The 72,089-nt window shown below is 35.8% G+C and overlaps 1 long non-coding RNA gene across 3 annotated transcripts; it reads right to left on the minus strand.

Moving 5' to 3' along the window:
* Positions 1 to 27,437: 27,437 nt before the first annotated feature.
* Positions 27,438 to 59,061, minus strand: LOC127863189 (uncharacterized). 3 transcript variants are annotated; one of them, XR_008040973.1, is made up of 9 exons: positions 58,701 to 59,061; positions 57,121 to 57,179; positions 43,068 to 43,282; positions 38,725 to 41,662; positions 35,270 to 35,794; positions 34,044 to 34,253; positions 33,434 to 33,546; positions 31,941 to 32,105; positions 27,438 to 31,438 (listed from the first exon to the last, which is right to left on the minus strand). It is a non-coding gene; the product is annotated as an uncharacterized LOC127863189 (long non-coding RNA). The 3 variants fall into 3 exon arrangements; XR_008040974.1 differs by having other exon boundaries at positions 33,434 to 33,501; positions 34,044 to 35,794; XR_008040972.1 differs by having other exon boundaries at positions 34,044 to 35,794.
* Positions 59,062 to 72,089: the final 13,028 nt, after the last annotated feature.

Genomic DNA, 72,089 nt, shown 5'->3' on the forward strand with positions numbered 1-72,089 from the left:
GACTACTGGTAATAGCATGCGCTTGTAAAATACCATGCCGTACAGTATAAATTACAGTTATATATATTTGCACTGCATTTTAAATTATTTTAAATGCTTAATTTATTTGACAGAAAGTTACTACAAGGTTGTACTTTGACCAACGAGTTCAAAGATGAGAATGCGACGTACTGATACTCGCTAGTATGAACCTGTAATTAACGCAAAAAAAGCAAACTATGAATTCTTTGTTTGTTCATTTCGGATAGTTGTATTCTAACACCTTCCATTGTTCGTAAAACTTGCAATAGGGTGCATCACACTTTGAAGCGTTTAGTATTTGTCACAGCTATATTACTTAGAAGGGGTAAGACCATTGCGGTAGATAATTGAACTGTTAATTGGTACTGCCCCTGGTGTCATAACGCTTATGCTATCGGGCGAAACCATTGTTTAATACCGGTTTACCAGGTTATTTACCCAATAACGCAATGTAATGGCCCGTTGCTCTCAGGCATGCACCTTCCATGTTTTATGATGTTAATCTGGTTGTAAAACCCCGTGATCGAAGTGTCATTAGATATCGAAAACAGGACCGAAATTTGGTAAAATTGCGCTGTAAAATATTCTGTCCGAAAACTTAGAGACATAAATAATGGACAAAAAATCGTGTGTCAGAAAATTAAGTCATGAAAAATAATTATTTTTGCTAAAAAAGGGGGTGTCCGAAAACTTTGAGTGTCCAAAAACATAGAGTAATTACGGTACTATTCTGCAACAGAAATTGCTCGTTAGAAAATTAGAAAACAATTACAAAGTATTTTACTCAAGTTAAAATACTTCTTCAAAATGTAACTCAAGCAAAAGAAAGATGGAGCAAACATACATTTCTCTCCTGCCAGTTTATTATACCCAACTTATAACAGGTTGAAACAAAGTAAGCATACTAGTATTATGCATGAGGAATTTTAGTTACTATGTTACTATGTTTGATACCAGACAGAGGGTATATTACATATTCTAGTCTGATTGGGATATAGATTAATCCAACCTCATGGCATATGATACATTCAAGTTGTTCAGGGATTGGTTATATTATTTTACCATTGAAATGGTAGTAAGATATATTTGCAATGCCAGTCCAAGGGAGACCACTCAAAATTAAAAATTGTACCAAACTTTTACCATTGGAAATGGAAGTGAGATATACAAGTAATGCCAGTCCAAGGGAGATCACTCACAATAAAAAAATACCAAACTTCTCTGTTTGTCCAGGAAATATAAGTGAATTCATTTCATGGAATTTCAGAAGTTCTTAATTTATTTCTTTATAAAACTGAAATACATACTGCTTATACTTTGAGACATGAACTTAAGTCATAAACATGATGTAATGTTCGAGGTAAATTTATGAAATTTATGAAAAACTCATTCAAAATAATTTGACCGAGTTAATACTGGTGATAAATAACAGACTTGATAATGATTTGATAATTGCTTAGAACAACTTGCTATTATCTGCAATTAATAAATAATTGTCTTAAACTTCAATGTTCAACACAAATTTTCAACACACAGTATAAAATATGGATTTCTTCTCAATTGGGTAAGGACTGCAAAGACATGTCCAAATTTTCCTGTGGTTTAAAGCCAAAACTGGTACTTGAAATGACAGGAAAAACACATTCGGCAGCAGACAATGACTGATCACAAAATCCCGTACCTTATAACTTAAACCACAGTTCATAATCTGTGATTGGGCTGCATGCCACTGAGGCTGTGGCTGTTATTGATATCAAGTTTATCTTACCTGCAAGACTTGGCTTGTAATTATTGACTTGACAACTATCCCAGCCACAGTCACTTCCACCTCAACAAGTTGAAGGTCAGTGCAGGTCCAGTGGCTGACTTAAGTTCAATTCCTGCTGCTCACTTGACAACTATTCCAACTTAAGTCACTTCCACCAAGACATGATGGAGGTCCGTACATATCTAGTGTCTTGATTAAGTTCTGGTACCACTACTCACTAGAATACTATTTCAAGCAGTCAATGTCACCTAGACACTTTGGATCATGTCAGTACATTGCCAGTGTCTGATTTGAGTTCCATTATGCTGTTCAATTGGCAACTATTAAAACTACTGTACAGTCACTTCCATATAGACAGAAAAGGAGGTTAGCAGTATACTAGTACATGTCCAGTATCCAGCTAGAGTTCCATTTATTCTCAACACTCACAGAATATGTTTCACTGGCTGACCAATCTGCCTTCGGTACATCAACTGTGAATATACAAAAACAAAAATCAATGAGATAATTAATCTGATTTTTGTAAGTCAAATTATTTGTAAAGAAATCCATTTTGTTCTCTATGTACATGTACTAAGTAGACCACCTGTTAGGGCAAAAAGTGCACCTAAAAGATAAGCAGGTTTTTGCAAAAATTCATACATGTATTTACATCAGGGCTTAACACTAAGGCACATCCGAACAACATTCACTGCCTGTATTTAGGTCCGGACTAGCCAATGAACATGCCCGACCGGTCGTGTGTATAATGGGAGGGATTATGTGTTCCAAATCAATAAACTGCATTTAAAATAAGCTTTTCAAAGATGCAACAATCTTAATACAGTACGATTAGATGACAATTAAATCCCAGAGTGAAGTCAGAGATAACAACAAACGGATCTTATCTCAAAATAGATTTGGAAACCCCTGATTGCAATCAAAAAGAGGCCAATAATTCAAAAAATCCCCGGCAGTTTTCCTGGTAAAACACATCCGTACCTATTTTTAAACGGAATTCCGCTAGATACGGTTTTTAATTGGTTTCCTCGTAGTGACGTGTTTTCTCGATAAAAATACACTATAATCTAAAAGCCGGGATCGCCCAGGATCGTCCGGGGTGGATGAAGGCAACTGGACATTAACACAAAGTTACTATAAAATTATTAGTTATTTATCAATTTTAAATAATTGTAATTTGTTTGATCGATTAGAAGTGTTTTGAAAATCTTTTTTACCAAATTCAATTAGCAAAACTAATATTAATGGTCGATTCCGGCTTTTAGTAGAGAGTAACCCTGTACAACTGTTACGACTACCGTAACACGTTATTTTGTATAACCTAAGATTCACTTACCATTTGTTGTCAGACGGTAACCGCGGCAATCTATGTAAAAAAAGGTTTGGCTTTACGGGTGGGGATGGGGGTTCCTCAGATAAGAAAAGAAAAGGGAAGGAGGAAAGTAAGAGAAAGTATGAGGGAAAAAAAAGGAAATTTCTCCCGAAATGGCGTGAAGATTACAAATAGATGTCTTAAGTAAATGAATATTGAATTCATTAGCATTAGTAAGGCAAGCTAATAAGAATTATTGAATCATAATTGCGCATCTCTACGCACAAGAAAATACAAGTTGAATGATAAATATAGAGGTTTTGCTATACGTAGGACAGGGCACATGAAAGATTGGTCAGGGCTAGTAGGTTCTGCATTTGCAAGCCCGAATGGGCTAGTTGAAAATAAAGTAAGTGTTAAGCCCTGTACATTGAATTTATATTCTTTATTAAATACCAAACACTACTTTGAAATCATGACTCATAGAATAAAACAAGAGCTGTCAGAGGACAGCGCGCTCGACTATTCGAGTGCTTGACAGTATAACGTAAGCCATCATGGGGAAAGTGTTCATATTCAATAATTTATAAGACAATCTTTCAAAGACAAAAAAAGGAAAAAAAAATAATTGTGTTTATTTTGGGGGGGGGGGGAGTAGGGGGGGGGGGGGAGAGGGGGGTATAATGTGGGGTGGAGTCATTTATTTGATGATGTTTCAAAAATAAAAAAGGAAAAATAAAAAAATTGGGGGGGGTAGGGGGGGGGGTGAGAGGGGGTAAAATGTGGAGTGTGGTCATTTATTAGATGATCCATTAAAAATAAAAAAGGAAAAAAAAATTGGGGGGGGGGGCGTGGGAGGTGGGGGGCAGGAAATCTTGGGTGGGGCGTGGGGTATTGTTTGGGTGGAATCCATTGTGGTATTCAGGTAAGTCTTGTTTTGTCAAAGTATTAATAAAATCTGATCATAAATAAAGAAGTTATGGCAATTTAAGCAAACTGTTCAATTATCTAAGTAAAAAAGGGGCCATAATTCTGTCAAAATGCTTGATATAGTTGTCTGCTCTTGTTTATAGATTGGGGTAATGTTAGTAAAGAAGTATGCAAATATAAAAGCAATATGTCAAAAGACATAGAAAACATTTGGTGTAGTACGCAAACTTTAACATAGATTTATCAATAATATGCATATTCTAAGTATAAAAGGGGCAATAATTCTGTCAGAATACTTGAAACAGTGGTCTGCTCTTGTTTATTGGTTGGGGTCATGTTGGTAAACGAGAACGCAAAATACAAAAGCAATACAGTCAATCTTGTGGATGCGACCACTTGTATTAAGCGACCTTTGTCTTATGCGACCATTTTGAAATCCCACGGAGCTTTTTCACTATATAATGATATTGTATTAAGCGACTTTTGTCTTACGCGACCAGCGACCGCTGATTTTTGTGTATTTTGATGTCCGAATCTTGAATTAAGCGACCACTAGGAGATAAAAGTGGTTAATCCATTGATCTTTCAGGGACATATCCGTGTTAATTGTTTATCTAAGCCGATAAGATGTAATGTTACACCTCTGCTTTGTTTTCACACCAACCATTATGATTATGCTTTGTCTCGTTGACCGGTTCTGACCAGTATTGTTGTAGACTGCGTATCAATTTTTTGAGTTGAATAATAGAGGAACGTATACGCACAGTCTACAGCTTAAATAGTTTACTATGTGGAACGTTAAGAGACAACGCCGATTTTTCTCGAGTATAGATAACAGGTGCAGAAACCATGCACTGTTCGCAACAAACATTTCCTGAGAAGTGCGGAAAATAAACAATTAATCGGCAACATCTGTCGAAATCCGTACATTACCAATTTGTAATTATGCTAATTAGTAGATATTTGTTAGCCAATCACATTGTTATTTACTTAATAAATCAGGTCTGTTTGTTTGTTTTCAATTGTCGTGTTTTAATTTTTCAGCTCATAATCGAGTCAGATTTCCTTAAGCGTACATGCAGAAATTAAAATGTCAAAACGAAAAGTGTTAACGTTGAACGAGAAAATTCGGGTTTTGGAATCGTCAAAGAGTAAAAGTGCACGTAAAAACGCAGATGAGTTTGGAGTCGGTAATACTCAAATTTAGAACATTCTTAAGTGTAAAGCCGAGGTGCTTGAAGACGTTGAAAATTATGTGTCAGGTGAAAAAAAACGCGAAAAATATTTCCTTGTCTATGTTGTTTTTGCAAATAAATATATACACACAATTCATTTATAATAAATGATAATTTTAAATAAGAGAAAAAATAGAACACATTATACGTAAAATATTGTTTATGTATTGTGTTTATATTCATTTTATTATAAAAGTTAAAATCATTGTTGACAAAAGAGATTATCCTTCATATAGATTAAAATTGAGTTTAAGCATTCTTCCAGAATGGCCTTTTTTATTTAAAGACCATTTTATTTAGAGACCACTTTTGATTACTCCCTTGAGTGGTCTCTTAATACAATATTGACTGTATGTCAAAGGACATAGGAAACATTTGGGGCAGTACTCAAACTTTAACATAGATTTATCAATAATATGCATATTCTAAGTATAAAAGGGGCAATAATTCTGTCAAAATGCTTTATACAGTGGTCTGCTCTTGTTTATAGAATAGGTATGTTGGTAAACAAGTATGCAAAATATGAAAGCAATATGTCAAAAGATATACGAAATATTTGGGGTAGTACGCAAACTTTAACATAGATTTATCAATAATATCTAAGTATAAAAGGGAAAAGGGGCCATAATTATGACAAAATGCTTGTAAGAGTTGTCTGCTCTTGTTTATAGGTTGGGTTCATGTTGGTAAACAAGTATGCAAAATATGAAAGCAATATGCAAAGCTCCAGATAAGGGCCGTACAGCCGTACATACGGCTTTTTCATGAAGATTTACGCATTTATTTTTATAAACGGGACGTACAATTACGACTTGAATATCCCTTTTACGCATTTACGAAAAAAAACTGGCCGTACCGATACGTCCACGTCAGCGCGGCGTGATTTGTTGGTCTCTAACCTAACGGCGCCTTTTCATTTATTTAAATTACCGAAAAGTTGTAGACTGGGTTCGGTATTATTGTCTATTCTGTCGCGTGATATCTGGTTTCTTGTAAACCTGTCAAAAAAATATGTCTGCGTGCAAGGAGGGCCGGCTAAAACGAAAGTGATTAATAAAACACACTTTGTTGTCCTACAATGGCTACATATGGTCGTCTTACTATCCTGACATTCAATCTGTAAACCCAGGAAAAAGACATTCTCGCCCCGATATTAAACAATTTGATTGCATCGGTGGCTAAATTTGACAGTTAACTGCTAAAGCAATTATTCTTTTGAGATGAGAAAGTGACATTTGTGTTCATTAACTATGCTTACTAGCTGGCTTGTGTTTTCTTTTCAAGAAAAATAATTTAAACGAAGAACTAGTATTTAGTCATGAGTTTTAATGTGTAGTTGTCTTTGCATCATAATTTTGAATGGAAAACCTAATAAAGTAACTGTGTAAGAAGCTAAGTATATTTATTATAATTGCTGCAAATGTTTCTGTAAAGGCAGTTATACACCCTTCAATATTCAAGAACACGGGTAGTACAGTACTACCTGTATTTTTGGATATGGTAGTACAAGTACTAATTGATTTTCAGCGTTACTCCTTGTCTTTCTGTCAGTGGCAGTACCGTTACTAATTTCACAAATCATTATCTGGAGCTCTGATTTGTCAAGGGACAATGACAATAACTGGGGTAGTACGCAAACTTTAACATTTGCACAATCATGGAAACGCCAACCGAAACACCAACGGCAACGGCAACACCGATGCCGGGGTGAGTAGGATAGCTCCACTATATATATTTCATATATAATAGTCGAGCTAAAAATGTTCCAAATCTTATTATGTTGAGTGTTGTTTTTTCAAATGTTTGTATAGCTCGATTAAATAAGATTTGAACAAGAGATGTGTTTGTCAGAAACACAATGCCCCCTAATGCGCCGCTTTTTTTTACCTTTGACCTTGAAGGATGACCTTGACCTTTCACCACTCAAAATGTGCAGCTCAATGAGATACACATGCATGCCAAATATGAAGTTTCTATGTTGAATATTTAAAAAGTTATTGCAAAACTTTAATGAAAGGTTAAAGTTTTTTGTTGTTATTGTTTTTTACCTTTGACCTTGAAGGATGACCTTGACCTTTCACCACTCAAAATGTGCAGCTCAATGAGATACACATGCATGCCAAATATCAAGTTGCTATATTCAATATTTCAAAAGTTATTCCAAAACTTTAATGTAAGGTTTTGATGACAGAATGACAGAATGACGGAATGACAGAATGACAGACAGACAGGCCAAAAACAATATACCCCCGATCTATCGATACGGGGGCATAAAAATTGGTTACCAATTGTTGAAGACATTACTAGGTTTTCTAGTTTTTGACCACAATTGTCTTTAATTCTGACATAGCCTTTATAATGACAAGATGAACATTCTGACCAAGTTTCAAAAAGATTTAAAATTTAACCATGATTAATAAAACAGTACATTTGGATTTTATTTTGTATATAAATGATTATTTTGTTTTATTTAATGTTTTCTGGTGGTTTATAGAGAAATATCAGTGAATTAAAACTGATAATTTCACTGTTTCAAACAGTGAATATTATCAGTGAAAATTATCGATAATTTTCACTGTTAACTGTGAAATGACGTCATTTTGTAAAATTGGGTTTTAAATTATGCATATTCTCTTATACATGTTATTGATCTAATATGTTATTATTATAGGTTGTTCCCTTAACATTCTTGCAAAAATGTTTGTATTAAGATCAGGGCTCGACACTAACGGTGGTCCGTTGACCCGGGGTCAGTAAAAAATAGGGAAGACCAGTGAAGCTAGAAATTTAATTGATCCGTGGGACCAGTTAAACATCCTGGCCAGCTTATTGTGAAATACTGGTGGAAAACCGTTTTCATCAATAAAACAATTTTATATGTTCATAATAAACCGATAATTTCATCATTATTTTATGGGCCGACTCGAGACCGGGATAAAAATAGCAACATATTGGAAATTCTCAATTTTCTACATGCCCGAATTACAAAAACCTGTTGTCGGATCAAAAAAACTATTTGCGTTCCACAAATGTCTCTGGACTTTGCCCTGATCGATACACAAATTAACATAAAATTCGAAGCATTCGGATCAAGAAATGAAAAAAATGGTATTTATTATTTTGAAAAAGCAGCAATAATCAGCATTTTATCGATCCTAGTACCATCAGAATATACTTTGTTTACCGTGCGAATTTACACTGAAGGGCGCCGAATAATGTTTTAATATTGCCGGAGAGTAAACGTGCGTACTTTCAAGATTATAAGTTTTCGAGATGTAATAATACAGAGATTTGATTCTGTTTCAAACTAAAGATGGACTTACTGGTAGTTGATTAAAGGTTAAGGTACAAAAATTGTTTTCTGGTTGAATGAAATAGTGTTTAGCCTATGTGCTAGAGTTATGTTATTGTACCATGTGTACAATTAATATTAAATTAATACAGTATAGTTTTCTTTTTATAAATGCACAATATATAGTGGATAGTCCGGAAAGTAAGTTGAAATTAAGTTAAAATTACAGAAATTGACGGACCACTTGAAATCTTGGAGGACCAGTAATTTCTGAAAGCTGGTGGTCCTTTGGGTCAGTAGGTAAAAAAAGTTAGTGTCAAGCCCTGAAGATATATACAATAAACAAAAGTTTAAGAAAAAGCTTCTCTTTTCTTTATGTTATTATCCACCGCCATAGGTGGACGGATACAGTTTTAGCATTATCCCTCCGGAACACTTTTGTGTCAAGAGCAATATCTCAGAATTGCTTGAACCAATTTCACGGAAACTTGATATAAGTGTATATATCATAATAGAATGATATGTGTAAAATGCTGTTGCAATCCATTTGCAAATAACAGAGTAATGGCCCTTTTTACTTGATTATAAGCACACTTTTGTGTCTGGAGCAAAATCTTGGAACTGCTTGTGCAGATTTCATTGAAACTTGGAATGAGTGTATATATTGATAAGAGGATAGTGAAGGTAAAATTGAAACTCAAACAACTGATCAATAATGGAGTTATTGCCACTTTTTACTTGAAAATACCTGTTTGTATTTTTACTGCTTTAAAGATTTCATTAAACCTTTATTTAAGTGTATCAATGAATGACTCTAAAGCAGTAGTTGTTTACAGAATTTGGCGTTGTAATCATTTGGCGTGTGCTATCAATGTAACAAATGTGCTTGTTAATTTATATTTTTATCCAAGAATAACAACAACATTCATAGCAAAATGCACACAAATTATACTACTCTTTATTCATGAAACAAAAATATGATTGATAAAAATTAGATTCAAAGTTGACTTTTTCAACAACTTGCATTCTTTTTATTTTAATGTTCAAATTATTCGAATATTGTGACCGTTGTTTCAAATTTACATGGAAATCTAAGTATTTTATTGAAGAATGCTAAAACATCTAAATACTCATTAAATCCTTTTGTTTTACACAATAATCCTAATCTTTTTTAATTGATTGGTTAGTTGTTAGTTTGGATTCAAAGGTGTTCTTCATTTTTACAAAGGTGCAGATTAAATCGATTTAGATATTAACGATCCGTGTCAAGTAATGTGTTAATAAATATTGAACAAAAGGTGAAGATTAGGTAAATTACGATATTAACGACCCGTGTCACATAGGTGTTAATAAGTATTTTAGGTGTTGATTAATTGATTAAATCATGGACTCAATTTTCAGACGAACCATAATTTGAGGCATATATATCAACAACAACAACAACAACATTTATTAACTAATACACAAGTGTTACGACATGGATGATTTGCAATTTGGTAATATTTATAAAAGTCATGCAATGGAGGAAGTTAAAAAATATTTTGCTATTCATACCGTAAGATTTTTTCTTTTAACATCGATAATGATAGTATTTAATAAATATATATTTTGAAAGATAAATGATGTCTATATATTTCTAAGATAATATAATCTTTGTATATTGGATATATTAATAAGAACAATATATATATATATATATATATATATATATATATATATACTTAGGTAATTACTTTAATAAGTCATATCGCACCCTGGTAAAAAAAACAACATAAAGTTATGTTAGTCTATGCCAAAATATAACTTTAATTGGTCAACTCGTACCTGCAATAAACATAAAAAACATCTAATGCATGCAAACACCCATCGCAATTTGTTTCCATAAAAAACAAATATTGAAAAGGTACGAGTTGACCAATCTGATAAAAATGACTAAAGTAGTTTACCAAATCGGGTACGAGTTGACTAGGGTACGAGTTGACTGGAAACCGAAGGCGTCAGTCGATTGAACGCGTATTTGTGTACCGCAGAAACCTACTATTAGTTGTATCAGTTGTAGAAGTAAGAGAAAGTTACCTTTTCATCTGGAAACTATTCATTTCATTGTTACATTGGTAGACGATTTCCCGCAGAAAGTTATAAATTAATCTCCTTTTGAAGAACGTTGCTTACATCTTCAACAATTAATAAGATTCAAGTCGAGACGGCAAATTGAGTCGGTCTCAACTGAAATGAGATTTAAAGGGATCTTTTCACAGATTTTGGCATGTATTGAAGTTCATCATTAAATGCTTTATATTGATCAATTTAAACATTGGATCTAAAAAGATGCAATAAAAAACAAGAATAAGATTAAAGAAAAAAAAGTAACCCTCAACAGGGCTCGAACCACTGACACCAGGAGTAAAAGTCTAAGGCTTAGACCACTCGGCCATCCGTGCTCATAAAATTAATGATGTATTTTAAACTTCATATAGCAATCCTCGTAGTGTCACACAATATAACGACAACAACAGAACTATCCAAATTAGTAAATCGTTTCGCGTTACAACGCTTTATTATTTTCAGGTGTGTAAATCGTCAAAAGATGCAAATATTGTATGTTTAGAGCATGTTAAATGTTCAGTATTACCGTTTCCTCACAAATATCATAACTAAAACGAACATGTGCGTATCTGAAACCATTTTTTGTAATTTGCAAAATAACCAAAACGTGAAAAGGCCCCCTTAATATTATAATACATGTATAGGTATGTTTACTTAAATGGTGACTGAAAAAAATGCGAACCGTCTGTTCTTTTTTCTGGGTAGGTTTTATTATGCCACATTTGTCGTGTATTTACATCGTCGATACTCACGTTCGGTGATACCTGCTAAACATCTTGAAATCGGTGTATGTTGAATTTTGCCTCGCTCTGGAAAAACTGGTATTGATTCAAGTGCGTAAAGCGACGTCCCAGATTAGCCTGTGCAGTCGGTCTGTGATTAGCCTGTGCGGGATTATCTAGAACGAAACTTTACGCACATGCATTAAGCCCTGTTTACCCACAGCGCGGCGCAATTGTAATGGCCGTTTTCAAAAAAGTTTGGGACGTGCGGAATACGCAACATACCGATTTAATGCAACGGCATTATGAGGTAAGTCTACAAAGGATATATGCTACAAGCACACAACTATACCAAATCCAGATTTATTTTCCGATTTCCTATGCGGTTTGTTGACATTTTGCACGGTTAACATTTTCTTGTTCAAAGTTTATGTTTAGTGTGTTTACGAGCTGATGCTTTATGTAATCGGATTCTTAGTACACACAAAAATAAAACATACAAAACTGGGACAACTGGACATAATGCACGTGCTTCCAGTATCGTCCTGGGTTAGTACGAGCAGGCTTCCGTTTAATGGAATTTTTCTTTCAAATAAAGTCTCTTTTGAGCAAAAATCCAATAAAGGTGGAAAATCAGAACGAGGCTCATATATACCCTAATTGACTCTGTCTGATTAAATACATAACGGCTAATATGAGGTGCAATTTAATATTTAGCCCACAACAATACGTCACTTATGATGAATACTTTCCTCAAAATAACGTACACGTGAGATATTGTTTTAATACGTATTGAATTCCTGAAATAACATCATCATTAAGGTTGATTTGAAATGATTAAATCTTTTCAAAAAATGTAACGTGCGTGTTTTTTGTAAATGTAATTTAAATGAGTTGTGAGAATAATAATAATTATAATTTTACATTGCCTAATATTACATTGTTATAATTTGAATTTATTTGTTTATTATCCAAAAATATATAAACAATTTGCTATGAAATGCGAGAATACAAGTTAATATATAGCCACGAATTGCTAGAATACAGGTTACATTATTTGAATGAAGGATTATCGTATTGATGTTTACTGTTATTAAACGTGTCTACTACCAAAACTTATTATTATAATCATTTTTATATGCTAAAATTTTAACAATCATATTGGGAATATTTAAAAATGCATTAATCAGGAATCAAACTTTTTTCTGGGGAGGTAAATCAAGCGTACTGGGCGATTCAGAGCTCTGTCCGTCACTACAAATAGTTCACATTCTACACGCTGTCATTTAAACACCGAGGGGTCACTTGTTCGCTCCCCACAGTGGGAACGTTCTGTCTTCATCTCCCCAAAAGACACCAAGTACTGATGAAACCAGGAAACGGACTCGAGAGCGTTACGATAAGTCTGGGGCTGTTCACGCAATCGAGCTACAATAAATATGTTTGAACTAAACGCTGTCAGCAATGTAGATTGTATTGCTAGCCAAATTATTAATGAAAATGTTTACAAATGCTTCATATATTTTTTATTTTGATTGACTTATTATCCATATACGAAGCGATGTCCAGATTGAAACCTATTTTTATGAATATATATAAAAAAAAAAGTATACCAAATTTATATATCGCCCTTTTCACACTCGAGATGTGCGTTCAAAGGCGCTTTACAGTTCTTCCCGGATCGATGGGTCATACGTCGTCCGTTAATATATGACTTTCATTTATTTATAAAAAATAATGTTTTTGGTTTTGGCTTGTAAAATGCAGTTCCGTGGCCTAGGTTATGCCAACATCCAACCAGGCGCTCATACTTAAGAAAGGCGTACTGACGGAGGATGAAGTGCGACCGACGTCGTCGGGACATCGGTCGGGATCTGATGATGATGGAGATAGTAGCGATATCATCATCATCATCATCATCGAAATACTACTTCTTCTACTACTACTTCTACTACTACTACTACTACTACTACAACTACTACTACTAAAACAACTATTACTACCACTACCACTGATACTGCTGATTATTGTACCACAACCACCAACAGCAATAACCATCACCACCACCACTACTTCTACTACAACAACTACTACTACTACTACTACTACTACTACTACTACTACTACTACTACTACTACTACTACTACTACTACTACTACTACTACTACTACTACTACTAACCGTACAACGAAGTGTGCCCGACTCATTTGAGAATGACTTCATTTTGACGCTATGAAGTTATTATTTCAACGAAATTCTTAAGCTAACTTTTGTTCAAATGTCAACAAAATGACAAATATGCATAACATAAAAAAGCTATTATGTTGACATCTACTGAAAGCAAATGTAATATTTGAATTATTTTTATATACACATGAAATAGAAAAATACGTCCATTACGGGCGGAAAGGGGAGGGAAAAGCAAGACTATGACGAGCCTCATAATGGGAAAGCTGATCCTTATGTTTATACATAAGAACCTTTCCGCTTATTGGATTTTTCGTTGAGAGGAAATCTTTTTCGGACGAAAATTAAATTTATGCGGAGAGCGTCGTCCCTATTAGCTTGTGCGGACTACACAGGCTACTCTGAAATGACATTTTACGCACATGCATGTATCCCAGAACGAGGCCTAAACAATAACTTAATAATGCACAATTTCTATTCTCGAAGTGACGTGCGCTGGGCGGGACTTGTTCCTCAACGGAAGTTAATAAAGTCGACAGCCGGCCCACTTCCGGTCGATGTCGGCCCTACACCGCCGGGCTAGACAGAACGTCCATCTCTGCAAAGGTAAATGGTCGGTAATGGAATAGAGCCCGTCTTATAGAACTTCATACGATACATAGGTATGGTCGGTAATTGAATAGAGTCCGTCTTATAGAACTTCATACGATATATATGTATGGTCGGTAATTGAATAGAGCCCGTCTTATAGAACTTCATACAATATATATGTATGGTCGGTAATTGAATAGAACCCGTCTAATAGAACTTCATACGCTATATATGTATGGTCGTTAATTGAATAGAGCCCGTCTTATAGAACTTCATACGATATATATGTATGGTCGGTAATTGAATAGAGCCCGTCTAATAGAACATCATACGATATATATGTATGGTCGGTAATTGAATAGAGCCCGTCTTATAGAACTTCATACGATATATATGTATGGTCGGTAATTGAATAGAGCCCGTCTTATAGAACTTCATACGATATATATGTATGGTCGGTAATTGAATAGAGCCCGTCTTATAGAACTTCATACGGTATATATGTATGGTCGGTAATTGAATAGAGCCCGTCTTAAAGAGCATCATACGATATATATGTATGGTCGGTAATTGAATAGAGCCCGTCTTATAGAACTTCATACGATATATATGTATGGTCGGTAATTGAATAGAGCCCGTCTTATAGAACTTCATACGATATATATGTATGGTCGGTAATTGAATAGAGCCCGTCTTATAGAACTTCATACGATATTTATGTATGGTCGGTAATTGAATAGAGCCCGTCTTAAAGAGCATCATACGATATATATGTATGGTCGGTAATTGAATAGAGCCCGCCGTATAGAGCATCATACGATGCATATGTATGGTCGGTAATTGAATAGAGTCAGTCTTATAGAACTTCATACGATATATATGTATAGTCGGTAATTGAATAGAGCCCGTCTTATAGAACTTCATACGCTATATATGTATGGTCGTTAATTGAATAGAGCCCGTCTTATAGAACTTCATACGATATAAATGTATGGTCGGTAATTGAATAGAGCCCGTCTAATAGAACATCATACGATATATATGTATGGTCGGTAATTGAATAGAGCCCGTCTTATAGAACTTCATACGATATATATGTATGGTCGGTAATTGAATAGAGCCCGTCTTATAGAACTTCATACGATATATATGTATGGTCGGTAATTGAATAGAGCCCGTCTTATAGAACTTCATACGGTATATATGTATGGTCGGTAATTGAATAGAGCCCGTCTTAAAGAGCATCATACGATATATATGTATGGTCGGTAATTGAATAGAGCCCGTCTTATAGAACTTCATACGATATATATGTATGGTCGGTAATTGAATAGAGCCCGTCTAATAGAACATCATACGATATATATGTATGGTCGGTAATTGAATAGAGCCCGTCTTATAGAACTTCATACGATATTTATGTATGGTCGGTAATTGAATAGAGCCCGCCGTATAGAGCATCATACGATGCATTATGTATGGTCGGTAATTGAATAGAGTCAGTCTTATAGAACTTCATACGATATATATGTATAGTCGGTAATTGAATAGAGCCCGTCTTATAGAACTTCATACGATATATATGTATGGTCGGTAATTGAATAGAGCCCGTCTTATAGAACTTCATACGATATATATGTATGGTCGGTAATTGAATAGAGCCCGTCTTATAGAACTTCATACGATACATATGTATGGTCGGTAATTGAATAGAGCCCGTCTTATAGAACTTCATACGGTATATATGTATGGTCGGTAATTGAATGGAGCCCATCTTATAGAACTTCATACGGTATATATGTATGGTCGGTAATTGAATAGAGACCGTCTTATAGAACTTCATACGATATACATGTATGGTCGGTAATTGAATAGAGTCCGTCTTATAGAACTTCATACGGTATATATGTATGGTCGGTAATTGAATAGAGCCCGTCTTATAGAACTTCATACGATATATATGTATGGTCGGTAATTGAATAGAGCCCGTCTTATAGTTATAGAACTTCATACGATATATATGTATGGTCGGTAATTGAATAGAGCCCGTCTTATAGAACTTCATACGGTATATATGTATGGTCGGTAATTGAATAGAGTCCGTCTTATAGAACTTCATACGGTATATATTTTAGCAGCGCTCTGGGAAAACCGGCCTTAATGCATGCATAAAGTGTCGTCCCCTATTAGCATGTGGAATTCCCTAGATGCTCGCTAAGTCTTTTATTTCCTTCAAACAAATCATGCCATGCAATCAGAAAGTGTCATCCAAGATAAGCCTGTGCGTACTGTACAGGCTAATCTGGGACAACAATTTTAGTTAACGCAGAAACATTAAGCCCAGTTTTTTCCGTTCGGGTTTCATATTTAGTTACGGTGCGATTTTGGACGGAGTACAATAACAAGGTCTTGACCTCTCTAATAACTTGCTTTCAATAAGTCGTTTCGATTCCTGACAATAATTTACTTTTTACTTTTTTAAGGATATTATTTTGTATTAATGTGAAATAACAGTGAGCATAAATTCAAGCCTTTACTGTAATTTTCCGGTACAAAATTTGATAAGAAATTACCAAGGCAACTTTTGAAACCTTAGGAAATTTCTTATTTTTAATAATAAATATGCGCTCAATCATTTTGCTGGTTCGTTTAGATGGTACACATTTTACAAGTCTGCTATGACGAATCTATGGATTACACAAAGCTATTGAATTAAAACACTGAATTTACTCGTATGCCAGCTTCTCCGTTCCCCTTAAGACATCGATGCATGCCTTGTAATTTAAGACAGACTCGACTTTTTCTGTTCAGACATGTTACTGGTTTCGAGCATCAAATATTTCACTGGTTACGATCATGTCTCCGATCAACACATTGTCCTTCTAATAAAAACAACAGCATGCGATGACGTCATTTTGATCCATTATTATTTTCTTACACTTATTTGTTTTCGTTTCAACAAGTACAACACGTACGGATGTAGTCAACATTATAGAGATTCGTTATAGGTAAATGACTGCAAATACTATATATAAACATGCTTACAATTATTAAATTAACGACAAGCTCGAAGCAGTTTTCGATCAGCAAAAAGGATATAACTGATGCGATTACTTTAATATGTCAGTATGGAGGATTTGTCTCAATTGATTGAGCAAACTATGCAAACACTAAACTGAATTACGAATAAAGGTATTATAATTTTCAGCGCAAAAATGTAATTAATGGAGACAATAGTGACATGTTTATTATAACAAATTTCACATTGCTACAAAAATATTTTCCTATAGAAGTGCAACAAAAAGTTTTTCGCAATCACTCCTCAGACATTTTCTTCTTTATCACGATTTTCTTAATTAATCAAAAAACTTTGTTTTTGTGAAATATCCGCTCCGACCATGTGCAGTTAGCTGACTTATCATATTTCAGCAGCCAGTCAGTCATTTCCAATAACAGAAGTTACTCGCTCTTGGTTTCCGGCCCAGTACCCTCTTGCTGGACCCGGACTGCGTGTATGATGCCACCTGCCACCGCGCCTGTAGTACGCACGCACCGCGATCCCGGAAGGAGAGCCCACAGAAACCGGACGCACCTAGCGGGATCGCGGCACGGGGCGCTGTTGATCCTCAGATGTAAGTATCACGTGTCATAAGTAAATGATTGATGTTCGCTATAAATCTTTCACACGGTATTCTTTTGGGTGTTTGTTTATCGTTTGTTCGCTCTCAGGTGCCAGCCTGTATGTTTAGATTACTTATCTATCCATCGGGCGCTATATTGGAAATAGCACTGCACATAAACAATCTTCCCTTTTTCCCATCCCCGATGAAATTTTACAATGCTCGTTTTGGGAATTCTAGGCTTAATGCATTCGCCTTAAGTGTCATTCCAGATTTACCTGTACAGTTCGCACAGGCTAAGCAGGGAAACCGCTTTCCGCCTTACCTGGATTTTCGTTAAGATGACGCTTCCTATTACACAAATTTCCATTGAAGCGGATTGGATTTGCTAAACACAAAAAACAAAAACAACCGAAAAATTCTAAACCGTTATACAGGCCAATTAACATATATTCTATAAAATTTATATTTAATGAAATTTTTGAAAATAAAATTAACAATTTTATGTATACTCGTCAAACAAAATAGATGCAATGCTTTAATTAAATCAGTTCAAATGAATAGCAAATGTATCAGATAGTAATTACCTTAAAAAGCGTTATTATATGAAAAATGGCGACCCCTGTCAACGATGGCGCCTTTTTTTTCAATAATAATTAATGATAAACTCATGTTAAAAGTCGTTTTTTGAACACTCTGTTTTATCTGCATCGATTTTGTACTCAAAACACGAGTTTCACATGCATGATAATGTTTCGAAAGCTGAGCGCACGAGCTAATTGTGACATTTTGTTATGTAACTTTACCTATTAAAGGAAATGCATAAGATTATTTTTCACTTACAACGCAAGTATTTGAAATTAACGCAGTGTTTTTTGTCACGAGTTTCCATGTAAAATGTTTGCCTCATTTTGATAAATGTCCGCACCTTCAAATTGTATGATCGTTTTCTTCTTCAATAATTTAGCTACGTAACGATGTTTTTCATACCGTTTTCTGCCGCTTAAACCGGTCCAGCCCTCTTAGTTTCAGTGACGCGGCAACGCCGGACGATCTAGCTTGCCCGGCCGCCAATGTCATGCGCAGTGACAACATCGACCGGATCGCCCAAAGTCTGCACATGCGCAGTGACAACATCGACCGGATTGCCCCAAGTCTGCACATGCGCAGTGACAACATCGACAGGATCGCCCCGAGTCTGCACATGCGCAGTGGCATACCACCCAGTCGTCCGAACGCCGCAGTTTTCAGTTTCCTGAACAACAAAAACTTGGCCCACTCGAAGTTAAAAAAGGGTTAAGACTCCACTTACTCGACCACATCTTTTTAACATTATAGGAGGTTTTGGGGATTCCGATAATGACGTCACGTTTGCACATGCTCAAATTTTGGCCGTCAAAACTGCGGCCATTCTGCTATTGTTTGCATGTGACGAACCGCATCGTGATAAGGTTACAATCATATTCGCGACCCTTTTGAAGAACAAAAAATACTCAGAACTTGAAATTCTTTCAAATTAAAGTGAATCTATTGAACGAACACAAATAAGGACGAAAACAAACAACAAATTGATTGAATTTATGTAATCAACATATAGAACCTGTTTTGAAACTATTTGTCTGTAAAAACTTGCCTTGTTACAGATTAACTAAATCCTCTTGATAAATGTAAATGCTTTTATTTAATTGTTCACACCAGTTTTGACACTCTTTAATTCAGCATTTTTAACCCAGTGTTTAATTGCCCCTTTGTTTATCACAAACTGATTATCTCGATATGATCGGATACTGTCCAGACAATAACTATGAAAACAGTGTGTAATAAACCCAGGGACCTATACTTGTATGACTCTGTATGGGGTCTCTGCATAAACCACATGTGTCTGGTCATTAAACACAATTTATGATACCTTCATGTCATCTCTTGGCATATTAAGTCAAAAACCTAACAGTTGCTTTAAAAAAATATTTGAAAATAGAAATTTGTCCGAAATGGATTAACTGCTAGGAACTATTAAGTATATATATTAGCCAGTTTAAACATAACAATAAAGTGTTTAATAACTATACATGTAAAATATTTTACAAATTTACTGCTACACAATTAACGTATTTAACGGGTACCTGCTTATGTAAACTCTGCTATAATGTGTTAAGATCGTGCGTTACTGCAGTGTTCGAAACATCATCATGAAAACAAGCAATCGCGTTTGGTCATTATACGGATATAAAATACTTGCGTAAAATAAATTAAATGTGTAGATTTATGGTATCATAAAATGCTAGATTTGTATCGCTCATTATCACTAGAGAAGAGTTTTCAATATACATGTACATGCAAAGACAATGTAAACGAAACGAAAATTCATTCAATGTAAAAGAAAATTAAAAACTACATTTAAAGATTGAAATGTATTGAGCTATTTAAGGGCTTTGCTTTATAACTGATTCAATACACCCCTTACACTAAATTTCAATCTCTGATGTAAAATAACACTATCGCATCCACACCACTTATAATAATATTCAAATTATTGTATGTTTTATAATTTTTGAAATATCATTTATTAAAGTCTTACTTAAAAAAGAATACGAGTATTTATAGTTTTGTTTTGTGAAATTGTAAGTATTAAGTCTTCCGACGACCTTTACTCTGATACAATGTAATTGGCCGCGATCGAGAAGTTGACGGCCAATCTATTTTTAGTAACGGAAAACCCCTATTGTGACGTCACACAAAAACCTCCTATATGTCCAGTTTTTGATAATGTTCTCAAACAACGAAACTTATTTAGTCCTGTAATGTTGGTGATTTTTTTTCGGCGTAAGCTGTATTAAGCCAGCTTTTCACCCTGACTTGACCTTTGTAAGTGTCCAATAATACTCAAATAAAATTTCCCGCGGCTAGGTACGAATGAATACACTTCATTTATTCCATTGGCTGATTTGAGTATAACACCAGAACATTGGAAACATATCCGCGTCTTTGTAACACTGTTTTACTGCATGAAACAATTTTATCTCTAATGAAAAGGCTCAATAGATAGAACAGTTTTACAATCAATTTTCGACATAAATACAGTTTGTGCGTTCACCTTTTATTTTCAGAGAATTACCAGCGCAAAAGCGTTTATACTAAAGGCTATGTTGTCATATTTAGTACTTACTTGCATTGCATTTCAACCCGCGAGGTTTCGGGTCAATTCGCGGCCATTTGTGAAAGTCAGAGTTTATATACAGTTCATCACCGGAGTTCGCAGAAGGGGTTGCGAGTGTTACACCGGTCTTACTGACAATAACGTAGTGACTGTAATGCATTGCATTCCAATCCGCAAGGTATCAAGGTCAGTTTGCGGTCAGTTGCAGAAATCTTTATATAAACGCCGTCTCGTAAACTTTGTGCACTTGAAGTCTGTTTTGATCAGAAAGATACTAAATAAAGATATTCGGCGATATTATTGTGGTATGTCAATCATCGATTTTTAATATGGTTTCAACATTTGCATGATAAGGACCAATTTTGATAAAATTAATTAGAAATATTTATCCATTTAGACCAGTTTATTAAGCATGAGCACAATAATTCACTATAGTATAATTATGCAATTAAATAAGATTCGAGTATTGCCGGCTGACCTATATGCACTCGTTTATTTTCCTGTTTCTTGTGTTTTTCTATTCTGTAAATATAGATATCTGAGTAATAATATCACATAAAGCAAAATATGCCACGAAATCTGGCGCAACACCCCGTAATTGATTTGCTTATGATGTAGCTAAGAACTGCGCAGAAAAAAGGCATCCGCTACTTTTTATCTCATAGAGATAACTTTTGATCGTTCATAAACATCGACCACAATCAACGCCGTATATCTTTTTAAAGATATTTCTTGTTTAAGTTGTATCTACCAGCTACTGATGATACTTTAGGTGATGGTCGATTGGTCAATTTAGACTGCACCCGAGTATTATGCCCGCCGTAAATCCGATGTCGTAAAACGCGCTACGGAATACTAAACAAAATTATCTTTGAAGTAAAACTCAACATGCCTTTAGGGCAGGAGTATCGATACTATAGTGGCTATTTTTCAGAATATTGACATAAATATGAACATTATTATTAAAAATATAGCCGACCACGATCAATTTAGCGTTTGAATTCCCGTATCCGGGGTACATTTAAGTATACTAATGCGTACCCGGGGTACAGTTAAAGCGGGTATACACGATTTTTTATATGTGTTTAATTGTAATATTTTGATAAAATATGTTACAATTACATAAAATGGGCAAGAAAAATTATACATTAAAGCCGAATTTCATAAAATGCAGCAAAGACAAATTAGCGCCCCGAGCCGTTTGTGACGTACATATTTTCCTACAATTACCGAAGCATTCGTCTTTGTATTAGGATCGGAGTTAGTGTTCGTGTGTCGTATGAATAGATATCGTTGCAGGAATTCAAATAAACCGTTACACTTAGTTTAGATTCACATCGTACATGTATGGTATACATGCTGGCGAATTCGGCTGTACAGCCGTTTTCAATTTCAGAATTAAATATCTGGCTTATTTCGCATTTTTCGACACATGTTCTTTTTAACTTTTATTTTAATTTATATTGAAATATATATATAATAAGTTTTTTACACATTTTATATAAATTCATAAATATTTTACAAAATCGTATATATCCGCTTTAAGTAGTACCCGAGTCGCAAAGACGCACCTTGATTAAATTATATCCTTCATAACGAGTAAATAATAATTGTATAATTATAAACTACATTTGTACTAGCCACGGATCGTATATTGACAGGAGTTGAATCGAGTATTTGACCTTTAATGTAGTAAATTAAATTGTATGCAAAAACTAACCATCCGACTTTATTTATTTAAACGTTTTCTCGTTGTTTATTAATTCCTCTTTTCCTAATTTCCGTTGTTATTAAAATGGATTTATAGCGCGTTAAACACAATACATAAACGTTTTATGTTTTACCCCCGCGCGTTTAACCGTGTCGTAACTTAGTCACTTGACTGGTAGCTATCGATTAGCGCACATCGAAGCGCCGATGTTATACATTTGGATGTACCCATATATCATAAGAGAGCCTACGTTTCGTAGCTTTCAGATATATAAATATATATATAAAGTTTTTTTCTGATTTGGGCAGCGAGTTATAACTTTAACTTTTGCAAATATCATACCGTTTTAGAATCTAGATTTACAGTTAACATGTTAGTACTTTTTACCGATTTGTAGCGTTTATAATTGGAGTTCGGTTTTTAAACTACATCTTGATTAGAAGAAAAGAATTCTGTATACGATAGAAAAAAGGGTTTAAAAATGAAAGTAAATAAGGAATGAAGGCGTACGAAAGTAGCGCGCGATCCTAACGCTCCGAACGTTTGGAGTTTTATAATCTAGGTTTACATGTTCTTACTTTATACCGATTTGTAGCGTTTATATGTGGAGTTCAGTTTAAAAAATTTCATCTTGCGTAAGAGAATAGAATTTTTAATACGACAGAAATAACTGCAATAACCACTGTTGCTGCTGCTAGTAATACTTCTAATAATAATAATGAGGAAAATTAAATAAAGAATGCTTCTACTACAACACCCAGTATATCCAATAATACTACTATTACTGCGTCTACCGCTATTGCTGCTGTTGCTGCTATGACTACTACCGCTACTACAACCACTACTTATTAAATTAAATCACGAACAGGTGCAGTAACTAATACAGACTCAACGTTCCGGTGCGAAGTATCCAGTTCGATCCCCTCGATATCCGGTCATCGCGTCCAGGTGTCGAATCCCGCTGGGTCGTCAAATTTCGTACTACAGCGGATGTGTCAAAAGCTATACAGTCGGGACTTCTGGTAGACACGGACCGGCTGGTGTTTTACCAGCACGACGACGTCACTAGACGCGAAACCGAGGCCTATAGAAACTACATAGAGGTTGTTAACGCCGTTTTAGCGGCGTCTGCTGATAACGCAGTGCGCGGGAAACTTAAACGCGCAGTTTCCAGCGGTCGATGTCTGTCAAGACGTTTAAGATATTATGAAGATAACTAAATGGAAGTGACTTTTTGAAACTATGTGACTATGTCGTTATGTTAATTAAGGTTGTTTGGGATATGTACACTAGCATGTGCCAACGGTGACTCGATTAGTACACATGCAAGTGGAATACTTACATAAACGCCATTAAAATTCAGACATCCACATTCATTTATGATAAAAATACGCTTCCTTTTTGTTGTCGAAGTTTTTGTTTGTTTTGAATACTTACGAATAGAATACATGTATTGATAATACTAACTTTAAACATTTTGAATCATTTCAAACTTCAAACACAAAGTTAGATCATGTATACATTAAACATATTTAGAACAAATATTTATCAGCTTTGTTGTCAAGCCCTCCCCGTCAAAGTATCACTAAACAATTGACCTTTTCGACATTATTTTAAGGGAGACAACTCTGAGTGGATTAAGTGAGGTCGGGGGGGTACTCAATCATCTACTGCAGTGCGTCTGCATAGAGTTCTGTGTTGATGCAATTATAATTTCCCAATAATTTGCAGATATAACTTATATGGAATGATTTTTTTTGTAAGTTGTTATTAGCTTAGTATCTTTGATTTAATTGTAGTTCATGTTTATGCTTTATTTTGATTTTATTGTGTTTAAAGTAGGTAAAAAAGAAAAATTTCTTTCCTTAAGTTTTTCTCAGTGAGAATTTATATAAAGTTATAACTACAATGAATGACAAATTCAATAATAGTTAAATTGTTATTGTCCTTGTAACACAGCGAAATTAATTCAAAAATTATCATTATCGAATTTCCAATTCGAACAAGAAGTAAAGTAAATCAAATAGATAATTTGATCATACATACAATTTCATTTAAGACAATTATAAGTCACATGTAATAATTCATAGAATATTCATGCAAAAGCATTCAAAGCATAATACAAGCATTATACAATATGTTAATAACAATTCAAGCTGAAAACAAATATTAAATATGTAAATAAACAAATAATTTTATAATTGCAAAGCACTATACAAACATAGACACAAAGCAAGTTAATAAGCATTAACAAATTATCAATTATCTTATCTCACAATGACCTATTACATGTATATAAAATGATTTTCATTAAACTACTTAATTTGGGAGGGTGGGACTGGGAAATTCAAATTTTTTAACGCTGTGTGTTCCACGTTTACAAAAACAAGTATGAACTATTTTTCGAAAACCTGTGCGCTCGAGTTAGCAATTCGACCAATCATAAAAAAGTTGAAAGTGAACATCGCTCAACATTATTTTTAGAAAGGTATAGTGAGAACTTGTAAACAGAATTAACTTGCGTCATAAATTAAACATTTTAATTCAAGATTAAAATTAGCCCATGCCAAAAGCGGGTGGGGTATGGAAAAATATCTTATTTGTTAAGTTTGGGCAAATTAGAAGTTTGATGGCATTTGGTAAAATACTTTTCTTTAAAAAGAAAAATTATTTTAAAACAGATAACTTTGCTGTATTTAAATGTTATTGAATTGTTTATTGTTATAACTTCTAGAAACTTTTTTTTCAGGAATATCACACTTCACAGTGTCAACAGAAACTGGGATACTGTACTGAGTATCTAATGCTGCATGAAGATCAAGATTTCTTCACCTGGAATTTTATTAACACTTGCAATAAATATTGTACATCACCACAGTTACATAACTATGTTCTTTGACAAAATAAAATAAAGATACTTCAGATGTGTGTCTACTTCATACCCTTACATTAAAAAATATCCTACACATTCAGAAATATAATAAAATGGATGGTGGTTTAAGTTGCTACACATCCAATGTTGTCATGTAATCATTTAATATAACATGTGATGTGTTGTAACTTGACATGACTATTAACACTGCTAAGAAAACATTTACTTTGAATCAAAATTAGTGTCCCTGGTCAAATGTCCATTGGCTTAATATCTATATGGGTGAAACTTTCACCTGCATCACAGTCATCCTTAATTGGTTGTGTGTTAAGCTATCCCAATTAACTACCAGTCATGGCAGATTTGTTCAAAAGAAGACAAGTATCAATGTTTGAAGAATTGTTATTGCTTTTACAGTCTTGACGCTAACCCCTAGCCCGACAGCCCGGGGCTAGTGATATGTATTAAATTTGGGCTATTAAAGTTTCCAGATTCATATAGTCGGGCTAGTGGGTATTTTAATCTGTTCTATTAAAGCATAAAGATTCAGGCTGCAGTTAGTTGTTCAAAAATGCTAAAGTGAAGACTGCTTGTATATGCTGGTTAGTCTGAGACATTCCAACAAGTAATAACTGTGACAGTTCAAATATTTGCTCATTAAAGTGTGTGTATGTGCAGGAGCTTGTGTGTGTGTTTGGTACAAGCTCATCTCAAAAACTGATTCACTATTTAGTTTTTAACCTAATAGAAGTAAAACTGGACTGTAAAAAGAATACTATCATTGTAAAGATTTTGTTGTTGGGATGAAATATTATAAATTGTAATCCCTATGATTAACACAGAAAACATTAACCGAACGCCTATTCTGTTGGTGTAGCAGAGCCAAAAGACCTGGAAGTATAGATGGTTAATGGATGATGTTCCTTATGATAGTACTAGTAGGTACCAGTTGGTTTGTCTTTTTGAATACATCTGATAGTATATTTAATTTTTTTCATTAATAAAATGGGTTAAACTAAGTAATCCTGCTCAGTGGTTGAATCTTCAGGAAATGTTAACATAAGCACATAGTTACAATTTATTTGATACATGTATGCCGGTGACCCTCGACTGCAATTTTGGTTACAGATGGGGTAGCCTAAAGTGTAATTATTTCTAAGAGATGAACCCGAGTTGAGGCTTAAACTTACCAACCCATGAGTGAGTCAGAGATCAGCACTCTACCGGTTTAACTGGCCGGGGTAAGCTTGGAATCGGGGACTTACTTTTGCTTAATTATGATCTTAAATAATATTATAGTTGTCAACAAAAGATTTTTATGTATTTTAAAAGCGCAACAAGTTGGGCTTGCAACAGAAGTAATAAAAATATATAGATTATTATACAATTTACAAATTTAACAATAAAGTAGTCTTATGTTTACTGAAATGTGCAAATACCAATTGGTTTTTATTTCTAAAAATTTAGAAAAATGAGCTAATATAATAAAAATGTTTATTTTTAATTAGTGGGTGGGTTTATATTAACTTGCACTCAAAAATTATAATAGTCTGGGGTTGTTTTAATTTCTGACATTTCAGCACACAGTACAGTAACATGAGTAAGGTATATGATCTTGTTATTTTTGTCAGTACCGGTAGTTAATTACGGAGCCGTTAATTACAATGATACTGAACTATTAATGAGCAGATGGGTGTTGAACGTTATAATAAAAATAATGATTGTTTTTATTAGTAATAAATCGGCAATTTATCGCTTTTATTCTATTTATAAAGTCAAAATATCGGATAAGTAAGGTGTCTGCTGTAGAGCGAATACTGTCAGAACCCCCCCGAACCCTTGATCTCGCGTTATCTCGGCAGTCTCGTTACGCGTGATTTAACAATGTCGAAATCGTGAATATTAGTCCACATAAATGGTTATGTACTTTATTGAGTGCATCATCAATATTAGATTAGGAAATACATTATTACCAACATCGACATGTTAAATTATTTACATACAACAATTTGTATAGAAATGGTGGACAAAAACAACAGCATAAGTGTAGTGAGCTTTGTCTTAATACGAAAACGACAATAAAAGTACGCACGATTATAGACAAACTTAAGCTCAGTAGGCCAGAAAATATAAACACGTAAAAATAAATGCAACAGATGCCCGGTTACAGTTTATACACTATTTTAACTTTTAATATAAAAATCCTTTTTTCACAGTTATATAACAGATATTTACACAATTCAGACATAGGCATAAAAAATCATGCATGAATTTAGAAAGACCCTGATCAATATGAAGTACACAAGCGATTGAAAAGTGCCTACGTGTACTTTCCATAGATATTATTAATGTATTGATTTGCTTATTCAAAATGCTTATTTGGAGTCGACAAACATATTTAAACATTATATTTCAAATTGCATTTGAAACTGTTTTACGAATATATCTTATATTTGTGTTTGGTAACATTTTTTGTTTAGCTAAACATAGAAATTAACGCATAATGAGTGTTGGTCTCTATGTATCAATTTGATCAACATGTCACACAATTTACAAACATCAAGCTATTTTCAGCTATTTTCAGCTATTCTACAACGTAACAAACATGTTTCATGCATTCAAAAAATGTTAAATATAAACAACTTCAAGTTTAAGGAAATCTGGTCTTAAAACATTTGCTTAACTTTAACAGTGGAAGATTTACAGAAAATGGCTCCATTGAAGGCACTGCACTGACATCAATTGTGGGAATGTTAACATAAAAGGTCAAACACATTGTTACAAAACTAATAAAAAGTCAAACTTTATTATCAGCAATACGTCAATACATTCACGTTTAATTTAAGCACAAACATAAGTGTTTATTCCACATACACTTACAAAGACGACATCTTTGTTTTTATTTTGTTAAGCAAATACTATTGCTCTCTACCTTAACAAATAGAGACAATTGCATTTTTTATCCCCACGCTTTTTTAAAAAAAGGTGGGGATATTGTGGTTATCTCCGCCGTCCGTCCGTCCGTCTGTCTGTCTGTCTGTCTGTCCGTCCGTCCTGGCCACTATCTCCTCCTACACTAAAAGCACTAGAACCTTGAAACTTACACACATGGTAGCTATGAGCATATGTGCGACCCTGCACTATTTGGAATTTTGATCTGACCCCTGGGTCAAAAGTTATAGCGGTTGGGGTGGGGCTGCATCAGAAATTATCACTCATTTTTTTAGGTTATTTTATATTTACTTCTTTATTTCTACACCGATTCACTTCAAATTGATACAGGACCTCTCTTATGACAATACGGTCAATCTCAACCATGCATGGCCCCATTCCCAACCCTGGGGCGCCCCGCCCACATAGGCCACACCCACCAAAAATTTCCATTAACTATAATTTTTTCATTTCTACACGGATTCACTTCAAATTGATACTGAACTTTTGTTATGACATTATGGTCAATCTCAACTATGCATGGCCCCAATCCCAACCCTGGGGCGCCCGCCCACATAGGCCACACCCACCAAAAAATTCCATTTACTATAATTTTTTCATTTCTACACGGATTCACTTCAATTGATACTGAACTTCTCTTATGACATTAGGGTCAATCTCAACTATGCATGGCCCCATAACCAACCCTGGGGCCCCGCCCACATAGACCACACCCACCCAAAATTGCCTTTACTATAATTTCTTCATTTCTACACCGATTCACTTCAAATTGATATTGAACTTCTCTTATGACAATACAGTCAATCTCAACTATGCATGGCCCCATTACCAACCCTGGGGCGCCCCGCCCACATAGACCACACCCACCCAAAATTGCCTTTTACTATAATTTCTTCATTTCTACACCGATTCACTTCAAATTGATACTGAACCTCTCTTATGACAATACGGCAATCTCAACTATGCATGGCCCCATTACCAACCCTGGGGCCCCGCCCACATAGACCACACCCACCCAAAATTGCCTTTTACTATAATTTCTTCTTTTCTACACCGATTCACTTCAAATTGATACTGAACTTCTCTTATGACAATACGGTCAATCTCAACTATGCATGGCACAATTACCAACCCTGGGGCGCCCTGCCCACATATGTCACACCCACCCAAAATTGCCTTTTACTATAACTTCTTCATTTCTACACCAATTCATTTCTAATTGATGATGAACTTCTCTTATGACAATACGGTCAATCTCAGCTATGCATGGCCCCATTACCAACCCTGGGGCACACCTAGGTCAAACATTCGGCGTGGGGATACGCGTCGGCCTCTGCCGCGCCATTTCTAGTTGACAATTGTTAGCATATGACAACACTCTTCCTTAATTTGTGAATGACTGATTTCAAATAACAAGGTACTAAATTTTCTTTAGATAATGTAAAACAAAATTAAACTTATTTTAAGTAGTTGTTCTTAATTAAAAGCAGTTGATATAACAAGGTGTTTATATTTCATTGAGTATAGTTTTCTCTTCCGAATCTGTTACTGTGCATTATTTTAACAGTTTAATACATATATGAGGATTCACACAATCAATATTTTTATGACTATGGTTTGTACAAATTAATGTAAACAGTGAGTTTATCTTATAAAAATTGCAACAATAAATAAATAATGTACATTTAAAATACTATTGTTTCACAGTTGCTCTGTGTATAAATGTCAAAATATACCTCTACAATGTATGCAGTGACCAAGACTGCAAGAGATATTGATTAAGATACTCAGTGATGAAAGAGGATACATTTTGGTCGTCTTCATATGCATATACAAATATAAAGCATTATAAACTATTATGTCCGAAAATAAATTTAAACACTTATGAGCATCTAAGTCTATGATCTAACAACATAAATTAACATTTATAACTTTTGCCATTTTTCATAAAACTCTAAAAAATTATTATTTTTTAAATTTTCAGTTTGCCTTAAAGTATTCCCAAAAATGCAAGAGCCATTCTCGACTATTTAACAAACAATATCCATTGAAATCAACAAAGTACTGGTAGTAAATACAGAATCAATACTTTTAGGTACATTACATAAGTGTGCACATAATTTATTCAGATTTCCACGATTGCTATTAAACAAGATTCTTTGTCGAATACCGACCCGAATGAGCAAATTTACTAGTATTTTTTTAGAAAGATTGATAAACAGAAAAAGCTGAAGCGTAAAACTTCTTAACCTTTCTTTACACTACTTTTATCTAGCTTATATATAAAACCGGTAAAAAACCGAAAACTGAAACATGTTTTATAACATGAAACTACTCCAATATTTTTTTAATGTTGTCCAAGTTACCAACCTCATTAAAACAGCTTTGTCACACTTTGAAAGTCTTTAATAAAAGTGTATTTCCCATTAGTTTACCATTAACAGGATCACAATATGTAGTGATATCATAATATAGACAAAGAGATTGCATATACGTGCAATATGCATGCTTTTAAAATACTTAACATGCTATATTGAACACAATATTTCAACATAAAGACTGACAGCATAACAATTCCCCTAAAACATAAACTATTGTTTTTGTATGAATATTACACGGTTGGTCACATATAACATAAAACGTAAGCTATTGTGTTTTTTAATACAACTTGGCTGGCAACATACAACATGTGGCTGTTGACATGACTTTGTGGCTTTCCACTTGAATGGTTGTGATGTGTCATTTTGCAATTTCGATCTGAACAAGGTCATTCATTTTCACCCGTCGTAACATTAAAAGATTTAGAGTAAGTGTTGAACAAACCAGGAGGTATGTGAAGACTAGCACATTTAAAACAGTATGTAACTCTGAGCTTCTTAGGTTTGACTGGGGTCAATATGTTAACAATTGCTGCAACAGGCTGTGTTTCTGATTGGATGGTTTGATTTCCTCAAATTGCATCTGAAAAAAGAAAGACCCGTTACTGTGGACGTCAGTTTTTTATTTATTTTTATACCGATGACAAATCAATAACAAGCACAGCACTTGGTATTTCAGAATGTACAACTAATCTGATTTGAATCCATTGAGGCAATTATGGTCCTGAGACTATTTATAAAATAATGATAGATAATAAATAGTTCAACTGGTTTGCCATCATGCACCAACATTTTGCTTTTGTCTCAAAATTCCACTAATTTAAAAGACAAAGAACCAAAATACACAAGTAAGCAAGTTCACAGAATGGCAAATATCTTTGGTTTAATCACACTAGAAGCAATACTTTTTGAGTTTAGACTTGACATACAAATCCACCAGCTGGATGTACGTATGGCCGGACAAATGTACATCTACATGCACTCACACATCTCTGAACTTGCGAGCATGTAAAAAACATCGACACGACAAGAACACTCATCTGAAGTTTGTTCTGCAAGATCTGTACAGACTAAGGGTCCTGTACCTTGGATATACCAGAATCTTGAGATGATGACTGCTGCTGGTTCATGTGCTGTTATGATGTTCATAGACTGAGGGTTCCGCACCATAGACATGTCAGAAACTCCAATGATGACTGTTGCTGGTTCAAATGCTTCAAAAACAAACCAACGCTTTGCTATCCGGGTCTCTGCAATTAAGTTGGTCATGTGTTAATTAAGACAATTTTTAAGACTTTACTAGCATTTCATAAAAACTGTCGGTATCAAAATGCGGGTTCAACCCTGGCAACACACTAAATACTCTCTGAAAAAGCCATTAACTTTAAAAATAGAGCTTTGTCAACACCCCCACATGAAGAGCTGATGGAAAGAACTTGAAATGCTGAATGTGTAAAACGCAGCCGTGACCCCGCGACCTAGTTTTTGGCACGGAATGGCCCATGTTCGAACATTGCCTAGAGATCATCTAGATTAAACTTCTGACCAAGTTTGTTGAAGAGCGAATGATAAGTACTTGAAATGGAGAGCGGACACCAAACTGAATGTGTAAAACGCATTTGATGACCCCATGACCAAGTTTTTGGCCCGACATGGCCCATGTTCGATTATGGCCTAGAGATCATGTATAAAAAAACTTCTGACCTAGTTTGGTGAAGAGCGGATGATAAGTACTTGAAATAGAGAGTGGGCACCAACTGATTATGTAAAACGCACTAAGTGACCCTGTGACCTTGTTTTTGGCCCGGCATTGCCCATGTTCAATACTTTCCTATAGATCATCTAAATAAAACATCTGACCAAGTTTGGTGAAGATTGGATGAAAAGTACTTCAATAAGAGAACAGACAACATGATGAATGTTTAAAACACACTAAGTGATACCATGCCATAGGTTTTGGTCCTGCATGACCCATATTCAAACTTGACCAAGACACCATGTAGATACAACTTCTGACAAAGTTTGGTGAAGATCTGATGAAAACAACCTGAATTTGGGAGCGAACACGTAATACGGATCGACCGTCAGACCGACAGACAGACAAGTTCACTCCTATATACCCCCTAAACTAAAACATCACTGACCCCTCTTCGTAATTCAATGTTATTTTAAGAACCATACTTACAGTCAATATGGAACATGATTTTGTAAAGAGTGAAAGAGTCAGATATGTTGGTACCTGCTGATAAATTGTTTGCTGTTGTTGTTGTTGTTGTGGTTTTGAGTTTTAATATAACTCTAGATGTTAAATTTAAAATGCAAATTTGAGAGTTTAACTTGCAACTTGTGCACTTTCTTCATATTTCTTTATAAGATAAAGTAGTTTGTGGCTGAACCCTTAAACTTAGATTAGATAAACTGGTCAATTAATTGAATAGCAGAAACCCCAGTTTGTACTGGGTTTTACCTATTGGGTATTTGTGAAAGCTTTATTGCATCAAAAGGTTTAAGCTATTAAGACTGGGTCTCCTGAATGCTTTGCCACAGTGGCCTCTTTTGCAATGGCAAGGCGACTTACCTATTGAGATGCAGAGTTTGATAATGTGAACATCGCTCACTGGGCTTGAACTTGTGAGTATAAGACCTCTGTGAACAGATAGAAAGACCTTAGGGAATCCCAGGAATGTGTCCCTGTAAACCAAATAATTCAATGCATTCTGAAATGGCATCAGTTATATTAGAAGTCAATCAATATTGTTTGAGAAAAAAATATTTAAGAAATATATTATGTTTGAAGGATCTTGATACAAATGGGATATAAACTAAACACTTGATACAAACATAGCCTTCTATATATTGTGCACTTGATACAAACATTTTGTGTCCCTCAGGAACCAATATTTATTAAGTTACATGCAACACTAAAAAGCTGGGACGAACATAAGGAAGGATGAAAGGAAGGGCGGGGAGAATTACAGACAAGGACACATGTGTATGCTCCCCACTGAGCCCTTTCATGGCAATACAAATCGCAGCTATTATAAATATTTAATACTTACATAAATGATTTGTTTAAGTTAGCAGCCAGGATAAAGTTATATCAATATTAAACACACGCAAACTGTTTAAATTGAAATTTGGAGTGAAACACTGCACATTATAAATCATTAATTACATTACCAACCTACCTTATTGATGAGGATATCTTGGCCCATGGCCAAGAAAGTATGGAGCCCCAGGTTCAGTGTGGCTCTACCCTGCAGGTAGGACTGTTGAGCATTTCCCCCAAGGTCCTGGGCCAGGAAGTGTCACTGGGCGTCTGGGCCCAGCTGACCAGACAGCCTGTTGTTCAGCTAGGTACCGATCTATGATTGCATGGGTTCCTGTAGGAACAGGCTCTTAAAACAAAATCCAGGAATTTAAATAAACATTGAAAATAAATGAAGAAAATAAGCTGAAGCTGCAGGCTTTTACATAATTATTTTACTAAAATTAAATATAATTTAACAATTCTATTAAAGCAGATTTTTATGCAAGGATAAACATTTGGTTCAGGAGCTGAATTTCGGTCAAAAATATACAAAACTTAATGCCCTGACCTTCTATGATTAAAATTGATATCAGATCAAGTGCTATTTGCATTTTATTTACTAAGTGTGATCAATTTAAAAGCACATAATTCCCATTTGATGCTAGGAACTTTTCAGTCACATAAAATACTGATGTTAAGTGTAGTATATGAGCCTCATTCTGGGAAAATAGGGCTTAATGTATGTGCAGTCTACACAGGCTAATATGGGATGACATTTTAATAGGACTTAATGTATGTGCAGTCTGCACAGGCTAATCTGGGGTGACACTTTAATAGGACTTAATGTATGTGTAGTCTGCACAGGCTAATCTGGGATGACACTTTAATAGGTGCAGTCTGCACAGGCTAATATGGGATGACACTTTAATAGGACTTAATGTATGTGCAGTCTGCACATGCTAATCTGGGATGTCACTGTATGTGCAGTCTGCACAGGCTAATCTGGGATGACGCTTTAATAGGACTAAATGTATGTGTAGTCTGCACAGGCTAATCTGGGATGACAATTTAATAGGACTTATTGTATGTGCAGTCTGCAAAGGCTAATCTGGGATGACACTTTAAAAGGACTTAATGTATGTGCAGTCTGCACAGGCTAATCTGGAATGACACTATAATAGGACTTAATGTATGTGCAGTCTGCACAGGCTAATCTGGGATGACAATTTAATAGAACTTTATGTATGTGCAGTCTGCACAGGCTAATCTGGGATGACAATTTAATAGGACTTTATGTAGGTGCAGTCTGCACAGGCTAATCTGGGATGACAATTTAAGCACATACATGAAGCCCCATATCCCAGAACACCGCTAAGATACTACTTATTGTTCTTGTTGCTGCTGCTGCTGCTGCTGCGACTGGGCAATAGACAGAGATGGAGCAAGTCCTGACGCTGAAGTCGCCACCCCAAACCTGAGAATTGCCAAGAACAACTTTTGTTGAATGGCATCAATCGCATACTGCTCTCCAGGCCTAAGGTTCACATTATTCGAGAACAACATATCGAGGTCAGTCACATTAACGGACGTGTCACGCAACGCCTGCTCTACCTGTTGGATCAAATTGTTTCAGTTAGAGCGACTTATCCGGCTTATTTGTCGACGCCCATCATCCAATTGTTGCTAAGCGACATCGATGCTGAGACGGAAGTCGAACTCACCGAGGCTCTGCTTTTGGAAGTATTGATGTACCCAATATGGTAGGAGATATTGATAGGAGGCTTGGTAGTCTGACGCAAGATGTCTTCGTGCTGAATTTCTTAAGGGAGTTGTAGTATTTGTGCAAGAAGTCGATTTGTCATCGACTTTCACTTCAATGACGTTTGTCATGTTTGCTAGTAAAGCTCACTGAAAAGGAAATGGAAAGAAAACTAAAACCAGATTGTTTAGTGACACATGAATAAGCCTTGCAACACCTTACTTTACAGACCTGTTTTTTAAATGCCAAACATTGTGCCTATAATTGATATTTAGAATATTGCAATTCATTTTTCACCAATTAGAACTCAGAATAACGTAGTATCAATGTTTTACGCGAACCAACTTGAAATTGGAATTTTTGGGTTTGTACCAAGGTGTAATATTTATTTTTTGTAAATCAAAAACAGGCATTACTTGAGCAATTAAGAATGTGAGACTGTACACCTTTAATTGTGTGACTATATAACTTTAACTGTGAGACTACATAAATTAAATGTGATACTCAGCAACTTAAAATGTGAGACAACACAACTATTAATGTTACAATCTACATATTTAAGTGTGAGTCTGCACACCTTTAAATGTGAAAGTTTATGACTTATACCTGACACTTAACAACTTTAAATGTGAGACAATACAACTGTATGGCATTTAATAAGAAACAATAGATGTGAGTTCAAAATAGTAATTAAACTTAGTGAAATAAGCATACTAGAGCTGTGTCACAGACGTGACGAATATCCCCACATACCGCATTGAAACATAATATTGTGCATGTCGTCTTCACAAAAAACACCGGACACCATGCTCAATTTTTAAAACGCACTTAGTGACCTCTTGACCTAGTTTTTGACCCAGAAAAGCCCATGTTCTAACTTTCCCTTAAGATCATCTCCATAAAACTTATGACCAAGTTTGGTGAAGATCAGATGTAAACTACTTGAATTAGAGAGCGGACACCATGCTGAATGTTAAAAAGTGACCCGTGACCTAGTTTTAGACCCGGAATGGCCAATGTTCAAACTTGTCCTAGAGACCATTTAGATAAAACTTGTGACCAAGTTTGGTGAGGATTGGATATAAACTACTTCAATTAGAGAGCAGACAACATGGTGAGGTTTAAAACGCACTATGATACACCGTGACCTAGTTTTTGACCCGGCATGACCCATATTCCAATTTGACCTAGACATCATCTAGATACAACTTCTGACCAAGTTTGGTAAAGATTGGATGACAACTACGTGAATTAGAGAGCAGACAATACTGTGATGTTTAAAACGCACTAAGTGACCCCATGACCTTGTTTTTGACCCGGCATGACCCATATTCAACCTTGACCTAGACATTTTCAAGATACAACTTCTGACCAAGTTTGGTGAAGATTGGATAAAAACTACTTGAATTAGATTGCGGACAACATGGTGAGGTTTAAAACACACTAAGTGACCCCGTGACCTAGTTTTTGACCCGGCATGGCCCATGTTCGAACTTTACCTACACATCATCTAGTTACAACTTCTGACCAAGTGTGGTGAAGATCGAATTTAAACTACTTGAAATAGAGAGCAGACACCATGCTCAATGTGTAAAACGTACTTAGTGACCCTGTGACCTATTTTTGATCTGGCATGGCCCATGTTCGAACTTGGCCTTCAGATCATCTAGATAAAACTTCTGACCAAGTGTGGTGAAGATCGGATGAAAACTACTTGAATAAGAGAGAGGACACCATGCTGAATGTTAAAAAACGCACTATGTGACCCCATGACCTAGTTTTTGATCTGGCATGGCCCTTGTTCGAACATGGCCTTTAGATCATCTCGATAAAACTTCTGACCAAGTTTGGTGAAGATCGGATGAAAACTACTTGAATAAGAAAGAGGACACCATGCTGAATGTTAAAAAACGCACTAAGTGACCCGTGACCTAGTTTTTGACCCAGCAAGGCCCATGTTTAAACTTGGCCTTAAGATCATCTAGATACATCTTCTGACCAAGTTTGGTGAAGATTGGATGAAAACTACTTGAATTAGAGAGCGGACAACATGCTGAATGTTAAAAAACGCACTAAGTGACCCGTGACCTAGTTTTTGACCCAGCAAGGCCCATGTTTGAACTTGGCCTTAAGATCATCTAGATACATCTTCTGACCAAGTTTGGTGAAGATCGGATGAAAACTACTTGAATTAGAGAGCAGACAACATGCTGAATGTTTAAAACGCACTAAGTAATCCCGTGACCTAGTTTTTGACCCGGCAAGGCCCATGTTCGAACTTGGCCTAGACATCATGTAGATACAACTTCTAACCAAGTTTGGTGAAGATCGGATGAAAACTACTTGAATTAGAGAGCGGACACTTAATACAGACCGACAGACAGACCGACAGACCGACTGACCGACAGACAAGTTCACTCCTATATACCCCCCTAAACTTCGTTTGTGGGGGTATAATTAAGCCAGTTATTCTGATAAAAAACTTTAAAATGTGCTATAACTAGGGGCTAGCTCTGTGCAGAGTTTATTCTAACCATTTTTGGATTGGGACAATTCGTAAAAAATCATAGTGTTTTAAATTAAATTGGGAAAATAGTTGTTGATTTTGCTAAACATAATTTAAAAATTGAGAATAAGTGCTATCAAGATAAATTGCACTAAGGTTCAACTTATAGAGCTGCATAAGGAAACAAACTCAATTTGTAACCTATTAATACATTGTTTGGGGTCAAACCTTGAATTGAGAACTTAAGCCAGTAATTATGGAAAAAATAAACTGTTTCAGATTAAGAATGGGACTCAATTTTGGCCCCAATATAGACAAAATGAATAACACTGTATGATCTCACCTGAAGCTCAAGAAGCTGAGCTGATATGCTGGCCTCGCTGATATTGCCAAAGGCTGAATTTGAGTTCTGATTAACTCAATGTTGCAACCTATCAAAACATTCTTTTTCTTCCGGGAAACCATGAATTGAGAACTTAAGCCAGTTATCATAACTATAGACTTTTTGAGATAAGAATGGGACTGAATTTCGGCCCCAATTTCAACAAAATAATTAACACTGTAAGGTCTCACCTGAAGCTCAAGAAGCTGATATGACATGCTGGCCTTGCTGATATTGCTAAGAGACGAGTTTGAGTTCTGCTTTTTTCAGTTTGCTAGTCGAAGGGTGTACTGGACCACACAACAAAACTGCTGTTATTTTTCAAAGCCTTCTCTTGCATCAATTCAATGTGAGGCCTTTTGGACTCGGAGTGCTAAGTGTTCATAACAGAAACCAGATGTGTTCACTTTAAGCACCTTGTTCAAAATGGTGGGCGTAATTTGCGTCTGTAGCACACCCCATGGATGTATGGATATCTTAGTGTTTACAACAAAGTCTTTTCTGCCTTTCTGTGTCAGCATGGATGTATTGTGCTCTGGGTGTTTACAACCAAGTCTTTATTGCCTTTCTGTGTCAGCATGGATGTATTGTGCTCTGGGTGTTTACAACCAAGTCTTTACTGCCTTTCTGTGTCAGCATGGATGTATTGTGCTCTGGGTGTTTACAACCAAGTCTTTACTGCCTTTCTGTGTAATCATGGATGTATCGTGCTCTGAGTTCACAGCAAAGTCATTACTGCCTTTCTGTGTCAACAAGGATGTATTGTGCTCTGTGTTCACAACCAAGTCATTACTGCCTTTCTGTTTCAGCATGGATGTATTGTACTCTGGGTGTTCACAGCATAGTCATTACTGCCTTTCTGTGTCAGCATGGATATATCTTGCTCTGGGTGTTCACAGCATAGTCATTACTTCCTTTCTGTGTCAGCATAGATATATCTTGCTCTGGGTGTTCACTGCATAGTCATGACTGCCTTTCTGTTTCAGCATGGATGTATTGTGCTCTGGGTGTTCACAGCATAGTCATTACTGCCTTTCTGTGTCAGCATGGATGTATCGTGCTCTGAGTTCACAGCAAAGTCATAACTGCCTTTCTGTGTCAACAAGGATGTATTGTGCTCTGTGTTCACAACCAAGTCATAACTGCCTTTCTGTGTCAGCATGGATGTATTGTGCTCTGTGTTCACAGCTAAGTCATTACTGCCTTTCTGTGTCAACAAGGATGTATTGTGCTCTGTGTTCACAACCGAGTCATAACTGCCTTTCTGTGACAGCATGGATGTATTGTGCTCTGTGTTCACAGCCAAGTCATTACTGCCTTTCTGTATCAGCATGGATGTATGGTGTTCTGTGCTCACTGCCAAGTCATTACTGCCTTTCTGTGTCAGCATGGATGTATTGTTCTCTGTGTTCACAGCAAAGTCATTACTGCCTTTCTGTGTCAGCATGGGTGTATCGTGTTCTGTGTTCACTGCCAAGTCATTACTGCCTTTTCTATGTCAGCATGGGTGTATCGTGTTCTGTGTTCACAGCCAAGTCATTACTGCCTTTCTGTGTCAGCATGGATATATCGTGCTCTGGTTGTTCAAAACCAAGTCATTACTGCCTTTCTGTGTCAGCATGGATATATCTTGCTCTGGGTGTTCACTGCATAGTCATTACTGCCTTTCTGTGTCAGCATGGATATATCTTTCTGTGGGTTTTCACAGCATAGTCATTACTGCCTTTCTGTGTCAGCATGGACATATCTTGCTCTGGGTGTTCAAAGCATAGTCATTACTGCCTTTCTGTGTCAGCATAGATATATCATGCTCTGGGTGTTCACAGCATAGTCATGACTGCCATTATGTTTCAGCATGGATGTATTGTGCTCTGTTTTCACAGCCAAGTCATTACTGCCTTTCTGTGTCAGCATGTGTGTATCGTGTTCTGTGTTCACAGCCAAGTCATTACTGCCTTTCTGTGTCAGCATGGATGTATTGTGCTCTGGGTGTTCACAACCAAGTCATTACTTCCTTTCTGTGTCAGCATGGATATATCTTGCTCTGGGTGTTCACAGCATAGTCATTACTGCCTTTCTGTGTCAGCATGGATATATCTTGCCCTGGGTGTTCACAACCAAGTCATTACTGCCTTTCTGTGTAAGCATGGATGTATTATTCTCCGGCTGTTCACAGCATAGTCATTACTGCCTTTCTGTGTTAGCAAGGATATGTCTTGCTCAAGGTGTTCACAGCATAGTCATTACTGCCTTTCTGTGTCAGCATGGAAATATCTTGCTCTGGGTGTTCACAACCAACTCATTACTGCCTTTCTGTGTCAGCATGGGTGTATTGTGTTCTGTGTTCACAGCCAAGTCACACTGCCTTTCTGTGTCAGCATGGATGTATCGTGCTCTGGGTGTTCACAACCAAGTCATTACTGCCTTTCTGTGTCAGCACGGATGTATTGTGCTCTGGGTGTTCACAACCAAGTCATTACTGCCTAACTGTGTCAGCATGGATGTATCCCGCTCTGGGTGTTCACAACCAAGTCATTACTGCCTTTGTCAGCATGGATGTATCGTGCTCAGGTTATTCACAACCAAGTCATTATTGCTGAGAGGACAATCTGGGGCAGTCCGTAACCCTACTGTTGTTCAAACTATCAACAGCAGATGTATTCCACTAGGAAAGCTTACGCTTTTATTGTTCCTTGATTTTCTTCCGTTCAATTTCTGTTACAATTGTCCCATAAAAATTGGAACAACTTATTGAAATTTTTATTCTTCATGATATTTGTTGTGATGTCCAACAGCAACAACTGACTGTTAGCGTTACCATAACTACTGCTATAACTGTTTGTGTCTGTAACACTTGTCCCTTTCAGGCCCACGCGGAACTCTAGCTTAACAAAACTACCCAGGCTTATGTTTGGAAAACGTGACGTGGGCATTGCGTTTGTTCAGAACAGAATCATGCTCAGAATTTCCTGCAGAACGGAGTTGTTCAACGATGCTGACTTTTTGAGGCAGGCGGTCAAGAGGAGGAGTTAGAAGTCAAGGGAGGGGAAGGGTCGTTCTGGACTGGGGCTTCTGCAGGCGGGACTGGTGCGGTTGCTGGGCCAACTCGATATCAATGCTGGTGCTCTGCTGAAAACAACAACAACACAGTGGGTGATAGGAACTTGTAACAAATTATATTACAATCTATAACAAACTTTGCCTCTTGACTGGCTGTGAAGGTTCTCAACAACATGAATTTCTAATCTGGCATTTTATTGGTTCCTTGTCCTTAATAGCATGAACATATATACAATTAAGTCATTTTGTATTAAAACAAGAAAAGTGTTGGCTAATGCTATACACTTCAACACCGTTATTTCAAAGTCGTCGGGACCGTTAAAAAAACTTTGGATTAAGGATAATTCGAAATAAACATTTGACAGACGACTTCTTTGATTCTGTAATAATAAAACATTGCGGAATTCGCATGGTTCGGTAACACACTACTATTAATAATTGTTTTACTGAAAAACGTAAACTAGTCAGATTGCAATAGATTTCTACTTGTAACAAACGAAGGAATAAACGATTCTTGTTCTTCTTTTTATGTTTTCTCTAAGTACAGAACATATTAAATATAATGAATATGCACTAATTATCAGAACATATAAAATATAACGAATAGCACAAATTATCAGACCATATAAAATATAACGAATAGCACAAATTGTCATACATGTAAAAACAGATGAATACATTTTCGGAAATGAATTAACATTTTTTGTAAATAAGACGCGGTGTCTCTCTGAACACTGGCCTTAGCAGCACTAAACTGGACGCGTGTAACATATTTCTACAATTTGTCGAGGACATTGAAGAACTCATTTTCGCCTGTGTTTTGCTCGTAGAAGGCAGAGTTTATACAAGATGAATTTTATTGGACCTCATTTACTGAGACCTAATGGGACACGTTTATTTGTTACTTAAGAATGCAAAACTACATAAATAGTAATTATCGGCTTTTGACGACATTATAAAATTAACACGCTACGCGAAGAAGACAAAGGTGTAACTATCAGCTTTTGACGCGCCACGCCCAGACGACAAAGGTGTGAAATTATGCTCAGCGTTTTGCAGCTTTGACTTCGGATTAAAGATTGATGATTAAGTACGAATTATAGTGTTGGGACCGACAGAATCACTTCGAATTAACGATTTTTTCGGCTTAACGAAGTTCTGATTAACAATGAAATTTTACATTAAACAAAGAAGAACCAAAGTCGGGACTGGAAAAATACTTTGAAATAACGGTGACTTCGGATTATCGGTGTTCGAAATAACGGTGTTGAAGTGTACTTAGCTGTAAATTTCTATAATCTTTACTCCATTTCCAGAAATGTATTTTCATAAGCCAATATGCGGTTCACTTATGTTAGAAACTGTCGTCTCAGATAAGCATGTGGAATTCACATACCGGTAAGCTAATAAAGGAAGGTACTTTCTGACTAGACTGGATTTTCATTAAGAGGATTATTTGTTCAACAAAAAATACCTTTAAGAGGAAAGTGTTGTCCATTATTAGCCTGTGCAAACTGCACAGGCTAATCTGTGACAACAATTTAAGCACATGCATTAGGCCCCATTTTCCGGATATCAAGTATGATGAGCTATGGGTCAGGGGAGTGGATGGGTCGTCCTGGACTGGGGCTCCTGCAGTCCGGACTGGTGCTGTTGCTGGGCCAACTCAATATCAATGGTGGTGCTGTCCTGAAAACAACAGCACAGTGGGTGATGTGAACTTGTAAAAAATGTTTAAATTACAATCTATACGAAACTATGCCTCTTGATTGGTTGTGAAGGTGTTTAATAGGCAAAATTTCATTCTAATGAATTTCTAATCTGGCATTTCATTGGTTTATTGTCCTCAATAGCACGAAAATTAATATAATCAAACCATTTCGTATTAAAACATTGTTGGCTAATAATACACTGTATACAAACCTGTATATTCATACTGATGTAATTTCATTAGCCAATATGCGGCTCCTAAATATTACAAATAGTCGTCCCAGATTAACATGTGACGTCCACACAAGCTAATCAGGGAGGACACTTTTTGACTAGACTCGATTTTCATAAAGAGGATATTTCTTTTCAACAAAGTACCAAACATATGAAATTGTTGTCCCAAATATGCCTGTGTGGATTGCACAAGCTAATCTAGGACAACGACAACAATTTAAGCACATGCATTAAGCCCCATTTTAAAGAAGTTTTTTTCCTGTATAAAAACAAAAAAATAAAAGATAATCATCTTCTTAACATTGTTTTAAAATTGTACTCATAATATGTATCACTTTACTTTTCCATATATTTTACTGCTCATATACATTGGATTTAAATTATGTTATAGGCCACTTGCCCTTAAAGACTACACGCTGACAACACTAGTTTGCCCGTTCTTTGGTGACGCCTAAAAATCCACATTTTCACAGTAACCAATACCAAGAAATGATTTTTTTCTAAGTAAATTGCTATCATAAACTTTGTTTGATATGTTGAGGGAAAACACAAGTTTCTAAAAACATATTACCCAATTACCCACAAACACAAATCCGATCACAGGGCATGTTTTGTGTCATGTTTTGTATCATCCTTTGACCCATTCATTTTGTGAAAGAAAAATGATTCTCGAATTTTAATAATAGTGGAGAAATGAGTAGCAAACTTCTTAAAATTGCAAAAATTCTAGTCACAAACTTCTTTAAATTGTGACCCACAAAACTCTCAAAGTTGAAAAAAAAACTGCGATTCCATAAAAAGGAAAAATAGCCCAGAATCATGCCCCTTCCAGAAAAACTACAACTTTAAACAAGAGCACCGCCTTGCGGGTGCAGACCGCTCATCTATTTTCTTTTTAAAGGTGAAGGGACTCTCATTTTCAATCACAAAGGAGGGAGGGGTGGAGTGAAGAGGGGTGCATTGTGTGGGGGTGTGGACATTTATTACATTATCTTCCAAAAATGCAAAAAAAAAGGAAAAAAAAATCGGGGGGGGGGGAGGTGGGGGTGGGGTGGGGGGGGGGGGGATTCTTGGGTGCGATGGTTGGACGGTATTTCAAACATAAAATAATAAAAATAAATATTTGTGTTTTTTAACCGTTTCAAAAAAAAATAATTGGGGGGGGGGGGGGGGTGAGGTGGGGGGTATAGTGTGAGGGTGTGGTGGTAATTTGTGAGATGATCTTAAAAAAAAAAATTAGGGGGGGGATTCGGGTGGGGGGAGGGGGGGGGAGGGGGGGGAGGGGGGGTGGGGGGGGATTCTTGGGTGCAATGGTTGGATGGTATTTCAAACATAAAATAATCAAAATAAATAGTTTTGTTTTTTAACCGTTTAAAAAAAAATGGGGAGGGGGTGGGGCGGGGAGGGGGATGGGTATAGTGTGAGGGTGTGGTGGTCATTTGTGAGATGATCTTAAAAAACAAAAAAAACAAAAAAACAAGGGCTGTTTGTAAAACATGCATGCCCCCCATATGGGCTGTCCGTTGTAGTGGCAGCCATTGTGTGAAAACGTTTTTTGTCACTGTGACCTTGACCTTTGACCTAGTGACCTGAAAATCAATAGGGGTCATCTGCGAGTCACGATCAATGTACCTATGAAGTGTCATGATCCTAGGCAAAAGCGTTCTTGAGTTATCATCCGAAAATCATTTTACTATTTTGGGTCACCGTGACCTTGACCTTTGACCTTGTGACCTCAAAATCAATAGGGGTCATCTGCGACTCATGATCAATCTACCTGTGAAGTTTCATGATTCTAGGCATATGCGTTCTTGAGTTATCATCCGAAAACCATTTTACTATTTCGGGTCACCGTGACCTTGACCTTTGACCTAGTGACCTCAAAATCAATAGGGGTCATCTGCGAGTCATGATCAATCTACCCATGAAGTTTCATGATCCTAGGCGTATGCATTCTTGAGTTATCATCCGGAAAACATTTTACTATTTCGGGTCACCGTGACCTTGACCTTTGACCTAGTGACCTAGTGATCAATGTACCTATGAAGTTTCATGATCCTAGGCCCAAGCGTTCTTGAGTTATCGTCTGACAACCACCTGGTGGACGGACCGACAGACCGACCGACAGACCGACATGAGCAAAGCAATATACCCCCTCTTCTTTGAAGGGGGGCATAAAAAATAGGGGGGGGGGGGAATCAGGGGGGGTGGAGGGAAAAGGGGGGGAAAGGGGGGGGCACGGGCAATGGTTTAGGTGGAGTCTATTGTGGTATGTCAGGTAAGAGTAGTTTTGTCAAAGTATCAATCAAATCTAATCATAAATAAAGAAGTTATGGCAATTTTAGCAAAATTTAATAATTTGACCTTGAGAGTCAAGGTCATTCAAAGGTCAAGGTAAAATTCAACTTGCCAGGTACAGTAACCTCATGATAGCATGAAAGTATTTGAAGTTTGAAAGCAATAGCCTTGATATTAAGAAGTAAAGTGGATCGAAACACAAAATTTAACCATATATTCAAATTTACTAAGTCAAAAAAGGGCCATAATTCCGTAAAAATGACATCCCGAGTTATGCAACTTGTCCTTTTACTGTACCCTTATGATAGTTTGCGAGTGTTCCAAGTATGAAAGCAATATCTATGATACTTTAGGGGTAAAGTGGACCAAAACACAAAACTTAACCAAACTTTCAATTTTCTAAGTATAAAGGGCCCATAATTTCGTCCAAATGCCAGTCAGAGTTACATAACTTTGCCTGCACAGTGCCCTTACGATAGTTAATAAGTGTTGCAAGTATGAAAGCAATAGCTTTGATACTGTAGGAATAAAGTGGACCTAAACACAAAACATAACCAAATTTTCAATTTTCTAAGTATAAAAAGGGCACATAATTCTGTCAAAATGCCAGTCAGAGTTACATTACTTTGCCTGCACAGTCCCCTAATGATAGTTAGTAAGTGTTGCAAGTTTGAAAGCAAAAGCTTTGATACTTAAGGAATAAAATGGACCTAATACAAAACTTAACCAAAATTTTCAATTTTCTAAGTATAAAAAGGGCACATAATTCTGTCAAAATGCACGCCAGAGTTATCTAACTTTGCCTGCCCAGTCCCCTCATGATAGTAAGTAAGTGCACCAAGTTTGAATGCAATAGCATTGATACTTTCTGAAAAAAGTGGACCTAAACGCAAAACTTAACCAAAATTTTCAATTTTCTAAGTATAAAAAGGGCACATAATTCAGTCAAAATGCACGCCAGAGTTATCTAACTTTGCCTGCCCAGTCCCCTCATGATAATAAGTAAGTGTACCAAGTTTGAATGCAATAGCATTGACACTTTCTGAGAAAAGTGGACCTAAACGCAAAACTTAACCGGACGCCAACGCCGACGCCGACGCCAAGGTGATGACAATAGCTCATAATTTTTTTTCAAAAAATAGATGAGCTAAAAAGGCACTGACTGATAAAACAGATGCAAAATATTGGTCAACAATTCAAACTAAAGACTGGAATGCTACACCCCTGATCCTGGAAAATCATTTATATTAGTTGGCATAACACTTGGAGGTTTTTCAAAAAAATACTTTTTTGTGGACATGTAAATTCGTGCATTTCTTACTTGTTGAAAAAAAACAACACGACTTTGCTTGGATCATTTTGTTATGTGTTTGAGTAAATTTCGTGGATCAGTAAACCCACGAAATCAACATTAATTAATGTACCACAAATTATAACAAATTTACAGTACTTAATCAACATGTTTTTAGAAATGTGTTTGACAAGATTTATTTTATTAATTTTTAATCTAAATTAATGATTGTTCGTTCAGAACAATAATTAAGATTTTTTTAGTCCGGTGTATTCCTTAGTTTAAATACAATGCAAACATTAATTGCTGAATAAAGTCGAAACCCAATGACTCTAACTTGCCTGGACTGACAACAAAAGTTTTAGCCATCCAGAATTCGAGCCAACCGATCTGAATATGCTTATGTTTACTAACATAAATCTGCAATAGATTTACATCTCCAGTTGAAGAGTATTCATACTGCCTAATCCCCGTACTACTTTTTTCTTTTGAATCAGTAAGAACAGAATTTATATACTTGACATTTTTAAGTAATAACTATTTTCAAACAGTTACACAAACAATCAAACAATGATATTATGTACGGAATAACGCTAAGAATCAAAGCAATATTATGCATTATATGCGCATCGCCCAAGTATTAAACAACACATGTATTACTTTATTGCCTTGTGTTTTTGTTTAAGAAAGACATGACCCATAGATACAAAATTGTCTATTCCTTCAAGTTGACATATTATAACTGTAACTCTAACTATTATAGTATAACTTTATTTTGTATAATCATAAACTGTGTATTTTGTAAACGCTGTATGCTTGCTTTGTCCACTTGGGCTTTTGGCCTTCTGGATGGATTGTTTAATAAACCATATTGTGATGCAGCCGTTCCAGCCATAATATTATAGCATCTACAAAAACGCCAGATTGCCATCTTTTACTCAAATCAATTAATGATTGAGTCAATAACATGTTTGAAATTATAGGGAGCCTTTAATCAAGTGCTCATAATCAAGTAACAGCTTTATGCTACCCTAGACTTTGGAGCAAGGCAAACAAAACAATGTGAAAATTGTGACGTGGACTTAAAAAAATATGAGATATTAATCCCACCCCTGCAAATTCGAGCCATTTGACATAAATGAATATGAATATTTAGCAATACAAAAATAGATGCTTCGAGGATAGTCCGAGCAAACCGGAAAGTCGAGCCAAGCAAGTTTGAGCCAACAGGTTTTGACTGTATATTATAATTTTTAGAAAATTACTATTCTGCTTATCTGTGAACAAGTCAAAATTCATAGGTTCTCTAAATACACTTTTATTGTATTTATTATTGCATTTTATGTTCATTCTTTCTTTATTTAAATAAATTAAGTTTCCACAATTATATAAGAATTAGTTTTCTTGTTTGGATACTCGTTTACAGTAATTTATAAATATATTGAGACTTCACCACTGTGAGAAAAGTTTAAAAAAGCACAAGAGCCATTCAATTTTAAGCGCTCTGAAATCAATCACACATTGCTTACATTAGTATCTCATAACAATTATTTTTAATTTGAATTAACATGAACACCATTGTCCAAATTACCACTTTTTTAATCATATTGTTTGTCATACCAAATATATGCTCATAAGAATGTATACCGTAATTACTCTATGTTTTCGGACACTCTTAGTTTTCGGACACCCCTCTTTTACGGAAAAATAATTATTTTTCGTGACTCTTAATTTTCGGACACACGAGTTTTCGTCCATAAGTAATGTTTCTAAGTTTTCGGACAGTATATTTTAAAGCGCTATTTTACCAAATTTCGATCCTGTTTTCAATATCTAATGAGACTTGAACATTGGGGTTTTACAACCAGATTAACATTATAAAACATGGCAGGTGCATGCCTGAGGGCAACGGACCATTACATTTGCTTTATTGGGTAAATAACCTTGTTAACTGGTATTAAACAATGGTTCCGCCAGATAGCATAAGAGTTATAATGACTATTACAAGGGGTGGTGCCAATTAATAGTTCAATTATCTACCGCAATGGTACTACCCCTACTCAGTAAAATAATTGTGACAAATACTAAACGCTTCAAAGTGTGATGCACCCTTTATCGCAAGTTTTACGAACAATGGCAGGTGTTAGACAACAACTATGGGAAATAAGCAAACAAAGAATTCATAGTTTGCTTTTTTATTGCGTTAATTACAGGTTCGTACTATCAAGTATCGGTACATCACATGGTCAAAGTTTGATCGTTGGTCAAAGTACAACCTTGTAGTAACTTTCTGTCAAATAAATTAAGCATTTAAAAATAATTAAAATGCAATGCAAACATATATAACTGTAATTTATACTATACGGCATGGTATTTAACAAGCGCGCACTATTACCGCGGTAGTCGTTGATACAATTGACGCTATTTTCGGACACTTCAATTTTGGACTCTAAGTTTTTCGGACACCTGTATTTTGTGAATATTTTTCGTATCTAAGTTTTCGGACACAAAAAAATTTATTTATTTTTAAGTGTCCGAAAACATAGAGTAATTACGGTAAATACAACCCTTAAATAGACTTAACTTGAGCATTGCTCTTAAAAAACGGGACTTAATGAATGTGTATAGTGTCTTCCCACATAAGCCAGTGGAGTCCTCATAGGCTAACTTGAGACGACACTTTTTTACTAAGACTTGATTTTTGTTTAGAAACAAGAGATGTGTTCGTCAGAAACAAAATCCCCCCTACTTTGCCGCTTTGAAATAAAATTTCTATTTATCATGTGGCAGGTATAGAAATAATCTCAATTTAAAGCTTATTACTTCCCTTGGATTTTGTTATTCACCTTCAACATTGAAGGATGGCGTTGACCTTTCACCACTCAAAATGTGCAGCTTCATGAGATACAAAATCATGCCAAATGTCAAGTTTCTATCTTCAATATTGCAAAAGTTATGGCCAATGTTAAAGTTTTCAGACCAACGACTGACAGACAGACAGACAGATGGACTGACAGTTCAACTGCTATATGCCACCCTACCGTGTGTGTGTGGGGGGGGGGGGGGGTCTGTAGACAGTCAAAAATGACCAAGTCAGACATCGCTGACCAGCAAGGCCTGTGGTTTATCAAAGAGATCATTGCCACAGTTCATCATGTATCTATGTACATAAGTTCATAGGTAAGTAATGAAACCAACCATTCACAAATTAGTACAGGAAAGAAATGATAGTTATATCATTAAAAAACAAGAGCTGTCACCATAGGATCACTTATGCCCCCTATAAAGGCTTGATAGAAGTTATGAGCTTTTTTCGAAACCAAAACGCAGATTTCGAAACCTAAACGCGGACCCTAAGTTCAAAGTCAAGGTCCAGGGGTCAAAATTTGTGTGCATATGGAAAGGCCTTGCCCGTATACACATGTATACCAAACATAAAAGTTATATCTCAAGGGACATAGAAGTTATGAGCATTTTTCAAAACCTAAACGCAGATTTCGAAACCTAAACCCGGACCCTAACTTCAAGGTCAAGGTCACATGGGTCAAAATTTTTGTGCGTATGGAAAGGCCTTGTCTATAAACACATGTATACCAAATATGAAGGTTATATCTCAAGGGACATAGAAGTTATGAGCGTTTTCGAAACCTCAACGCAGATTTCGAAGCCTAAACGCGAACCCTAAGTTCAAGGTCAAGGTCACAGGAGTAAAATTGTGTGTGCGAATGGCAAGGCCTTGTCCATATACACATGCATACCAAATATGAAGGTTATATCTCAAGGGACATAGAAGTTATGAGCATTTTTCGAAACCTAAACACAGATTTCCAAACCTAAACGCGGACCCTAAGTTCAAGGTCAAGGTCACAGGGGTAAAATTGTGTGTGCGTATGGAAAGGCCTTGTCCATATACACATGCATACCAAATATGAAGGTTATATCTCAAGGGAAATAGAAGTTATGAGCATTTTTCGAAACCTAAACGCAAAGTGTGACGGAAAGACGGACAGACCGACAGACGGACAGTCCGATCACTATATGCCCCCTTTTCTTCGAAATGGGGTATAAAAAATCTTTAACAAATCAATCATTTAAGTTATAAATAAACAAAATACAAAATATGTACAGTAACTGTGAAAATAACTTAAATTCTCGGTAGGGAAATATATAATCTGAGATTTATAATTATATAAATTACTTCTCTTGAAAATAATTGTCTCTGTCAAATCTCTATTTTTAGTAGCAATTAATTATAAACCACTACCGTGACTGTAAATTCACAGGTTACATTAACATACCTAAGATACTTGTATGCCAAAAAGTGTCATTTTGTTCTTGGCTTGACCATAAAATGTCATTTTGATTATGCTTCAGTTGTATGGTTTCATATTATTATATATAATAATTATCTCCCTTTAAATCTTATTACTTCCCTTGGATTTGTATTTTTGACCTTAGACCTTGAAGGATGACCTTGACCTTTTACCATGATGTGTTTGTCAGAAACACAATGCCCCCTACTGCGCTGCTTTGATTTATTAAAAAAAAAATATATATTTGGCAGGTCAGATAATTATCTCCTATAAAGCTTATTACTTTCCTTGGATTTGTATTTTCGACCCTAGGCCTTGAAGTATTATCTTGACCTTGAAATTTTACCACTCAAACTGTGCAGCTTCATGAGATACACATGCATGTAAAATATCAAGTTAATATCTTCAATATTGCAAAAGTTATGGCCAATGATAATTATTTTTTAGACGGACGGATAGACTGACATACTGACAGACGGACTGTTCAACTGCTATATGCCACCCTACCGGGGGCATACAAATTCCCTTTAAACGAAAATTTCCTCAAAAGCGGAAAGTATCATCCCATAAGACTCTGTGTGCCCACTGCACAGTCTATTCTGTAGATGGCACTAAAATGCATTAAGCACTATTATCCCAGAACAAGGCTCACCTGGTATTATCTTGTACAACATTGTAACAGACGGTAGGGGACTTACTTTAAGCCTCATTCTTAGAAAACAGGGCTTTATAAATTGTGCACTAAGTTTTGTCCTAGATTAGCCTGTACAGCCACACAGGCTTATAAGGTACAACACTTTCCACTAGACAGATTTTTTTTTAATGAAGAGAATTCCTATATACGAAAAATTCCGTAAATGCGGAAAGTATCGTCCCTGATTTGCCTGTACAGAGTACACAGGCTAATCTGGGACCACACTTTACACACATGCATTTAGTCCCTGTACAGCTTACACAGGCTAATCTGGGACCACACTTTACACACATGCATTTAGTCCCTGTACAGACTACACAAGCTAATCTGGGACCACACTTTACACACATGCATTTAGTCCCTGTACAGACTACACAGGCTAATCTGGGACCACACTTTACACACATGCATTTAGTCCCTGTACAGACTACACAGGCTAATCTGGGACCACACTTTACACACATGTATTAAGTCCCTGTACAGCTTACACAGGCTTATTTGGGACCACACTTTACACACATGCATTAAGTCGCTGTGCAGACTACACAGGCTTATCTGGGACCAAACTTTACGCACATGCATTTAGTCCCTGTACAGACTACACAGGCTAATCTGGGACCACACTTTACACACATGCATTTAGTCCCTGTACAGACTACACAGGCTACTGTGGGACCACACTTTACACACATGCATTTAGTCCCTGTGCAGACTACACAGGCTAATCTGGGACCACACTTTACACACATGCATTTAGTCCCTGTACAGACTACACAGGCTAATATGGGACCACACTTTACACACATGCATTTAGTCCCTGTACAGACTACACAGGCTAATCTGGGACCACACTTTACACACATGCATTTAGTCCCTGTACAGACTACACAGGCTAATCTGGGACCACACTTTACAAACATGCAAATAGTCGCTGTGCAGACTACACAGGCTAATCTGGGACCACACTTTACGCACATGCATTTAGTCCCTGTACAGACTACACAGGCTAATCTGGGACCACACTTTACACACATGCATTTAGTCCCTGTACAGACTACACAGGCTAATCTGGGACCACACTTTACACACATGCATTGAGTCCCTGTACAGACTACACAGGCTACTGTGGGACCACACTTTACACACATGTATTTAGTACTTGTACAGAATACACAGGCTAATCTGGGACCACACTTTACACACATGCATTTAGTCCCTGTACAGACTACACAGGCTAATCTGGGACCACACTTTACGTACATGTATTAAGTGCCTGTACAGCTTACACAGGCTAATCTGGGACCACACTTTACACAAATGCATTTAGTCGCTGTGCAGACTACACAGGCTAATCTGGGACCACACTTTACGCACATGCATTTAGTCCCTGTACAGACTACACAGGCTAATTTGGGACCACACTTTACACACATGCATTTAGTCCCTGTACAGCTTACACAGGCTAATCTGGGCCCACACTTTACACACATGCATTTAGTCCCTGTACAGACTACACAGGCTAATCTGGGACCATACTTTACACACTACATTTAGTCCCTGCACAGACTACACAGGCTAATCTGGGACCGCACTTTACACACATGTATTAAGTCCCTGTACAGCTTACACAGGCTAATCTGGGACCACACTTTACACACATGCATTTAGTCGCTGTGCAGACTACACAGGCTAATCTGGGACCACACTTTACGCACATGCATTAAGTCCCTGTACAGACTACACAGGCTAATCTGGGACCACACTTTACACACATGCATTTAGTCCCTGTACAGACTACACAGGCTACTGTGGGACCACACTTTACACACATGCATTAAGTCCTTGTACAGAATACACAGGCTACTGTGGGACCACACTTTACACACATGCATTTAGTCCCTGTACAGACTACACAGGCTAATCTGGGACCACTCTTTACGTACATGTATTAAGTCCCTGTACAGCTTACACAGGCTAATCTGGGACCACACTTTACACAAATGCATTTAGTCGCTGTGCAGACTACACAGGCTAATCTGGGACCACACTTTACGAACATGCATTTAGTCCCTGTACAGACTACACAGGCTAATCTGGGACCACACTTCACACACATGCATTTAGTCCCTGTACAGACTACACAGGCTAATCTGGGACCACAATTTACACACATGCATTTAGTCCCTGTACAGACTACACAGGCTAATTTGGGACCACACTTTACACACATGCATTTAGTCCCTGTACAGACTACACAGGCTACTGTGGGACCACACTTTACACACATGCATTTAGTCCCTGTACAGACTACACAGGCTAATCTGGGACCACACTTTACACACATGTATTAAGTCCCTGTACAGCTTACACAGGCTAATCTGGGACCACACATTACACACATGCATTTAGTCCCTGTACAGACTACACAGGCTAATCTGGGACCACACTTTACACACATGCATTTAGTCCCTGTACAGACTACACAGGCTAATCTGGGACCACACTTTACACACATGCATTGAGTCCCTGTACAGACTACACAGGCTAATCTGGGACCACACTTTACAAACATGCAAATAGTCGCTGTGCAGACTACACAGGCTAATCTGGGACCACAATTTACACACATGCATTTAGTCCCTGTACAGACTACACAGGCTACTGTGGGACCACACTTTACACACATGCATTTAGTCCCTGTACAGACTACACAGGCTACTGTGGGACCACACTTTACACACATGCATTTAGTCCCTGTACAGACTACACAGGCTAATCTGGGACCACACTTTACACACATGCATTTAGTCCCTGTACAGACTACACAGGCTAATCTGGGACCACACTTTACACACATGCATTTAGTCCCTGTACAGACTACACAGGCTAATCTGGGACCACACTTTACACACATGCATTTAGTCCCTGTACAGACTACACATGCTAATCTGGGACCACACTTTACACACATGCATTGAATCCCTGTACAGACTACACAGGCTAATATGGGACCACACTTTACACACATGCATTTAGTCCCTGTATAGACTACAAAGGCTAATCTGGGACCACACTTTACACACATGCATTTAGTCCCATTATCCCAGAGGGAGGCACATATGTTTCTTGAAAAAACACTCAACAACAGACTGTAAACAGACTTAACTTAAGTTTGTGCAATGAGGACGGAGTCCTTCTAATAGCTAGGGAAAATTCTTGGTGTTTTGACCACAAATTGGGTCATTTGTGTTGTTGGTTTTTTGCTTACAAATACTATACAATCGAGAATAAGCGTTTTCAATATTGCATTTAATAAGGTTCAATTAATAAAGTTGGGTAGAGAGATATACTTGGTATTGTGATAAATTTATTTTACTCTACCTTCAATTGGGAATTTTAGGAAGTTGTTTGGGAAAAATAGAAAGTTCCAGCATTTGTTATGGGGCCGATTTTGGCCCCTATATTTGACAACTAAATATCTCACAACTTGATACAAACTCAAGGCTGAATGACTGATGACTGAAATTTTTGTGGTGCTGTGTTACTAAGGTTTCTGTATTGGTAAGTTGGAAAGCAACAAGCTGAAGAATGTTTTGAGTTATTGATCCTCAAGTTAATGAAGTCGTGCTGTAAACACGATGCATAAAAGAAAGGACGCAATTTTATCTTCTATGAAATCATATCATATTCTTGTCCACTTCATATTAAGCATTTTTAATACAGAGGTAACACTGTAAAACCTTTATTATGCGTTTGAGGCTATTTTTTGTTCATTTTAAGGTTTTACCGATCCACAAATTTATCACAAACACACTGCAAATGAACTGACACAAATTCCTTGTTTACTTTTCCAAACTGAGTAATCCACACATTAACTAATTATATGTCCATGAAATACTTTTGTACCACCAAAATTTCATGAGGAGGAATATCAATGGTTTTGCAATATACAAACAATTTAAGAGGATATTTTACCATATGCAATATACAAACAATTTAAGAGGATATTTTACCATATGTAATATACAAACAATTAAAGAGGATATTTTACCATATGTAAATATAGAAACAATTAAAGAGGATATTTTACCATATGTAAATTCATTCTGTTCTTTACCACCTCATCTTTTTGCATTCTTAATAAACAGAAAATACATAAGACAGCACGTTCCTGGTGTATTTAGGGGTCTGTAAAACAGACCCATACCCAAAGCATTTTATTTGTTTTTAAATAAGTGCCATATTATTATTACAGTGCTTTCAACAGGAATTTTTTCAGACGTCCAAGGGGCCATGGGGGGGGGCTGCACCCTACATATGTGGGTTTTTTTTTTTTTTAAGATGTGAAATGATGTTATGACGGTGCGTTATGACTCTTCAAGAAAAAACAGCAATAAAGTCAAAAATAACGAGATTTAACAAAAATTGTTTTAAACCTTCCCCGCATAGATACGCATAATTGCTTCTCAATCGATTCCTTAATACATCCGTATGAAACCACACTTTTTATCTATTACTGCCAACTAACTACTTTTACAGTTGCTACTCATTACCCGATAATCCCGTATATTCCATTATTAAAAGGACATTCTGATAAATATTTACGACAAAAGTGATCGAAATTTCCAAGAAACACAAACATTCACCATTTGTTGTCAAATTTTGGCATATATGTTACTGTGTAAAGATCTGATAAAAAACGTCCAATCAGGGCGTTTTTTCAACTAAAAACACGTATATCACCTGACGTGATGTTCCCATTTTTATGCATTATAATTATTATATCTCAATCATATTTCAATTAGATCTAACAAAGTATATAACTATCATAAAATAATTTTATTCGTATAATTTGATATATTAAAAAGAATGATATTAAATTAGTTTTTCCCAAATCAATTGACTTTTCACAGGAAAATATTCAAAAACCACAATGGCATTTTCCCCAAAATGACAAAGAAAAGGTCTGACAAAGGGTCTATGTTACCTTCTGCGTATTCAGGTCATTCTTGTCCACCACATCCTCAGCATCGTTGTCCTGCAGCACTGTAGCAGCAGAATAGCTTGATGTATTTCTTGTATGTATATTTAGGACTCAAACATATTTATAAACAAGAGCACAGAATAAGGGGTGTCACGCTCGGCTGCGAAAGCTTGTAAGAATTTATTTTTTTAGAGGTCACAGTGACCTTGACCTAGTGACCCAAAATGGGTGTGGCGTGTAGAAGTCATCAAGGTGCATCTACATAAGAAGTTTCAAGGTTGTAGGTGGAAGCACTTTGATTTTAGAGGCAATGTTAAGGTTAATGTTAAAGTTTTATATTAGAGGTCACAGTGACCTTGACCTTTGACCTAGTGACCCAAAATGGGTGTGGCATGTATAACTCATCAAGGTGCAACTACATATGAAGTTTGAAAGTTGTAGGTGGAAGCACTTTGATTTTAGAGCCTATGTTAAAGTTTGATATTAGAGGTTACAGTGACCTTGACCTTTGACGTAGTGACCCAAAAATTGGTGTGGCGTGTAGAACTCATCAAGGTTCATCTACATACGAAGTTTCAAAGTGGAAGGTGGAAGCACTTTGATTTTAAAGGAAATGTTAAGGTTTTTGTTTAAGTTTTATATTAGAGGTCACAGTGACCTTGACCTTTGACATAGTGGCCCAAAAATGGGTGTGGCATGTAGAACTCATCAAGGTGCAACCACATATGAAGTTTCAAAGTTGTAGGTGGAAGCACTTTAATTTTAGAGACTATGCTAAAGTTTGATATTAGATTTCAAAGTGACCTTGACCTTTGACCTAGTGACCCAAAAAATGGGTGTGGCGTGTATAACTCATCAAGGTGCATCTACATATGAAGTTTCAAAGTTGTAGGTGGAAGCACTTTAATTTTAGAGCCAATGTTAAGGTTTTAGCGCCTACGTCGGACGGCGGACGAGCTGGCTTTGACAATAGCTCGGGTTTTACCCCAAAACAGCCTCACTTAAAATGTAACTAACACACACATGTTTATATAAATGTAATGAAAATCAAAAACAAATGTTCAACAGCATAAAACTTGGAAAATTAATAAATCTCACATCAAGTGTTACCTTTCTGTAAACATTGCGTACAATATCAATATATACTCCTCCAAATATTACTTAAAAAATTTCATATTTTATAAAAAAAGTATTCATCCATATACATTTCTTACATGGCATGGTTTTTATAAAAATGAAAGTCTAAAAATAGCCTCAGTTGCTATGTACATGTGCATCTATGTACAAATATTAAATTTTCAGTTGAAATGCTTTGTTTTTTCAGGCAAAGTTTACAAGAACTAAATTTTAGGACCATAATGACACAAACGTTTTGACAACATAACATAATATGCATTAGATCTTATGTTCCAACAAAAACCCTCACATTGTATAATCAGATAACAATATGTGCACATAAATTATGTGTATCTTTCACTACACACTTAATGTTGTATTGTAACATCACACACTACTATGTTCCTATGCTAACCAACACATTGTCATTGAAATACTAATCACTAATTACAACAACTAATACATACATGTACACACTATTCCACTCTGAACACCAGGATGTTGTCATCATATTGTCCCACAATGATGGACGATGTTGTGCTGCTGTAGCAGACTGACCGTGGCTCCCACACTCCATCCTCCTCAGTAGCAAGATTAGCCAGCTTACTCTGCCCCTCCCAGCCCACCTGTAGTACAGTGTCGGACCAGCGTCCACAGACCAGCACCTGGCCTGCAGGGGTCACATGTAGACCACGTGGGCCACTTAGTGCTGGGTCTGTGTATGTAGCCAGGAGTGTGCCATCCCTGGCCAGGGTGAGAAGCTTGTCCTGGTACCAGCTGGTGATGTACAGCCTGTCTCCTGTGGGACTCACAGCACACTTCATTACTGCAAAACAGAGTAACATCAAGATATTGAATTACTGTTAATGTTAAATAATCTTATTAAACATACTGCAGTGATATTGTAGTACACATATGTTGTTATAATAGGCCTTTACACATCTAAAATGTATGCATAGATTCCAATAAAAAAATAGTTAAGTGTGACAATAAACTTCAGTATCAGTGTTATTGTGTAGAAGTTTGACATGTTGAAATGTGACTGAAGAAATATTGATGCGTTTTTATCTATTTTCTCACAAAACCAATAACAACCGCATAATGCTAAAATTAATTATTAAAATTATCCCCTACCTTTGAACACTTCTTACAATCCAACCACAAGGCACGACTTAAATTTTTTAAGAGTACTTATTTATACAATGTTTTGAAATTTCTCAATTAACTGCATACATACGTTTGAAAACTTCTTAAAATCCAACTATAGCTATTTAAAGAGTATCTATTTTATATAAATTTTTATTTGTTTATTTATAAAATATATTGTACAGTAATCTGACAACCACACAAATGCAAACAAGGTCAGAAAGTGTCTCTTTCCCAGGAACTCAGTTTCTATTTATAGACATGCCATGTATTGACAGTCAAAGTACTTCATTACTCATGTTTATAAATCAATAATTCTGAAAACATGTATTATTTTGGCTACTGTAGCAATAAAATGGCACATATTCATTATTGAACAATTACTTTATATTATATCAGGGAGTTTCTGCTATGTAAAAATTGCCCTAAAAGGTACCCGATTCCAAACCAATATTGAACAAAAAAAATCCCAATTTCCATTCTTGTCTTTTTTTTGTGTTTTTTTTTTAAAGAAAGAAGTGTCTAATGCTTATTATATATGAATTTTATTTTATAATAACCTTACAAAGTATATAACTATAAATTATATGATTTTTTCCAAACTGGCAAGGTAAAGGCCTGATGTGGGACAATTTGGCATATATGGCAAGCATGTATAACGCTGCACAAAATGCCTAGAAATCATGCCACGAAAACCGCATGGATTAGAGCTATAAGCAGGCAAGATGCGACGCCAAACGGGTAAGTATCATTAGTGTATCGATATCTTATATGTCGATGTACATAAATATCGTATTTTAAGGAGTACCGTATTTTACCATGTATAGCGCGCTCCCATGTATAACGCACATGCGATTTTTTAAAGCCAAAATGGAGAGAAAAAAAGAATTCAAGACCAAAAACCTGAAAGTTGGGCCGAAAATGGCCGCCATTCTTATATTGCGCAATCATTTAATCTTAGTTTTTCGGGCGCTTAATATTTTGTTTTTAAGTAGGGAGCGTTTATACGATCAGGAGCATGGGTTGCATAGCACTATATTTTCGACAATTTTTAAGATTATTCTCTCGAGAACACCGTACATGTCCTTATTGCCGCGCACTGCGCGTGTTTTTTCAAGACCCCTGCGCGTTGTATTCGACCACTATTACCTTTTCCTCACATTTGAACAGTGTAACATTTTTATTACCTGCCACTCACAACCTCGTATGACATAGTCTTCTGCAGACCCGCAACATGGCAATGTCCAATTTTACGCAAATCGTCCGTGGATCCCATCTTATTTTCATCGACTTAAAATATTTCCCTATTAAATCCAATTTGACCCGGTATTTCACGCCTTCACTGCGTCTAGTTGATTAGTATTTATAGTGAGACAAACAATACAACCGAACGCTCAATTCCATACAGTTGGCGTTATCAGCGTTATCAGCGTTAAGCCATTAGACAAATATCATTTGTTTGTCTCTATTGAAAGAAAATAAAACGAGTCTATATCTCTAATGTTGGTTTGTTACCTACGTAGTATACTCGCACAGTAGCATATTAATGCAGAGATCGGAAAATCATTGATAAATGTATTCGTCGTTTCAATGCTTAGGGCCGAGTAATTTCGGCAAATCGGAACTCAAATTACGTAAAACACTTGCTCAATTAACCGTTAAACTCCACCTCCGTTCTCTGCAAAAGGTTTGAAGGCGGAGCTTTGCACGTGCTGTTATTTAATTGGACGATTGCCATTGAGGAACAAACACATGATTGGTTCGGCATGTTGATTGCTAGACAAAGGAAGCCAATTTTGTCGGCGAGAAACTTGTCGCTTTATTGCTTGAGACAGCAAGCGGCTTTCCTTTGATGACGTCAAACTGTCAATTCAAATAGAGTGCAAATTTTCGGAATTGCTAACATTAAACTTTGGATTAAATTATCAAAATAAAGCAAAAGCGAAGTTGAGAAATATGATTGAAATAATTAGCGTCAGTTCAAATAAGACGTTTTGCGTTGTAAATCAACGAGTTTTCATGACAACAAAAACTTTAACAAACAAGACCGCGACAACGCGGGGATCGATAAACCTCGATTTTTTTAATGAACAATCAATGAAGAAGTGTTTAAACACCAACAAAGACATTTTTTTCATCTTTTAATTTTTGTCAAAACTGTTACTACCCCGTTCATTCCTACCGTTTCCCGCTATTTGTTGTTTCGACAACGGCCCCTTCAGTCTATAACATTATAGGGTGCAGTTTTCTGCAATACAAAAATGGCGGCAATTGTGAAGATTTACGATTACAAAATGGATTTTTTGCAATTGAGCAACCAGGAAAGCGTTGTGTCAATGTATTACGCGCACTGAATTTTTATTTTGAAATTTGAAGGTAAAAAACTGCGCGCTATGCATGGTAAAATACGGTATTACACCATGTAGATGGCAAGCAGTATTATTATAAACATTTTATTTAATATTAATCGGTAAAAAAAAAGAATTTGATTTAATATGGCCTAATGTGTTGACATTTTACACCATGATTTGCTAATCTAAAACTTGAATGATTAATTTTAGCAGACTGTCATTGAATATATATGTTATCAGAACAGACCAATGTAAATACCAACAATCATTTCTTCTATTCCATGAATGCCCAAAATTGTATTATAATAAAATTAAATGCCATTTATAATGAAAACGTGTTCTTATTAATACAACATTTAACTATTTTTTCAATCTATATTGCTTGGTTCACTTATAGTAGATACAACACCAACACTCTACCCCACTGTAACATATTAAATTTGTGGCCATGTTACACACAAACTAGCATTTTTCATTGATCACTATGGCAAATTTAAGGTGTGCTGGCTGTTAATAAATTTTTTTTTTTTTCTTTCTGTATTTATTTAAACCCTTGTGCGTATATTGATGTTGCAGATACACCAGGGTATGCTCTAATCATTGGTGGATAGAAATGGTCCAAACTCCATGAACAGGAACAAGGTGCCAACAAAATACCAAGGGCAAAAGATCATTTCTATCTAGAAAGTAAAGACATGTAAATCTCTAATAAAGGTGATGAATTGCCGTTTCAGCCTATCAACTCGTTTTAAATTATTTATACATCTCATGCTGTTCACAGTATGTGAATATAATATAAACAAGGGCTGTTTTGTCACTGTGACCTTGACCTTTGACCTAGTGACCTGAAAATTAATAGGGGTCATCTGCCAGTCATGATCAATGTACCTATGTAGTTTCATGATCCTTGGCCTTATTATTCTTGAATTATCATCAGGAAACCATTTTACTGAGTCACTGTGACCTTGACCTTTGACCTAGTGACCTGAAAATTAATAGGGGTCATCTGCCAGTCATTATCAATGTACCTATGAAGTGTAATGATCCTAGGCGTAAGTGTTCTTGAGTTATCATCCGGAAACCATTTTACTATTTCAAGTCACTGTGACCTTGACCTTTGACCTAGTGAGCTGAAAATCAATAGATTTTATCTGCCGGTCATTATCATTGTACCTGTGAAGATTCATGATCCTAGGCATAAGCATTCTTGAGTTATCATCCTGACACTATTTTACTGTTTCGAGTCACTGCACTGTGACCTTGACCTTTGACCTAGTGACCTGAAAATCAATAGGGGTCATCTGCCAGTCATGATCAATGTTCCCATGAAGTTTTATGATCCTAGGCGTAAGCATTTTTTGGATTATCATCCAGAAACCATTTTACTGTTTTGAGTCACTGTGACCTTTACCTTTGACCTAGTGACCTGAAAATCAATATGGGTCATCTGCCAGTTATGATCAATGTCCCTATGAAGTTTCATGATCCTAGGCCTAAGCGTTCTTGAGTTATCATCCGGAAACCATCTGGTGGACAGACCGACAGACCAAAATGTGCAAAACAATATACCCCCTCTTCTTCGAAGGGGGGCATAATAATATATACAATCAAAATTAATTAATTATAGACCATGCATTTTTACTAAAACTTTTCATTACAAAATAGTGCAAAAAACAACAACAGTTAAAACATGTATGTTATATGACACTCAGATCATGCATATGCATACATGTATGTAGCAATATTATTCAATAACATTTCAAAACATCAAACCTTTATTTCTAGTTTATCACTTAGGCACTTGGTTATTTGAATTTGAGTATGAAGTACCTCCTTTGAATTTAAACTGTATTGTTATTTGCATTTAATCAGTATATTTGTTTGTTGTTGTATTTATATAAAAGAAACATGCATTTATATCTTGCTATAACTTTTTTATAGGTGTTTGAAAGTGCTAATCAGTCATGATGATTCTTAAAGTCCACCGAGTTAGAGTAATTCCAGGGATCAGATTGAATGATTTCATGGGTAATGATATCAATATATATCGTCTACAAAAATGTCTATTTATTCTTTATAGGGTTTGGCATTTATGTATATATTTATGTAGATATAATTTTAACTAAACAGTAACATGCTTCTAGTTCAAAGATTCTTAAGATTAACAACCACTTTTTTTAATATGGACGTGAATTGTTTTTGTGAGAACAAAACATAACATACTTTATGTGGCAGGACTAGGAAATTAATATTAACTTTATTGAAAACCATTCAATTAAACATTAAGATTAATGTATGTATAATAATAAACTTATTCATTTTAGCTAGACTGCATCCAAAGACTTAGGCTTATTGAGATACCCTCAAGTCTGTTTCCTGGAAAGAACCAGTACATAGTGTTTTTGTAAAGATCATGAGAACCCTCCCCAAGTAGGGATCAAACCTGTGGCCTCCCAATGGCTAGGCAGGCACCATATCTACAATTCCACAACAAGATTATTAAACGATACAATATATAAATAAATAAATAAATAAATATATATAAGATTTATGTATTTCATTTATGCCAGGTCACATGCTGATGACACCAGTGTGGGTGATCATGCAGCTCTGGAAGTGGTGGTGGGCAGGCATCTCCTGACGAGCATGAAATCTCCACAAATAACAAACAAGAGGGTCATGATAGCCCTGTATCACTCCACTGCTGAAGAAAAGGCTGAAACAAATATTCTTGGCATGTGCAAATACTTAAATATAGGCCCTATTTAAGCACATGTACACTTTTGTGACCCCCTGGGTTGGGTCAAATTTAACCTCAGGGGCATAATTTGAGCAAACTTTGTAGAGGACTACTATATCTCACTACATACAAAATGTGGTAGCCCTAGGTCCTAGAGTTAAGGACAAGAATATTTTTAAAGTTTTCACAAAATAAGCAAAATATGAGCGTATTTAATGTTCAATGTTGAGATCCGTGGGTCAAATTTGACCCAAAGGGCATAATTTGAACAAACTTGGTATAAGAGGACTATAAGAATGATGTTACTGCATACCATATTTGGTAGCAATAGTCCGAATGGTTTTTGACAAGAAGATTTTTTTAAAGATTTCACAAAATAGAGGCTTTATAAGCGTTTATTCAATTTTGTGATCCCCAAGTGCAGGGTCAAAGTTGACCCAGAGGCATTATTTGAACAAATGTGGTAGAAGTTTATTAGATGTCTATACATACCAAATTTGGTAGCCCTAGGCCCAATGGTTATGGACAAGAAGATTTTTAAAGTTTTCACAAAAAAGGCCCCATTAGTGTATGTTCAGTTTTGTGACCCCCGCGCAGGGTCAAATTTGACCCAAGGGGCATAATTTGAACAACCTTGGTAAAGAAATATTAGATGTCACTACATACCCAATTTGGTAGCCCTATGCCTTGTAACACTTTTGTCCTAGTAAGCTGACTGAACTCAATTCGAACTATCATACATGTAGGGATGCTCTTAAGCCTTGGTTATTTGGTGGTCAGACCGATGTTAAAACAGTCACGAACTGCTTGTTTAGGCCACGACTTTTATATTTCTTGGTTTACAAAACCGCCGACCCTAATTTTTGGAAAATGGGAAAAAAAATAAAATCGGAAAATCGTCTTTTTTTATATATTTTATTCCCGACCGCACTGAAAAACGAGCGAACCGAGAAAAAAAACGATCCGGTTTGAGTACGGTTGCGAATAAAATCAAGTAAGTACAATCAACGATTGGTTCACATATATTGCAGAGATCGGGATATTTTTCAATGTGACACAGTATGTACCAGTCCTTTTATGGGCACTTCTCAAAATTTATTTGTTTACAGACAATAGGAAAATCAGCGTCAGTAAAATGTCGACCACATCAAAATTTATTTCCGAGTCTGTGACGCAACTATATTGTTTAACATGTTTATTATATTAAACAAACCCGATATTATAGTAGATAAAAAAAGTATTACCGTGCAATTTGATAATTAGTATAAATAATCCAATAAAACACTGCCATTATTTAGGATATATGTGTTTAGGAATTTTGTTAACACGTCCGCCATAGTTTATAGGAACTGTACAGAAAGTTTGGAAATCGGAACAAATCGGTATATCTCAGAAAATCATTGATAAATGTATTTGTCGTTTTAATGCTTAGGGCCGAGTAATTTCGGCAAATCGGAACTCAACTTGCGTAAAATACTAGCTCAATTAACCGTTAAACTCCGCCTCCGTTCTCTGCAAAAGATTCGAAGGCGGAGCTATGCACGTGCTATTATTAAATTGGAGGATTGGAGAATTGAGAAACAAACGCACGATTGGTTCGGCATGTTGATTGCTAGACAAAGGAAGCCAATTTTGTCGGCGCGAAAATTTGTCGCTTTATTGCTTGAGACAGCAAGCGGCTTTCCTTTGATGACGTCAAACTGTCAATTCACACAGACTGCACATTTTCGGAAGACTTAAACTGGCTCCTTGTTAACAATTCCAGTAACAAAACTTGGTAACATTAAACTTCGGATTAAATTATCAAAATAAAGCAAAAGCCAAGTTGACAAATATGATTGTATTAATTCGCGTCAGTTCAAATAAGACATTTTGCGTTGTAAATCAACGAGTTTTCATGACAACAACAACTTTAACAAACATTACCGCGACGACGCGGGGATCGATCTACCTCGATTTTTTGCATGGATGATGTCATAAGTCGAATAAGAGCAAACACATACTTTGTGTATGAGTAGTTTATCTTATATGAGATTTATGCAACGGGCATCGCATTGCGTAATGGTGCGCATCGAATTACGGAAATGAAGCGCAGTTTTTCGTTTTAATGGGAGAAGAACGCATGTCATTTAATGGAGTGTTTAAAATATCCTGATGTTACAAAAGGTGCTTTTAGGTGACTCATTTCATTTGAAGATATAGATGTCTTTCATTGCATATTTTGATTTTTCGTCTCTGTGTTAAGGTTATAAAAGATATGATGTCTTTGTTCTGATGTTATTAGTATTAACTTAATTTTCCAATGATGTTTTTTTTTTTTTTTTTTTTTCGACCGCCCGATGGACCATTTTCAAAATAATTTTTGTAAACCAATAAAAAAAAAAGTCGTGGCCTTACTGGGGTTAGGAAAAAATACTCTAATTTGACAGGGTGATGAAAAGTTTTGTTTACTTGCTGAGATCACGTTTTCTGGAACATGACCGTTTATATAAGCATTTATATAAGCATTAGTATAAAAGAGGGGTATTTTTAAAACAAATCGAGCCATTATTGATAGCAACTCGCACAGTAAACATTATAATTTTACGGCTTTACGGTTAGTGCAGGAGAGACGGACATTTACTTTCTGGACGGATTATATTTGTGTTGGAGTATCTTGTTTCTTTCTTGTTTTGATCTTGTTCAATTTCTTAATAAGAATTACATACATTTACAATACAAATAAGAATAATATACATTTACAATACAACATATACAAACATTTTGAACAAGAATAAAATACTATATATGCTATAAAAAGACTTGTTGCTTTCTTTCGCAAACTGATGAGTAGTTAAACGAACTTGGAACATTTAAGTCAAAACAAAAAATTTCACAACGCGACTTAAAGGAACCTTTGAACACTAATATATTCACATAAGGGTAGAAGTGCCACAGCCTTATGGTTAAAGGACAAGAAGATTTTTAAAGAGTTCACAAAATAGGCACTATATAAGCATATAATCGATTTTGTGGCCCCCAGGGCAGGGTCAAATTTTACCCCTGGGGCATAATTTCAACAAACTAAATAGAGGACTATACAATGTCACTACATACCGAATTGTGTAGCCCTAGGCCTAATGGTTATGGACAATTTTTTTTAAGTTTTCACAAAATAGGCCCCTGGGGCAGGATCAAATTTGACCCCAGGGATAAAATTTGAACAGATTTGGTAGAGGACTATTAAATGTCACTACATACCAAATTTGACAGCCCTAGACCGGATGGTTATGGACAAGAAGATTTTTTAAGTATTCACAAAAGAAAACTTATATAAGCATATCACAACTATAAGATATCACTACATACCAAATTTGATAGCCCTAGGCCCTATGTTTATGGACAAGAAGATTTTTAAAGTTTTCACAAAATAGGCTCCATATAAGCGTATGTTCAATTTTGTGACCCCCATGGCAGTTTCAAATTTGACCCCAGGGGCATAATATAAACAAACTTGGTAGAGGACTATAAGATGTCACTACATACCAAATTTGGTAGCCCTAGGCCCAATGGTTATGGACAAGCCCTTTATAAGCATATATTCAATTTAGTGACCTCCGGGGCAGTTTTAAATTTGACCCCAGCCCCAGGGGCATATTGAACAAACTAAGAAGAAAACTATTATATGTGACTACATACCAAATTTGGTGGCCTTTATGCCATACGGTTATGGACAAGAAGATTTTTAAAAAATCCCACAATACCGTAATTACTCTTTGTTTTCGGACACTTTAAAATAATATTTTTTTTCTTGTCCGAAAACTAAGATACGAAAAGTATTTACAAAATACAGGTGTCCGAAAACTTAGAGTCGAAAATTGAAGTGTCGGAAAATAGCGTCAATTGTATCAACGACTACCGGTAATAGCACGCGCTTGTAAAATACCATGCCTTATAGTATTAATTACAGTTATATATGTTTGCACTGCATTTTAAATAATGTTACACTTCAACACCGTTATTTCGAACACCGATAATCCGAAGTCACCGTTATTTCGAAGTATTTTTCGGGTCCCGATTTTAGTTCTTCTTTGTTTAATGTAAAATTTCATTGTTAATCCGAACTTCGTTAAACCGAAGAAATCGTTAATTCGAAGTGATTCTGTCGGTCCAACACTATAAATCGCACCGAATTATCAATCTTTAATCCGAAGTCAAAACTGGAAAACACTGAGCGTAATTTCACACCTGTGTCGTCTGCGGGTGGCGCGTCAAAAGCCGATAATTACACCTTTGTAGTCTGCGCGTAGCGTGTTAATTTTATAATGTCGTCAAAAGCCAATATTTACTATTTATGTAGTTTTGCATTTTTTAGTAACAAACAAACGTGTCACGTTAGGTTTGAGAAAATGTGGTCAAATGAAATGCATCATATATAAACTCTTACCTTTTTGAACAAAAATTATTACAAAATGTCTGATACAAACAAGCCAACCACGCTACTAGTTTAGTGCTGCTAACGCCGGTGTTCATAGAGACATCGCGTCTTATTTCAAAAATGTTAATTCATTTCCGAAAATGTATTCATATGTATTTACATGTATGATAGTTTGTGCTATTCGTTATATTTTATATGTTCTGATAATTTGGTGCAATTCGTTATATTTTATATGTTCTGATAATTTGTGCTATTCATTATATTTTATATGTTCTGTAATCAGAGAAAAATAAAAACAAGAAAAATAATCGTTTTATTCCTCCGTTTGTTACAAGTAGAAATCTATTGCTATTTGACTAGTTAACGTTTTTAAGTAAAACAATTATTAATAGTAGCGTGTAACCAAACCATGAGAATTCCACGTTTTATTTGTAGAGAATCAAAGAAGTCTTCTGTCAAATGTTTGTTTCGAATTATCGTTAATCCGAAGTTTTTTTAACGGCCCCGACGACTTCGAAATAACGGTGTTGAAGTGTATATGCTTAATTTATTTGACAGAAAGTTACTACAAGGTTTTACTATGACCAACGAGTTCAAAGATAAGCATATGATGTACCGATACTCGCTAGTATGAACCTGTAATTAACGCAATAAAAAAGCAAATTCAGAAGTCTGTGTTTGTTCATTTCCAATAGTTGTTGTTACACCTTCCATTGTTCATAAAACTTGCAATAGGGTGCATCCCACTTTGAAGCGTTTAGTATTTGTCATAGTTATTTTACTGAGAAGGGGTAGTACCATTGCGGTAGATAATTGAACTGCTAATTAGCACTACCCCTGGTAATTGTCATAACGCTTATGCTATCAGGCCAAACCATTGTTTAATACCGGTTTACAAGGTTATTTACCCAATAATGCAAATGTAATGGTCCGTTGCATCTGCCATGGTTTATGATGTTAATCTGGTTGTGAAACCCCATGATCGCACTGTCATTAGATATCAAAAACAGGACCGAAATTAGGTAAAATAGGGATGAAAAATATACTGTCCGAAAACTTAGAGACATTAATTATGGACTAAAACTCGTGTGTCCAAAAATTAAGAGTCACGAAAAATAATTATTTTTGCTAAAAAAAGGGGTGTCCGAAAACTTAGAGTGTCCGAAAACATAGAGTAATTACAGTAGGCCTTATATAAGCATATGTTAAATTTTGTGACCCTCGGAGCAGGGTCAAACTTGAACCCAGGGGCATAATTTGAACAAACTTGGTAGAGTACTATAAGATGCCACTACATACCAAATTTGGTAGCCCTATAGGCCCAATGGTTACGGACGAGAAGATTTGTAAAGTTTTCACAAAATAGACCCTATATAAGCATATGTTCAATGTTGTGACCCCTGGAGAAGGGTCAAATTTGTCCCCAGGGGCATAATTTGAACAAATTTGGACTATTAGATGTCTCTTCATACTGAATTTGATAGCCCTATGCCCAATAGTTATGGACAAGAAGATTTTGAAAGTTTTAACAAAATAAGCCTTATATAAGAATTTTTTTATTTTGTGACCCCTGGGGCAGGATCAAATTTTACCCCAGGGGCATAATTTGAACAAATTTGAAAGAGGTTTACCCCAGGAACATTCCTGAGAAATTTCATCAGAATTGGACCAGTAGTTTAGGAGAATAAGATGTTTAAAGGAAAAGTTAGCGCAGGGATGGACGCACGACGGACACAGGACCATGATATAAGCCCTGCTGGTGTTTGGCCAATGGAGCTTAAAATCAGAAATAACCATCAAGTATGTTAATGCCTCAGACAATAAAATAATGTTTTATACTGGCTTGCCAACTTTCGTTATTTTTAATTCTTTGTTTTTGACGTCGATTGAATTTGGTGCCTATACGAGTTATGTTCCGAAAAACTGAAAACTGTTAAGATTGAGAAGGGCGTAAAAAAAGTTGACCTGTTGATGAGTTTCAATGACATAATAAACAAATTATTTGAATTGTGATGCAACAAAATGAAAAAAAAAACCTCTGCATTGCAAGTACTGTATTGATAAATAAAAAATTTGTTAATTTTGAATGAGTTGTATCTTTTCATTGTATTGTTGTTCTTTGAGTGCTATGTACAGTCACATGTGACAGTAACATATACTTTCAAATCACATATATCACAGGCCATATAAGTATAGATTGATATATGTATCACAACAGTCCATATTTAGTTCCCAATTGATTAAAACTAAACAATTGGCCATGTGTTTATATAATGAACCAACAAAGACTTGAAGAATCTATGAAAATAGTTTTTATTGTTACAGTGCCCATATGAATTTATAAGTGTATTTCTTTGATGTCAAAATGAAACACTTCAGGTATCTGTAAAAAAAACTGTTGGAATTTTTTTTGGTTCATTATAAATGGGCATATATCTAATTACATAATTTTGCAGACATTTCTAAAAAGTATGGGATACAGAGATATTGCTCATTTTTAGATTTTTTTACTTTTACCACAATTATTCCTAATTTTAATTGTATCTCTATTGATGGTTTTACTATATATATATGAAGAACAAAAATTAAGTAGACACTCATCGAAAATATTCATTAAAAATAATCCAAGCAATTTAATTTCACGTGATTAAATCATTATCAGTAAAAAGCATTAATATTAACCGACTGGAAATGAAATCAGAATCTTAAAGCAAGCAGACGAATAAGGCACTTACTTAATAAATTAACTTTTTTGGGGAGGCACAAAACATTTGAGCTAGAAAGACATTCTCCTAGCAGAGTTGTCGTTCGTGCCTCAACATACACCATCTCTGTGCAGCGGGCTCAGTTCCAGAAATCTTGGCGAAACACATCAAAGTAATTTTACGCTCTTTCATGGAAATATCTAGGACACCAAGCATAATATTTTAAGTAGTTACCTTTAAAAACTGCATTTATTGTTAATTTATCGAGATATTTAATAACAGTTATGAGAACAATTTTCATGCCCATTTACGCAGATAGCATCACTCCGCTAAAATGTAAACAAAGGCCGAAATGGTGATGAAAAGCAAGTGTTAATCTACAAACACATTGAAAGTTTCGTGTATGTTTATGTTAAATGTGTAATCAAATGAAATAGCTCATTATGGGAACATATTGTAAGTTTGCAATTTGGATAGATAGATAATAATTATTTTTT

This window comes from Dreissena polymorpha, unplaced genomic scaffold (genome assembly GCF_020536995.1).
Source record: "Dreissena polymorpha isolate Duluth1 unplaced genomic scaffold, UMN_Dpol_1.0 chrUn002, whole genome shotgun sequence".
Lineage (NCBI taxonomy): Eukaryota > Metazoa > Mollusca > Bivalvia > Myida > Dreissenidae > Dreissena > Dreissena polymorpha.